This window comes from Triticum aestivum, chromosome 2D (assembly GCF_018294505.1).
Source record: "Triticum aestivum cultivar Chinese Spring chromosome 2D, IWGSC CS RefSeq v2.1, whole genome shotgun sequence".
Taxonomy (NCBI): domain Eukaryota; kingdom Viridiplantae; phylum Streptophyta; class Magnoliopsida; order Poales; family Poaceae; genus Triticum; species Triticum aestivum.
The window spans coordinates 651,534,910-651,606,998 of NC_057799.1; the positions used below are offsets into that span (position 1 = coordinate 651,534,910).

Consider the following 72,089-nt stretch of genomic DNA (forward strand, 5'->3'; position numbering starts at 1 on the left):
GCAGGGAGGTACCAAAGTAGTCCATGAGTGGATCATTGGACAGCAGCAAGAATATCCTAAAGTACCTGAAGAGGACCAAGGATATGTTTCTCGTTTATGGAGGTGACAAAGGGCTCGTCGTAAACGGTTACATCGATGCTAGCTTTGACACTGATCCAGATGACTCTAAGTCACAAACCGGATATGTATATTTATTGAATGGTGGAGCTGTCAGTTGGTGTAGTTCCAAGCAAAGCATCATGGCGGGATCTACGTGCAAAATGGAGTACATCGCTGCTTCGGAAGCAACAAATGAAGGAGTTTGTATGAAGGAGTTCATATCCGATCTAGGTGTAATACCTAGTGCATCGGGTCCAATGAAAATCTTCTGTGGCAATACTAGAGCAATTGCCTTGGCAAAGGAATCCAGATTTCACAAAAGAACCAAACACATCAAGAGACGCTTCAACTACATCCGCGTACAAGTCCAGGTCGGAGACAAAGAGATTTGCAAGATACATACAGATCTGAATGTTGCAGACCCGTTGACTAAGCCTCTTCCACGAGCAAAACATGATCAGCACCAAGACTCCATGGGTGTTAGAATCATTACAATGTAATCTAGATTATTGACTCTAGTGCAAGTGGGAGACTGAAGAAAATATGCCCTAGAGGCAATAATAAAGTTGTTATTTTATATTTCCTTAATTCATGATAAATGTTTATTATCCATGCTAGAATTGTATTAACCGGAAACTTGATACATGTGTGGATACATAGACAAAACAAGTATCCCTAGTAAGCCTCTACTAAACTAGCTCGTTAATGAAAGATGGTTAAGTTTCCTAGCCATAGACATGTGTTTTCATTTGATGAACGGGATCACATCATTAGGAGAATGATGTGATGGACAAGACCCATCTGTTAGCTTAGCATAATGATCATTTCAGTTTTATTGCTACTGCTTTCTTCATGTCAAATACAAGTTCCTCCGACTATGAGATTATGTAACTCCCGGACATCGGAGGAATACCTTGTGTGCTATCAAACTTCACAACATAACTGGGTGATTATAAAGATGCTCTACAGGTATCTCCGAAGGTGTCTGTTGAGTTGGCATAGATTGAGATTAGGATTTGTCACTCCGAATGTCGGAGAGGTATCTCTGGGCCCTCTCGGCAATACACATCATATGAAGCCTTGCAAGCAAAGTGACTAATGAGTTAGTTGCGGAATGTTGTATCACGGAACAAGTAAATAGACTTGACGGTAACGAGATTGAACTAGGTATGAAGATACCGACGATCGAATCTCGGGCAAGTAACATACCGATGACAAAGGGAATAATGTATGTTGTCATTACGGTTTGACCGATAAAGATCTTCGTAGAATATGTAGGAACCAATATGAGCATCCAGGTTCCGCTGTTGGTTATTGACCGGAGATGTGTCTCGGTCATGTCTACATAGTTCTCGAACCCGTAGGGTCCGCATGCTTAACGTTCGATGATGATTTGTATTATGAGTTATGTGTTTTTGATGACCGGAGATTGTTCAGAGTCCCGGATGAGATCACGGAAATGACGAGGAGTCTCGAAATGGTCGAGAGGTAAAGATTCATATATTGGAAGGTTATATTCGGACATCGGAATGGTTCCGAGTGACTCAGGTATTTTACCGGAGTACCGAGGGGTTACCGGAACCCCCCGGGGGAAGTGTTGGGCCAACATGGGCCTAAGGGAGAGAGAGGGAAGCCCGCTAGGGGTGGCCGCGCGTCCCCTCCTAGGGAGTCCGAATAGGACAAGGAGGAGGGGGCGGCGCCCCCTTCCCTTTCCCTCTCCCTCTCCTTCCTTTCCCTCCGGTGGAAGAAAGGAAGGGGGGGGGGGGCGAATCCTCCTTGGACTAGGAGTCCAAGTAGGACTCCCTCCATGGCGCGCCCCTCCTGGCCGCCGGCCTCTTTCCCCCCTCCTTTATATACGTGGGCAGGGGGCACCCCAAAGAGACACCAAGAATTCTCTTAGCCGTGTGCGGTGCCCCTCTCCACCGTTTACTCCTCCGATCATATTGCCGTAGTGCTTAGGCGAAGCCCTGCGCAGATCACATGATCGACACTGTCACCACGCCGTCGTGCTGTCGAAACTCTCCCTCGACCCTCTACTGGATCAAGAGCTCGAGGGACGTCATCGAGCTGAACGTGTGCAGAAGTCGGAGGTGCCGTTCTTCGGTGCTTGATCGGTTGGATCGCGAAGACGTTCGACTACATCAACCGCGTTAAGCTAACGCTTCCGCTTTCGGTCTACGAGGGTTCGTAGACACACTCTCCCCTCTCGTTGCTACGCATCTCCTAGATAGATGTTGCGTAATCATAGAAATTTTTGAAATTGTATGCTACGTTCTCAACAAGTATATACCATAGAAAAGAACACAACTCGTGGCATCAATACCCATTTTATCTTAACTTCAAAAAAGAAAAAGAAAACACCCATTTTGTGTTCGCACAATTCATACATACACTACATTGCATTGTTCCTTCTCAAAACACCTCGCTCGTCCAGTGCCGATGGAAAGAAACGAAACCGCCCATCCTTGGCGCCTCCATTTGCCGCGTTGTCTCCGGCGGCTCTCCTTCCCGTTCAACGAACCCCGCGCGCGAGGGGTGTATTAGCAGTAGTTTTAGGACTAGCTTGCTTATTAGGTTTCGCTTGACCACGGCTTCTTTAGTGGTGGTGACAATGGCGGTAAATGAAGTGCCTCTGTGGTCGATCTGGTAGGTTTGTTGGTCAAGCGTGGTTGACGCGGCTGCGGCGACGACTTTGTGATGCTCGTTGTGCTTCAATCCCATTGTTCCAAGGTGTTTGCTCTGGGGCTATGGTATGATCGGTGGCCTTGTTCCAGATGCAACAGGGTTGTTGGTGTTGTTTTCTTCAAGCACGATGGTAGCGACCTGATCTGGAAGATTGCCGTCTTGGCATGTGTTTGGCGGTTGCAGGAAGGTGGCTTCAGGTCTACCCTCCAACTATATCGAAGGACGATGGAGAGGTCACCAGCCTGGGAGCGTGGGAAAGATCCCCGACAGACAAGCTACAAAGTCTTAAGCCACACGACGGCCTACTTCATTGACTAACGGTGCAACATTGCTTGCTATGGCGCTTCTTTGCTCCTATGCGAGATGGTGGTGTATCTCCTATGTCCGACAAGGTCTCATTTACGCCGGTGGCTTTTGGTTGTTTTGCTTTTGGTTCCCTGATGACTTCCATGTGTTTATATGGTTATTTTAGCAAAAGTGGTGTGCCAATTGTGCTTCTGGTTGCCTCTAGATCGTGGTTAAATGTGGTTTTGTACTCCTATTACTGAAGGAATGACATGGTGTTCACCTTACAAAAAGCAATTGCTTCCCTACGTAGTCCTTAATACGATTAATTTCCAATGTCTACAATTTTTTTTAAATATGTTCACAACTTTAAAGTTGTTCATGGATTTTAAAATACAAAAAAGAAAGAAAGAGAGGCAGCTGAGCATGGGCGGGTCCATATCGCTCAAAAGTGGGCCTTACAGAGACTATCCTTGGCAAAAGGAATGAAGAACAAGGAATTCCTTATATTGGTTTTTTTTCAGGTTTCTTTTTTTTCTGCATCGGTTTTCAGTGGCTTTATGTGTCAATTTCAGTGGCGGTTTTCTTCTTTGTCTTTTCCTTTTTTTACAATACATTCCTATTTTTTTCCCATACACCGAGCACTTTTTAATACTTCTGGAACATTATTTTTGTTTCACATTGAATATTTTTAAAATACAAGAATTACATTTTTTTTCATAAAACAATTCCATTTTTTTGTATACACGTTAAGGACATTCAAATACGCGTTGAAATTTTTTAAATGGTTCAACACATTTTCATAAGCAACGCAAACCATTTTTTACATTGCATAAAAATTATTAAAAAAATGTCACAAACATATTTTGAAGCGCGTGAATATTTTTCTTAAATGGCATGTACATTTTTTAAAAAGGTGTGACTACTTTTGGCTTAGCCAAACAAATTTTTTAAATGCGCAAACATGTTTTCAAACATGCAAACATTTGTTGAAGTCTAGCAAACAATATTTTAAATACTACTACATATCTGCCCGTGCGTTGCCACGGTGCCAAATATTTTTAGCACAATAATTTGGTTGTCTGGCTCATGCATGGTAAGTAATTTAATGTGATTAAGCGGTGTACGGGAAGGTGCGGTGAAATATGACGAGGAACTGTGCGGCGTAATTTCGCATTATTGCAAAAGGTAAATTAATTAAGAGGAGTTGATGTAGTTCTACAAAAAGTAAGTAAATTATTGTGATTGCGTGGCTTACTTGGAATATGCGGTCAAATATAGCGTGGTGGAAAAAATGCCTAGATGTAAAAAAAACAATGGAGGAACGTTGTGGGGGGGGGGGGGGGGGGGGGACGAGGAAAAACACTAGTTATTTTTAAGTAGTAGAGATAAACACTTATTTAAAAGTTGTGTGAACAACACTACTTCTATATATTTCCTAATGTGCAGTGAACGATTTTTAAAATTTAAATATTTTTTCCATTTCAGAAACTTAACTAAAGGAAAAAAATAAAAATGAAGAAGAAGAAAAACCAATGCCCCTCCTTCGCAGGGCCGGCCCATTAAGGATAGGCTTCATGCAACGGGGGTTTCCATCGCGCACAAAGGAAAGGTAGATTCTTTCTTTCCTTCATCGTCTTTTTCTTTTTGTGAACATCTTTCAAATTTATGAACAGTTTTTTATATCAAAAACAGTTTTTAAAATGATGATCATATTTCAAATTCGTGAACAATTTTTGAAATCATAAACTATTCATAATTTGTGAAGTTTTTTGAAATTTATGCACATTTTTTTAAATGATGAACATTTTCCATATTTGCAAACAATTTTTGAAATTTTCAACATCTTTTTGAATCAAATAACATGTTTTTGGAAATTTGGGAACAGTATTTATATACATGAACATTTTTTTGTCTTGACGAATAGTTTTTTGATATGCATGAATATTTTTCAAATTCATGAAAACTTTTTGAATCCCCTAACATTTTTGATTCGATACCTTTTTTGTGAAAAAATACAAGATTTGTGATTTTTTAAAATTTTGTGAAATGTTGTTAAATTGCATGAATATTTTGTTTCAATTCACAATTTTTTTTTCAAAATCATGAATATTTTCTGAATGAGTGATTTCAAAAAAAAAACATACACACGTGTCAACCAGACATTGGACAATAATGCGACCTGAAATGAGATGAAAATCAGACGTCTAATGATTATACTGTCTTTTTAGAGATTTCAATAAGGGACTACATACAAAGCAAAATGAGTGATTTCACAAGTCCCCGTATCTAGAGTCGTGCCATGTGGAGCTAAAATGTGCACAACCTTATTACAAGACCTTGGATAGTGTTCAATACATACATCAGACACACAAACCCTTAGCTGAAACTTCATTTCCCTAAACACGACACCTAAAGCAGTTAAATCATAGGCTTCAGAAGAGACGGCTTGCTTCAGCGAAACTGAATCAATTTCTAACATCACCCCGTCACAACCAAGTTGAATTGCTGTGTTCACAACATGTAACATCGCCAAAACTTCAGCCTGGAGAGCATGCATCATATACATGTTCCAGGTTCCCTGCACCTGCTACCACTAGCATGCCTTCATGGCTTCTGATGGTGAAGCCCCAACCTCTAGAGAGAGTCTCCGCTCGGAAAGCACCGTCCGTGTTGATCTTCAATATGTCCACAAGAGGTGATGTCCATCTCGGCCTGATATCCTTCCTGACACCTTTGTTTTGCTACATGGAATTCGAGCATTGGCAAGATGATGGTTAATAAAGGAGATTTCATCATTTGTCTCTACGGCATCTCCTGCATTCGCTTTATTTCACTGATGCCACCATAACGAGAGGGGAAGGCATGTTTTTAGTTTTTCTTCCTTATTCTAATTAAGAATCACTAGCGCAGAATTAGGATTTAGCACCGGTTCGTGAGGCCCTTTAGTGCCGGTTCTAGAACCGGCACTAAAGGGTGGGGACTAAAGGCCCCCCGCTTTAGTCCCGGTTCAACACGAACCACCACTAAAGGGCCACCACGTGGCACGAGTCTGTGCCGGGGGCTGGGAGACCTTTAGTACCGGTTGGTAACACCAACCGGTACTAAAAGGTTTAGGGGGTTTTGGGTTTATGATTTATTTTTCCTTTAATTATATGTTTTCCATTTAATTCTTTTTCATTTGCTAGTATTTTAAGATACTACATATTGTACACGTTATGCATATATATAAATAGAATGCACATATATCAGTCCTCGGCGCCTGCTTCAGGGCCTTTACGAGAATAGAATTCAATCAGATAATAATTAACAAGTATGTTAATTAATGTTATTGAAACTGGAATTAAAGAGATGGTAGCTAGCTAGTACTACTTAATTAATTACCTTGCGCCGAGACCAAAACAGTTTTTGTTTCCATTGGCCTGGAACCATTTTGATGAACTTTTCCCAAGCCCTGCCCGCCAGCAAAGAAAATGAATAAAGGAGTTATTAATTAGTTGATATCAGGAAATGACGAACTAAAGAGGCCGACATATAGTTCGATAATGATTGAAATTACCTATTGACTATCCCCTTCATGATTTCGCACTGAGTAACTGGTTTAAGTAGCGAGTCCAGTACTTCAACTTTTCCATCTTCAACTTGAATGATTAACAAGATCAAGTGAAAACTGCATGCGCACATGTTTGCATGTATAAATTAAGCGGGCATGTGCATAACACTCATCAACTACCCTAAACCATATACAGTTATTAACAGCTAGTAGGCAAAAACAGAATTTGTACTACAAGACAGTGTGACTCAGCCGAAGTTGTAAGGAAGTAATATATCTCGATTGGTATTTAGGCGCTTCAAGAACTCTAGCAAGCTTTTCTCTGTGTCATTTCTCGACCATTCTTTTGACCATGTCTCTTGATTAATGGTATTTGGGTCAATGAACCCAATGCCATAGCATCCAGTGATGACCCACAAGTATAGGGGATCTATCATAGTCCTTTCGATAAGTAAGAGTGTCGAACCCAACGAGGAGCAGATGGAAATGACAAGTGGTTCTCAACAAGGTATTCTCTGCAAGCACTGAAATTATCGGTAACAAATAGTTTTGTGATAAGGTAATTCGTAACGGGTAACAAGTAATAAAAGTAAACAAGGTGCAGCAAGGTGGCCCAATCCTTTTTATAGCAAAGGACAAGCCTGGACGATCTCTTATATAAAGCAAAGAGCTCCCGAGGACACATGGGAATTGTTGTCAAGTTAGTTTTCATCATGCTCATATGATTCGCGTTCGTTATCTTGATAATTTGATATGTTGGTGGACCGGTGCTTGGGTGCTGTCCTTACTTGGACAAGCCTCCCACTTATGATTAACCACTCTCGCAAGCATCCGCAACTACAAAAAAGTATTAAGGTAAACCTAACCATAGCATGAAACATATGGATCCAAATCAGCCCCTTACGAAGCAACGCATAAACTAGGGTTTAAGCTTCTGTCACTCTAGCAACCCATCATCTACTTATTACTTCTCAATGCCTTCCCCTAGGCCCAAATAATGGTGAAGTGTTATGTAGTCGACGTTCACATAACACCACTATAGGAGAGACAACATACATCTCATCAAAATATTGAACGAATACCAAATTCACATGATTACTTATAACAAGACTTCTCCCATGTCCCCAGGAACAAACGTAACTACTCACAAGGCATATTCATGTTCAAGATCAGAGGGATATTGAATATCATTAAGGATCTGAACATATGATCTTCCACCAAATAAACTAACTAGCATCAACTACAAGGAGTAATCAACACTACTAGCAACCCACAGGTACCAATCTGAGGTTTTGGGACCAAGATCAAGTACAAGAGATGAACTAGGGTTTGAGAGGAGATGGTGCTGTTGAAGATGTTGATGGAGATTGACTCCCTCTTGATGAGAGGGTCGATGATGATGACGATGGCGATGATTTCCCCCTCTGGGAGGGATATTTCCCCGGCAGAACAACTCTGCCGGAGCCCTAGATTGGTTCTTCCCAGGTTCTGCCTCGAGACGGCGGCGTTCTGTCCCGAAAGCTTCTTCCTTTTTTTCTAGGATAAAAGACACCATATAGCAGAAGATGGACGTCGGAGGTCTGCCAGGGGGCCCACAAGGTCGGGGGCACGCCTAGGGGGGTAGGGCGCGCCCTCCACCCTTGTGGCTGGCTGGTGGCCCCCCTCTGGTGCTTTCTTGGCCCAATATTATTTATATATTCCAAAACTAATCTCCGTGAAGTTTCAGGACTTTTGGAGTTGTGCAGAATAGGTCTCTAGTATTTGCTGCTTTTCTAGTCCAGAATTCTAGCTGCCGGCATTCTCCCTCTTCATGTAAACGTTATAAAATAAGAGAGAAAAGGCATAAGTATTGTGATATAAAATGTCATAACATCCCATAATGCAATAAATATCAATATAAAAGCATGATGCAAAATGGACGTATCAACTCCCCCAAGCTTAGACCTCGCTTGTCCTCAAGCGAAAGCCGAAATCGATACATAGGTCCACATGTTTAGAGATAGAGGTGTCGATAAAATAAAATACGGACATGAGGGCATCATGATTATCTTTAGGACAGCAACATATATTGTCATATAATTTCTTATGCTAAAGTAACAATTCGTTCACAAGGTAAAGTATGAATCAGAAACTTTATTGAAAACTAACAAACTATGATCTCAGTCATTGAGACAATTGCAATTTATCATAACATCGGAAAGAGTCAATATAAGATCTTTTCAGCAAGTCCACATACTCAACTATCATTTACTCTTTCAGAATTGCTAACACTCACGCGATACTTGTGGGTACAAAGTTTCAACCGGACACAGAGAAAGATAGGGGCTTATAGTTTCGCCTCCCAACCTTTTACCTCAAGGGTAATGTCAACAATAATACTTCATGAAAACCTACATCCGAGTGGATATATATATCCGGATCTTTCCAACACATAGAGCTTGCCAAAGGAAAAAGTGTAAAAAGGAAAGGTGATGATCACCATGACTCTTGTATAAGGATAGGAGATCAAAGTAAAAGATAGGCCCTTCGCAGAGGGAAGCAGAGGTTGTCATGCGCTTTTATGGTTGGATGCACAAAATCTTAATGCAAAAGAACGTCACTTTATATTGCCCCTTGTGATAAAGACCTTTATTATGCAGTCCGTCGCTTTTATTTCTTCTTTATCACAAGTTTGTATAAAGCTTATTTTCTTCACACTAATAGATCATACATATTTAGAGAGCAATTTTTATTGCTTGCACCTATGACAACTTACTTGAAGGATCTTACTCAATCCATAGGTAGGTATGGTGGAATCTCATGGCAAAACTGGGTTTAGGGATGTTTGGAAGCAAGTAGTATCTCTACTTGGTGCAAAGAATTTGGCTAGCATGAGAGGGGAAAGCAAGCTCAACATGTTGGATAATCTGTGACAATATAACTTCTATTCGGATATAAGAAAACATAACCCATTATGTTGTCTTCCTTGTCCAACATCAACCTCTTTAGCATGTCATATTTTAATGAGTGCTCACAATTATAAAATGTGTCGAAGATAGTATATTTATATGTGAAAACCTGTCTTTCCTTATTACTTCCTATTAATTGCAACGATGACCAAAACTATATTTGTCAACTCTCAACAATTTTTAATCATCATACTCTTTATATGTGAGGTCATTACTCTCCATAAGATCATAGCAAGAAAGCAAAGCCCTCAACTTGGAACTACTCTTTATTATATAACTCACGGACTCGATTACATAGATAGAGATCAAAGCAAAACTCAAGCCTAGATAATACTAAAATTTATTCTACTAGATCAAGATATAACCAAAAGGATCGAACTAAGAAAATCGATAAAGATAAAGGTGTGATGATGATACGATACCGGGGCACCTCCCCCAAGCTTGGCAGATGCCAAGGGGAGTGCCCATAACCATGTGTTTATGTCTCTTTCTGAGGAGGTGGTGATGATGGAGTTGTTGATGAAGTAGGTTTTCGTCCATCTTCAAGGCATAGGTTCACCATCATAGAAAGATGAGCGGGTCTCCGGGATCCTCGAATCTGCAGCCAAACTCATCCTCTTGAATCTATATTCATACTCACAGTTTTTGTTTTGAGGTCATAGATCTGGGTTTGGACGTGCTCGATTTTCTCATGAAGCCTGAAGATGGCCTCCTCAATGGTCTTGGGGTCCAGCTTGTGCTTGTTGGTGAACTCCACGATCATCATGTGGTTGGCGTTGAGTCCACGTCCCACCATCCCTTGACACTTGAACACCTGTTGCTCCATTGCTTCGAGCCTTGTCTCCACGCTTCCGGTCTTCTTTGGCCCCTCAACATCGCGGATGTGCAGCACCCCCTCACGCATCTCAATGGCTTGAGGGTGTCGCAGCACCTCCGCAAGGTAGGGATTGATGACCTTCTCGAAGAACTTGTCCTTGGGGGCGTTTGGAGACATCATGATGATCTAGTTCTGCAGGAAAAACGGCTCGAAACAAAAATAGGAGATATTGTCGTGGTACTGTGGTCAAAGCCTTCGGCAGATTATATAATGAATTTTTACCGACCATAATGAGTATTGTGCAAGAAAACGGAGTCCAGAGGGCACACGAGGTGGCCACAAGGTCGGGGGCGCGCCCAGGGGGGTAGGGCGTGCCCTCCACCCTTGTGGTGGCCTCGTGTCTCTTTCGGACTACTTTTAATTTTCCTAATTTTTAAAATATTCCAAAACGGAGCAAATTTATCATTGGAAACGTTTTGGAGTCAGTTCACTTACCGTACCACATACCTATTCCTTTTCCGAGTCTGAAGCATTCTAGAAAGTGTCCCTTATGTACTCCTCCGATGTCACGGTGTCAATAACATTGGTTTCAACATTTATGGGAGTACCTGAGATATAATGTTTGATTCTTTGACCGTTTACCACTTTCGGATTTGTGCCTTCGGCGTTGTTGATTTTTATGGCACCGGAACGATAGACCTCCTCGATGATATAAGGGCCTTCCCATTTAGAGAGAAGTTTCCCTGCAAAAAATCTTAAACGAGAGTTGTATAGAAAAACATGATCACCTACATTAAACTCACGCTTTTGTATCCTTTTGTCATGCCATCTTTTAACTTTTTATTTAAATAACTTGGCATTCTCATAGGCTTGGGCTCTCCATTCATCAAGTGAGCCAATGTCAAATAACCTCTTCTCACCGGCAAGTTTGAAATCATAGTTGAGCTCTTTAATAGCCCAATATGCCTTATGTTCTAATTCAAGAGGTAAATGACATGCTTTTCCATAAACCATTTTATAGGGAGACATACCCATAGGATTCTTATAAGCAGTTCTATAAGCCCACAATGCATCATCAAGTTTCTTAGACCAATTCTCTCTAGATCTATTAACAGTCTTTTGCAGAACTAATTTGATCTCTCTATTACTCAATTCTACTTGACCACTAGACTGAGGATGATATATATGGAGATGCAATTCTATGGTTAACATCATATTTAGCAAGCATTTTATGGAAAGCACCATGAGTAAAATGTGAACCACCATCAGTCATTAAATATCTAGGGACTCCAAACCTCGGAAAAATAACTTCTTTAAGCATCTTAATAGAAGTGTTATGATCAGCACTACTAGTTGGAATAGCTTCTACCCACTTAGTAACGTAATCAACAACAACTAAAATATGTGTATACCCATTAAAGGAAGGAAAAGGTCCCATATAATCAAAGCCCCAAACATCAAATGGTTCAATAACAAGTGAATAATTCATAGGCATTTCCTGGCGTCTACTAATATTACCAATTCTTTGGCATTGATCATAAGACAAGACAAACTTATGAGCATCCTTGAAGAGAGTGGGCCAATAGAAGCCGGATTGCAATACCTTGTGTGCAGTTCTATCTCCAGCGTGGTGTCCTCCGTAGGACTCAGAGTGGCACTTGCGCAGGATATGTTCATGTTCATGCTCAGGTACACAACGTCTAATAACACCATCTACTCCTTCTTTATAAAGGTGAGGATCATCCCAAAAGTAATGTCTTAAATCATAGAAAAACTTTTTCTTTTGCTGGTATGTGAAACTAGGTGGTATAAATTTAGCAACGATAAAATTAGCATAATCAGCATACCAGGGAGTATTAATAGAAGCATTTATGACATTTAATTGCTTATCAGGAAAGCTATCATCAATAGGTAGTGGGTCATCAAGAACATTTTCTAACCTAGACAAGTTGTCTGCAACGGGGTTCTCAGCTCCCTTTCTATCAATATTATGAAAATCAAATTCTTGTATCAAGAGAACCCATCTAGTGAGTCTAAGTTTAGCATCTTTCTTTTCCATGAGATATTTAATAGCAGCATGATCAGTGTGAACAGTTACTTTGGAATCAACAATGTAAGATCTGAACTTATCACCAGCAAATACAAGTGCTAAAAATTCCTTTTCAGTAGTAGCATAATTCCTCTGGGCACTGACTAGAGTTTTACTAGCATAATGAATAACATTTAATTTCTTATCAACTCTTTGTCCTAGAACAACACCAATAGCATAATCACTGGCATAGCATAATCATTAACATTCAATGGTGGTGACAATGGCGATGATTTCCCCCTCCGGGAGGGATATTTTCCCGGCAGAACAGCTCTGTCGGAGCCCTAGATTGGTTCTTCCCAGGTTTCGCCTCGAGATGGCGGCGTTCTGTCCCGAAAGCTTCTTCCTTATTTTTCCAGGGTAAAAGACACCATATAGCAGAAGATGGACGTCGGAGGCCTGCCAGGGGGCCCACAAGGTCGGGGGCGCGCCCAGGGGGGTAGGGTCCGCCCTCCACCCTTATGGCTGGCTGGTGGCCCCCTTTGGTGCTTTCTTCGCCCAATATTTTTTATATATTCCAAAACTGATCTCCGTGAAGTTTCAGGACTTTTGGAGTTGTGGTGAATAGGCCTCTAATATTTGCTCCTTTTCCAGTCCAGAATTCCAACTGCCGGCATTCTCTCTCTTCATGTAAACCTTATAAAATAAGAGAGAAAAGGCATAAGTATTGTGATATAAAATGTAATAACAGCCCATAATGCAATAAATACAATATAAAAGCATGATGCAAAATGGATGTATGATCCAGCTTTTTTCATTTCATAGATCTTCATTCTGCATAATACCACAGAAAAGAATATAGTGAGGATAATTACAGGTAATGATCAACGAGCACTACAGCTAGCTTGAGACTTAAATTACAGAAAGAAATCACTTACACACAATAGCAACTGACGATAGATTTGTCGAGTGTGTCTTGATTGAATAACTAAAATAGTTCTATAAACTCAACATACAGAGCATTCTCATGGAAGTAATGCTCTGCCTTGACTTTCACCATGAGGGACTCTCGATTGGTAGTCTTGGCAATTTTCATGTACCATTCACGCAATTCATACATTCTCGTTGAGAGCTTCTTGACCTCCTCAGGCTTGACCAAAGATTTGCCGCGGGCATATTTCCGTTTTAGTTCCTGCTCTGTAAAAGTTTCCATGGGCTCGATATCTAGGAGTTGTTCTATAGTGCATCTGATCTCTGCAGCATGCCTTCTATGATCGTCGATTATTACCAGATGATCGGCCGTGCCGGTACTCATGTGTGTTGGTACAATGAGCGGGGGGATCGATTGCACCGCCTGTTCTCCCAGCTGGGGAACAATTTTCCCACTTTTTTTGGCAGCAGCTTGGCTCGAGCTCGAGTTCGACTCCTTCTTTTGTTGTGCTTGATATGCCTTCCTGATTTTGCGCTCATAGTCTGAGTCAACAGGCTCGGGAGCTGGTGCTTTAGCCATACGAATAAAGTGGTCAGCGACATGCTCAGGCACTTTCTCCTTTGGCGGCGGTGGCAGTTTTGGTCCAAAATGGGCGTCCAATTGGGCCTTGCATTCGGCTTCGTTTTCCTTGTCGGACATGTCATAAGGCCTCTTAGGAACATGCGTGAGGCTTGGACCAAATTGGTAGCTCTTGCCTCCTGTACTTGTACCGCTAGCCGCCATAGCTGCGGCGGCTCTCTTCCTGTACTTGGAGGAGGAGGACTGGGCTTACGCGGTGCCGGACTTGGAGGAGGACTGGGCTCACGCGGTGCCGGACTTGGAGGACGAGGAGTGGGCTGACGCGTTGGCGGACTTGGAGGAGCAGAACTCTGCTGAGGTGATGGCTGACTTGGAGGAGCGGGAGTCTGCGGATGCGGTGGCGGACTTGGAGGAGGAGTCGGCTGACGCGGTGTCGGTGGCCTTGGAAAGATGATGCAATCCTTTCTCTATAGAATAATACGATGTATGGCCTCTCCCAGTGTGTGCTCGTCGTCACCTCCAGGAATGTCAAGCTCTAGCCCCGAATATTGTGCCACCACTTCATCAACCACGACACGAGCATAGCCAGCTGGAATCGGGTTGCAATGGAAGGTTGCTTCAAGGGGATTTGTATAAGCAACGGCGTCCGCCACCTTCATGGATATGTTCTTCATTTTGAAGTGTAGCTCACAATTAGTGTTATCAAGGATGTCATCCACATGGTATCTATCCAGCAGTACCTCATAGCCCGGGGCGGAACCCACGCTGCTTCTCGGCATGGATGGGACGGTGCTATCCAATCCTGGATCCGCTAGCCGCTGCCGCTGCTGAGACCCCCTTTCCTGGCTAAGTGAGTCGATCTGCTGCCGCTGGAATTGGAGGGCCAACTCCGCGTGCCTTGATTCTAGGCCTTGAAGGCGTTCTGCTTCCTGCTTCCTCTTCTCCTCCTCCAGCTTCCTCTTCTTATCCTCCTCCATCTTCTTTCTCACACGACTTCTGTAGTTGGTGTTACAGTCCTCAAACCCCTCATACCACGGAACAACGCCTTTGCCTCGTGTTCTTCCCGGGTGTCCAGGATTTCCCAGGGCGCGTAAACTCGTCGTTCTCTCTGTTGGGAGTGAACACCCCCGTTCGAGCCTCTTCTACTGCAACAAGTAATTTGAGGTCGGCTGCTTTAAGACTTGCCTTCTGCAAAACCTAGCCTGTCTTTGTGTCCAACGTCCCCCCATGCGCATAGAACCAAGTCCTGCACCTGGGGGGGCTAGCTCAGTGTAACTAGAATGACCCCTGCATCCACCATCTGTTGCTCAGCCTTATCCCACTTAGGCCGGGCCACTGCGTAGCCACCTGGCCCCAGCTTATGGTAATGCTCCTTTTTCGCGGCATTGATCTTGTTTATTCTCGACCGTTCCTTAGCTAATTCCGATTCCTTGAATTTCATGAAAGCGGGCCAGTGATCTCTTTGCTTCTCTAGTGTTCCCGTCAATTCTGGAGTCTTCTTTCCTCCTTCGACGTACTTGGCCCATATAGTTTTCTTGTGGTTGTTGAATACAACCACCATCTTCCTAAGATTAGCCTCCTTGACTTTCTGCACATCTGCATCTGTGAAATTATCTGGTAGGGTGAAATCTGACATGAGAGATTCCCAAAGCAGATCTTTTGCTCTTTGGTCAACAAAAGTAAGATCTGGACGTTCCTTTGCTGCCTTTTTCCATTCTTGAATGGAGATCGGGATTTGGTCCTTCACAAGAACTCCGCACTGACAAACGAACTTGCCCACATTCTTCTTAGGCTCGCTTGGTTCGCCATTACGTTTGATGGCATCGATGTTGTACTTTACGCCATCCTTCAACTTTTTGGCCGGGCCTCGCACTGTCCTGCTGCCTGTAGAAGATTTGCTCGATCCGGAGGGCTGAAAGAAGAAAGATTGATTCGTTAATATATGTACAAATCATTTAAAACACGTGATGATCACCAGATGCCTACTTATATAAATATACCTCGCCGGTCTTTGTTATTTCAAGATCAACATTTTCTTCGTCATCACAATCATAGTTCTGGACTTCATCTATTCATTCGTCTTCATCAAATATCATACACTCGCCGGTAGGGTTCAGATATTGCGAGCCGTCATCTTCTTCAAACTCATCTAGGAGATGAGCGTATGATGTTGAACACGGCCTCCTCTCCTTCTCTGCCGGTATTGTCCATAGCTTTTATTTAACTAATCTAGAAGAAATATAAAACAATTTAGTATTCAAATTACAATGCATGCATGCAATCTATAAGGAAAAACTGAATCATAGTACATAATATGCACCATCGAATATAATCTCGAATACATCGTCTCGAATATTATCGAATAACATATATAATCTCGAATACATCGTCTCGAATATTATCGGATAATATATATAATCTCGAATACATCGTCTCGAATATTATCGAATAATATATATAATCTCGAATACATCGTCTCGAATATTATCGAATACATCACTAGCTAGCTAATATAGATCGAATACTATCAAATAATCTAATTCACTCGCGGTTCCTGAGGCGCGGGCAGTGGACACCCAAAGAGAAGGAACCACCACAGGATCATAGCTCGGGTGAGATCCCCAAAGAACCTGCCAGGTATTGGAGAACCTGACGTCCAACGCAACCATGTAGCGACGGACGTGCTCGTCCTCCTCCCTGACACGGCAACGTACCACCTCCGGCGGGGCCGTCTCCCTCCGCACCGAAAGTGGCCCACGCGAACGCCACCAAAGGAGCTCCGGGTCGACGACGGGACCCGGGGCCGGGTTCCTCGCCAAGCGGCGCGCCCCTGAAGGTAGCACCTCCCAGTGCCAGCCCGACGGAGCCCAGCCCAGACATGGCTCCTCTGAAGCAGGACGTCGTCGCGAACGGGTCAATGTCGAGGATGCGGGCCAGGCATCGTTGACGTCGAGAACAAATTCTATATGCAAATGTAACATTTTTTAAATGATTTGATTATTGTGATTTCTTATATACAATTTCTATATGCAAATTCTATATGGTCAAATATTGTATATGTCAAAATTCAAACTTTGACATATGATATAAACAACTAATTCATCTAACATTAATATATGTAATTGATCTATAACTAAAAGTATAAAAAACTAATTCATCTAACATTTCTATCTAATTCATATAACATTTGACATTAATCTAACATTTCTATCTAATTCATCTAACATTTGACATTAATCTAATATTTCTATCTAATTCATCTAACATTTGACATTAATCTAACATTTCTATCTAATTCATCTAACATTTGACATTAATCTAATTCATCTAAAACTTTGACATTAATCTAACATATATATATATATATATATATATATATATAATTCATCTAACATTTCTATAACAAAAAGTATAAAAAACAAAAAAACAAAAAATAATTAAGAAAATGTGGGAGTGTGTGTGTGTGAGGGCGGCCATGGCGTGGCAGGGGGCCGGGTCTTACAGTGGGGCGACGGCCGGCAAGGCAAGGCGACAGGGACGACGACGCGGGGGGGGGGGCGACGGGGACGGGCCGGGGCGGCGCGCGACGGGGACGGGCGCGGCGACGGGGCGGCGATGGGGATGGGTGCGGCGACCGGGGCAGCGCCCGCCCGGGGCGCCGACGGGGCAGAGGTTGAAGCAGAGGAAGAAGAGAAGAAAACTGAATTTTTTTGAAGTGCTGCTTATATAGGATGGACCTTTAGTACTGATTGGAGCCACCAACCGGTACTAAAGGCCTGTTTTGGCCAGGCCAAGCGGCGGGAAGCGACCACCTTTAGTACCGGGTCGTGGCTCCAACCGGTACTAAAGACCCCCCCCCCTTTAGTACCGGTTGGAGCCAATACTGAAGGGGTGCGCTGGCGCAGGTGTGGTGCGGTGCAAGTTTAGTCCCACCTCGCTTGCCGAGGGGCGCCCGCACCAGCTTATAAGCCCCGCCGCGGCTGCTGTCTCGAACTCCTCTCTAATGCAGGCCTTTTAGGCCTACCTCTGCTGCAATGCCCTGTTGGGCCTACTGCGCCTGCGGGCCTGCATCCTGGCCCAACTACAGGTTGGGTTTCTAGTCGTATGCAGGCCGTTGTGGCCTAGTAGGCGGGCTTTTTTTATTTAGTTTTTTTCCTTTTTTCTTTTCTGCTTTATTTATTTTATTTTATTTATTTCTGAGTTGTTTTTTTCTGTATTCAGATTTCTTTGTGAATATTTTTGCTTTAGGTACAAAAAATTACAAATTTCTGTTAGTGCTAGTGGTTTTCAAGTTTGAATAGTTTAAATTTGAATTATTTGAAATTTGTGTGAATCACTAGTTTGTGAATAACTTACTTTAAAAATAGATTTTTTAGTGATTCTTTTTTCTTATGTTTAATATTAGTGTGTTTTATCATTATATTAAATCTGGTAATACTTAGGTTATTTAAAAAATGAAATGCCTTTGTAACAGATGAGTTTTCGTCCGAAACCCTGATACTTTGAAAGAGATTGTCCATTTTGTACACGAAGTGCATCCAGTTTTTGCTGTAACCCTCTGAACTTTTTTGAACATGCTATGTGGGTGAAATGATGATACCATGCCAACTTTCAACCTTTTCAGAGTTCATTTCTAGTGCTTTTCAATTTCAGGGTCATTTAGCTCAAAAAATCAGTAAATGCATGAAAAAAAGAAAATGAAGTCAAAAATGGTTGAAAATTGATGACGTGGTTTTGAATGGTGCATACTGAACGCACAAAAAGTCTGGAGTTGAAATAAGTTTAAAAAAAATGAAATGCCTTTGTAACGGATGAGTTTTCGTCCGAAACTCTGATACTTCGAAAGAGATTGTCCATTATGTACACGAAGTGGATCCAGTTTTTGCCGTAACCCTCTCAGCTTCTTTGCACATGCTATGTGGGTGAAATGGTGATACCATGCCAACTTTCAACCTTTTCAGAGTTCATTTGTAGTGCTTTTCAATTTCAGGGTCATTTAGCTCAAAAAAATCAGTAAATGCATGAAAAATAGCAAATGAAGTCAGAAAGGGTTGAAAGTTGATGACGTGGCTTTGAATGGTGCACACTGAACGCACAAAAAGTCTGGAGTTATAATAAGTTAAAAAAATGAAATGCCTTTGTAACAGATGAGTTTTCATCCGAAACCCTGATACTTCGAAAGAGATTGTCCATTTTGTACACGAAGTGCATCCAGTTTTTGCCGTAACCCTCTCAACTTTTTTGCACATGCTATGTGGGTGAAATGGTGATACCATTCCAACTTTCAACCTTTTCAGAGTTCATTTTGTAGTGCTTTTCAATTTTAGGGTCATTTAGCTAAAAAAATCAGTAAATGAGCTGAAAAATAGCAAATGTAGTCAGAAAGGTACACGTTTGTCCGAAGCACAAAAGTACATGTTTCAAATGCCAAAACACATAAGAACCCTAACTATTACAAAGATTCCCTACAGTTTGTCCAAAGTGGGGCTTTTTAGATATATAAATCCGGAAACTCACTAGAGAAGAAAGTGATGACAGTGAAGCCGGTCACATCTCAGAGTGGGATCTTTGGGTGTGAAACTTTTTCTTCGCGTGTGTCCCTTTGTGCCGTAACCATGGACAATCTTCATCATTTAACTGGATGCTCAGGTTAATATTCACTATGAAGGGAGCAATTTGATGAAACTTTTCATAATCTTCTGACATGTGTGTCTTGTCATCCACTCCCACGATGTTTCTTTTCCCTAAAAGAACTATGTGGCCCTTTGGCTCATCGTATGATGTATTCTCTTCTCGGCTTGGTAGACATGTCCTTCACATAGAAAACTTGTACCACATCATTGGCTAGGACGAATGGTTCGTCTACGTACGCAAGATTGTTGAGATCCACTGTTGTCATTCCGTACTGCGGGTTTTCCGTTACCCCGCCTCGTGTCATATTGACCCATTTGCACCGAAACAAAGGGACCTTCAAACCTCGTCCATAGTCAAATTTCCGTATCTCCTCTATGTAACCATAATATGTGTCCACTCCCTTCTTGGTTGCTGCATCAAAGCGGACACCACTGTTTTGGTTGGTGCTCTTCTTATCTTGGGCGATCGTGTAAAATGTATTACCATTATCACGTACCCTTTGAAAGTCATTATATTCGAAGATGGTAACTGGGACAAGAAGTACAGGTCATCTTCAACAGCGTCGTCATGCATGGCATGTGTCTGCAACCACCCGGCGAAAGTCCCCGTTTGTTCACGTGTAATCCAGTCGTCAGACTGCTCCGGGTGTTTGGAGCGTAGAATATTCTTATGTTCCTCCACATACGGAGCCACCAAGGCGGAATTTTGTAGAACTGTGTAGTGTGCTTGAGTGAGAGAATGCCCGTCCATACATATTATTTGTTCCGGTCCTAGCGTGCCATTTCCACCCAGTCTGCCCTTATGCCGCGATTCAGGAACACCAATCGGCTTAAGGTACGGAATAAAGTCAATTGAAAACTCATTGACCTCCTCATTTTCATGGCCCTTGGAGATGATTCCTTCTGGCCTAGCACGGTTATGAACATATTTATTTAAGACTCCCATGAACCTCTCAAAGGGGAACATATTGTGTAGAAATACAGGACCCAGAACGTTAATCTCTTCGCATAGGTGAACTAGGACGTGCGTCATGATGTTGAAGAAGGATGGTGGGAACACCAACTCGAAACTGACAAGTCATTGCACCAAATCATTCTCTAACCTTGGTATGATTTCTGGATCGATTACCTTCTGAGAGATTGCATTGAGGAATGCACATATAGCTTCACAATGGCTAATCGAACGTTTTTCGGTAGAAGCCCCCTCAATGCAACCGGAAGCAGTTGCGTCATAATCACGTGGCCGTCATGAGACTTTAGGTTATGGAAAATTTTCTCTGCCATATTTATTATTCCCTTTATATTCGATGAGAAGCCAGACGGGACCTTCATACTGAGCAGGCATTCAAAGAAGATTTCCTTCTCTTCTTTGGTAAGAGCATAGCTGGCATGACCCTGATGTATGCCGTCTTTTCCGTGCATACGTTGCTGGTTCTCCCGTGCCTCCGATGTATCTTTTGTCTTCCCATACACGCCCAAGAAGCCAAGCAGGGTCACGCAAAGATTCTTTGTCACGTGCATCACGTCGATTGCAGAGCGGACCTCTAGGTCTTTCCAATAGGGTAGGTCCCAAAATAAAGATTTCTTCTTCCACATGGTTGCGCGTCCGTCAGCGTCATTCGGAATAGATTGTCCGCCAGGACCCTTTCCAAAGATTACCTTCAAATCCTTGACCATATCATGTACATCATCACCAGTACGGCGGCGAGGCTTCGTCTGGTGATCTGCCTCACCTTTGAAATGCTTGCCCTTTTTTCTTATGGCATGCCTACTCGGAAGAAATCGACGATGTCCCAGGTACACATTCTTCTTACAATTATCCAAATATATACTGTCGGTGTCATCCAAACAGTGTGTGCATGCGCGGTATCCCTTGTTTGTCTGTCCTGAAAGGTTACTGAGAGCAGGCCAATCATTGATGGTCACAAACAGCAACGCATGTAGGTCAAATTCCTCTTGTTTATGCTCATCCAATGCACGTACACCTTTTCCATTCCACAGCTGTAAGAGTTCTTCAACTAATGGCCTTAGGTACACATCAATGTTGTTGTCGGGTTGCTTAGGGCCGTGGATGAGCACTGGCATCATAATGAACTTCCGCTTCATGCACAACCAAGGAGGAAGGTTATACATACATAGAGTCACAGGCCAGGTGCAATGGTTGCTGCTCTGCTCTCCAAATGGATTAATGCCATCTGCACTTAGACCAAACCATACGTTCCTTGCGTCACCTGCAAAGTCCTACCAGTACTTTCTCTTGATTTTTCTCCACTGCGACCCGTCAACGGGTACTCTCAACTTCCCGTCTTTCTTACGGTCTTCTTTGTGCCATCGCATCAACTTGGCATGCTCTTTGTTTTGGAACAAACGTTTCAACCGTGGTATTATAGGATCATACCACATCACCTTGGCAGGAATCTTCTTCCTGGGGCGCTCGCCCTCGACATCACCATGGTCATCGCGGCTGATCTTATAGCGCAATGCACCGCATACCGGGCACGCGTTCAAATCCTCGTACTTACCGCGGTAGAGGATGCAGTCATTAGGGCATGCATGTATCTTCTGCACCTCTATTCCTAGAGGGCAGACATCCTTCTTTGCTTTGTACGTACTCTCGGGCAATTCGTTTTCCTTTGGAAGCATCTTCTTTAACATTATCAGCAACTTTCCAAATCCATTGTCAGATACACCATTCTCTGCCTTCCATTGCAGCAATTCCAGTGTGGTGCCCAACTTTTTCTTGTCAGCTTCGCAATTCGGGTACAACAATTTCTTGTGATCCTCTAACATGCGCTGCAACTTCCTCTTCTCCTTTTCACTTGCGCAGTTTCTCTTTGCATCAGCAATGGCCTGACCTAGATCATCAGCGGGCTCATCTGATGCCTCTTCTTCAGCTTCTTCCCGCATTGCCGGCTCAGATTCTTCCCCCATTGTTGTACCATCATATTCAGGGAACCCATGGCCAGGATATCTGTCGTCGTCCTCTTCTTCTTCATTGTCTTCCATCATAACCCCTCTTTCTCCGTGCTTGGTCCAAACATTATAGTGGGGCATGAAACCGGACTCAAACATGTGGACGTGAATGGTTCTTGACTTAGAGTAATTCTGATCATTCTTACAGCCAGCACATGCACAAGGCATAAAACCATCCGCCCGCTTGTTTGCCTCACCCGCAAGCAGAAAAGTACGCACTCCATTAACGAACTGGGGAGAGCATCGGTCATCGTACATCCATTGCCGGCTCATCTTCATTACACAGCACCGAAAAGATCAAATTAATACAAGTTCATACATAAAGTTCATACAACACTTATTGTCATAAAACAACATACAAATAACTCTCTAGCTAAAGCATTTAAATGCAATCAAGATCGCAACTAAGGTAACAATTGATCCAACGGCATAATGATACCAAGCCTCACTATCGATGACATATTTTCTAATCTTTCTAATCTTCAACCACATTTTCTCCATCTTGATCTTGTGATCATCAACGACATCGGCAACATGCAACTCCAATTCCATCTTGCCCCCTCAATTCTTTTCAATTTTTCTTTCAAATACTCAGTTTCTTTTTCAACTAAATTTAACATCTCGACAATAGGGTCGGTTGGAATTTCTGGTTCGCATACCTCCTAGATAAAAATATCTATGTCAACTTGATGGGCATAATTTGTCATAAACACGAAATGCAACAAATAGTTTTAAAAGAGAATATACCTCATCCGAGTCATAACCCGGACGACGGCTGACGGGGACGGATATTAAAACCATGGCACTATGTATAACAGAACAACGTACGGGCCGGGTAAGATAATTATACAAGTAACTATATATATAAATCACACAAACATGATTTTTTTATATAAAAAAGATAAGAACAAGAGGCTCACCACAAGGTGGTGCCAGCGACGGGACGGTGCGGACGATCGACGGTGGTTAGGACGGAGACGGGAAGGCACTAAGTAAACCACACCTACATATGCAAACTAAGAGTTATTTTGACCTCAAATTGCATATAAATCAAATAAACTACCACATATAACTCCTCCCAAACTAAAAAACCCACAAATCACTATACTTATAGAGCATTGCAAGAGCTAATCTAGCAATGAGAGATAAAAGGACAAAGTTGCTAACCTTTGTGATCGCTTGGATGGATGGGGTGCCTTGAAATCTTCACAAATTTTGGAAAAAATGGAGGTGAGCTCGAGCAAGAGGGGAGGAAAAACAAAGAGGAGGGGAAAAACAGAGCGCTTCGGCTCGGGCTGGACGAAGCACTATATATAGTGGCATCTCTAGTCCCGGTTCGTGGCATGAACCGGTACTAAAGGTGCTGGTGGGGCCCCAACACCTCTTTAGTACTGGTTCGTGGTACGAAGCGGTACTAAAGGTTCGCCACAAACTGGTACTAATGAGCGCCGCCTGCCTAGCCGTTGGAACCGGCACTAATGGTCACATTAGTGCTGGTTCAGTTACAAACCGGGACTAATGAGCTTCACATTAGGCCCTTTTTCTACTAGTGAATGTCCTCCATGAAATTAAAAAAAATTGAACATTTAATTACTGGAGCCTGACACGTTTGAGTTGAGCTTGCCTCCAAATGGCCCCAATCCTCATCATATCTATGACACACATGACAGAGGGTACCAACTTGCATACCTCTATGATGCAGTTTTAGGTGCAATGGTGGGCTGTAGTTTCTCACCCGCCACATGAAGTGTGTAGCTTTATTTGGAAGTGATAGTGCCCATAAATTTCTCCATTTTAAATCACTAATTTCATCAACTGCATTAGAGGAAGATATTAAGCCCGGCAAAGATTCTCGATCTCTAGTGTCCACTGGTACTTTATAAGATGACTTTAGAGAGAAATTATTTTTGTGTCAAAATGCTAGGCCAAAAAATCATCGGAATGTTCATGAATGGGGATATGCAATATTAAGCTCACATCTTCTGGTAGATATGTTTGTTGGACAAGTTGAGTATCCCATGTATTTATGTTGGGATCGATTAATTAAACCACTCTTGTTATCAGATTCTTTCCCTTTTGTGGCAACAGTTTTGTTGTAACTCCTCTTGGGATCCAGGGGTCCTTCCAAATCTCAATATTTTCTTCATTACCAGCCTCCAAATAATGCACCCCTCCAGCATAAGAGATACCACTGTTGGGGTGGCTTCTGACATTGGTTTTCCTGACTAGTATCTCACACTTAGGACCCTGGTACACAATGATGAAGGATTCTGTAATATTCTCCAAGCCTGCCAAGCTAGCATAACAAGATTAAAGGAGTATAAATCCCTAAAGCCCAATCTGTTGTCTTTCTTTGGTTTCGACATTTTTTCCCATGACACCCAATGAATTTTGTTTTGCTTATCCATTTGGCTCCACTAGTGTAGCCCCATCATGGAGCTCAGTTCCTCGCACAGGGCCATTGTTATGCCGAAGTATTCCATTGTATAAAGTGGTATTGCTTGTGTTATTGCCTTAATTAGTATCTCATTTCCTGCTTTTGACAACATCTTTTATTTCTAGCCTTGTATAATTTTCCACACTTTCTCCTTTATACATTGAAAGGTTCTTTCCTTGGTTTCCCAATGTAGGTTGGTAGTCCCAGATATTTTGTTGTCAAGCCCTCTGCCAACACATGTAAATTTTTTCCTACTTCCTCTTTCTGCCAGGGTTTAGTATTCTTGCTATATAGGATTGATGATTTCTCTTTATTGATCTTTCATTCTGAACAAGCTTCATAGGTACCCAATATGTGGTTTACTTCATGAGCATTGCTAGCATTTGCCTCCATTAGGAGCAACGAGTCATCTGTGAGTAAAAGATGGCTTATGCTAGGTGCTCTAGAACAAATTATTGATGCCTTTTAATCTTCCATTCTGTTTAGCATCATAAAGCATGTCAGAAAAATCTTCAACACATAGTAGGAAGAGATAGGGGGACAAGGCGTGGGTCTTGCGTGGAAAGGGATTTTACCAATCAAGGAATAAGGTTAATTACAACTGGTGTTCACAACACTAGTAAATTCCTCGGGTGTACTACACAACCAACAAGCAGTGCATTGCTGCGACCGTCCCATGCAAGCGAGGCTATAACTAGGAACATTAACATCCCGCCTAACCTTAACAAGTTCTATCCTCCTTCCTTCAGACATAAGAGATCTAATCTCATTTACCTGATATACGTGCAGTGATGGATCCATTTTTGGTGACGATAACATTGTGATGGCGCAGCACAGTCAGACTTGACAACATAATCTAGCTCCTTTCAACTCAGAGCAAGATGAATTCCCTCTTTGATTGCGGCAAACTCGACTTCGAGCGCTCTAGTGCAGGAGGGCAGTGACCGGATCGTAGCAAACATAACAACCCCTGAGTGGTCTGGAAGGATCATACCTGCGCTCGCAGAACCATTCTCGCCACATACGCCCATCAAAGTTGAGCTTGGCAGTACCCGGTTCCGAAGGTCTCTACTTCTCTACATGCATTATAAAACTCCTGATGGACATGTTTGACACCGCCTAGCTCAATCACACATTTCCCCTGACCTAGTCATCATGAGCCAAGGAGAGAAATGAGGGAGGTTTCTGCGGCTGGCTTTGGTCTGGCCCTCGAGAAGATAAAGCTAGGTAGTGAGACAAGGATGCCACTATGATGCGTGTGACCACTTGTAAGGCAAGCGCTCGCACGAGTGACCGAAGTAAAATTAAGCCGGTAAGCCAGATTCAAGGCTTTCCCTTTGTATTTTGTGTGTTGCCATCCGTTTTTGCTCCATTTTGTGTGTTGCCGCCCCTTTTCTGTTTTTTTTTCTGTTTTCACATTATTATTACTACTACTACTATTATTATCATCAATATCATTATTATTATTCCTTATTTTTTAACTTATATATATTTTTGGATTTCTCCTTTTTATTGTGTTTGTTTTCCCTTTAGTTTTTACCTTTTGGTTAGTAGAAATATATTATGTTGTTCTATTATTACCACGAACATTAAAAGGTGCATGATTAAAAACAATTCATAATTATAAAAATCTTCATGGATTTAAGAAATCACAAACTTAAATAATATTCTCACATTTAAAAATTCTGCATGACCTTATACAATGTTTGTGAATTCACAAAAAAGGAACAAATTTTAACAATGTTCATGAAATATAAAAATTGTATGGGAATTTTTTTAAAATTTCTGGAATTTTTTAAAATGTTCATGAATATAGAAAATGTCCATGCATCTAAAAATCATTAATTTTAGAAACTATAATTAATTTTAAGCTCATTCAAGATTTTTTTATAAAATTTGAAAAAATGTTTGGGATTTTCTGAAATGTTCTTAAATTTAAAAGTTTCCCAAATTTTAGGAATATTCATTAATTTCCATTGAATTTTCAAAACTATTGAATGTTTTGATTTTTTTGCATTTCGAAATATTTATGAATTTAAAATCATAAATTCTAGAAAATTTTCAGAAAAAATATATTCATGTAAGAATTGGACTGAAAAAAATGGACGAACCAGGAATAAGTAAATGTGCAAATGATGACAAAGATGGCTTGCTAAAGAAAGCTCGAACTGGCCGAGCCAGGAATGTATAGAGCCTGTGCGTTTTCCAGGCATATTGCCGCAATAAGCGTGGAGCCATGGAGATCTCTTGCTTGTAGTAACTGACCAAAGTGGCACCACATACAAGGGAGGAGGAATCCTCGAGAAAAAGATATTAGGCAGATGGCTTCTCCTCACTCAAACCGATATTGCTCCAATTGCTCATCGTCATTTGATCTAGATTTTCCCATGCTCTCTGCGCTTGCACGAGAGCTAAATTTTGATTGAACATGCGTCTTCGAAGTAGCTATTGTTCATTTTTTTTAACCAAGGAGATGCAACTTTAAGTAAAAAGATGATTATCACTATGCATTAGAATAAATAAATACAAAAATAAATAATGTCTAAAAGGGACATATAAGAAGCAGTAGTAAAAGGAGAAGCAGCTTTGAGTAAAAGAAAAAGGGAAAAGAGGAGAAGCAGCTCGCAGCAGTTTGCTCCTTGTGCATGGTCTTCGAAGTCGGATATGGCTTGGCTCCTACCACAATTCTCTCCCTCTCTCGTATGAAAGCTCTTACCACTTCTTCATGCAAGTTCATTATCTAAGAGAACTCCATACAAGTGTATCACACTTTAGCCAGCAAAAGGACATCATCTACCTACAGAAATCACACGTAGAGGACATCATCCGGGCTATCTTTACACGTATTACGTGGCCAGCCATCAGCCGACGGAATCGGATAAGGCGCGTACGTGGCCAGCCAACAAGCAACGGAGCTAGATAAGAGCATCTAGGGACCAAAGAACTATTTGGAGCTCAGCCTACAGGTAGCCAATCCAAAGATTTCTGAAAAAAATTATGTACATGTAGATGTCTAATATATGCACCCGCAAAAAAAAGATGTCTAATATATGCACATAAATTGTTATCAGTATACGCCACACACACACACAAAATTAGCTTACATTTTGTTGTCCTTGGATCAAAAATTTGTCTTTTTCGTTGTAACCTACAAATCAACATACTATTTATTAAATTTTTAACATACGTGGAAAACATTTGAAGTGGTTTGAAGCCCGTAAACATGGGTTTTAAATATTTAAAATTATAGTCCCCCTTGAGCCCGCGAGCCAAAATGATGTTCTCCTTGTACTATACATATTGTGTACGCTGTACGCAGTAGCCTTTCATCAGCTTGTGTCCGCCTAAGTTCCTATATAAGCATATGCATGTTACCCGTATACGCCACTAGACATAATATATAGTATAAGTGTAGAAAGATATATTCCCTTCCTTCCTAAATATATGGCGTTTTGGTGGTTCAAAATGAACTATCAAAACATCATATATTTAGAAACGGAGGGAGTATATGCGTAGAATCTTTTTCTTTTTTGCAATGGGACTTACAGTTCTATTGTTTCGCTATTTCACTGTCCCTTGGGGATCTTTTTACCCCTCAGTCCATGCCGAGAACAGTTGGTTCAACATTTACCGTGCAAGATTCTAGATTTTTATGAATAAATTATTGCAACGTGATAACATTTTTGGTGCAAGAAAATGTAGTATTGTCTTATTCATTGAAAATTATTTTCTCATTTGTTTATACAAATTTGTTTTTACCGATCTAGGAAAGTGTGTTCAGGTAAAAATGATTATTTGTTTAGAGTTTAGAGAAAGATGAGATCTATACTGGCCTCAACATCTAATCCGCAGTGCTAGGCCTCAATTTAGAGCTGAGAAATTTTAAAGGGTGCCTGCAAAAAAAAACAAAGAGAAATTTTCAAGGGACTAGGAATTCACAAATCCGTAGCTCGTACATATACCTAATGTTTTTGCGTGTATAAGTACTAAAAAAGCATTAAGTGTATTTTTGTTTCGTCCTTAACTATTAACATAGTGTTACTTTTGTCCCTGTTTATCTTTGGTGTACACCTCATCTTTGACTTTCAGATTTCAATATTGTGTAACATTGATTCCCAAAAGCAGTCAACCATGGTCAAACCAATATTTGTTTAAATCTCCCATATATTAATTAAGTAAAACATTCTAACGATCTTTCATTACAACACTCACCCCATAGGCCGGCAAACTACCATATAGAATACCATTGGAGCGGCTATCAAAACTAAATTTAGCAATTTCATGCACCACCAAATTGGCTTGCTGTTTCATCTTTATCAACTCAAAATTTTGGAAAGGCTTTGTCAACCTCAACGCTTGGTTCCTCAGATCAATGAACGACGATCTGTCCAGGCATTCATTTGAAAGAAATGAATATATCAATGTAGGAGCAGTTGGTTTCCAAAATAATAGCTGGGGGATAGTATCAATGTAGAGGCCTGCCAGGCAAGTACGAGTTCCACTTCTTCCACACTGGAACAAATGGGAATAAAATCCCAAGAAGAGTGCATGGATTTTTTTCTGTTAAAAGTGCCTACAACCTTGCTTTAAACCTGAAGGAGCAGAAGATGAACTTCGGACAATCTGTTTGTCGGGCGAATGGAGATAGAATATTGTGGACTATCATTTGGAATACTAATGTATCCCAGAAGATTAGAATCTTTACATGGCATGCGGCGGCTAATAGTCTCGTGGTATGGGGTTTTTTTTTTTATGAGTGCATGAAAAAATCCCACTCTTCTCAGAGTAACAAGCCACAAATTTCCCTCCCGGGAAGAAGGGATATGAAGCTTAAGAATCTTCTCAGCATCATTGGAAAAACAAATCCCAAATTAAATTCATGTCTGATCTCCTTCTCCCCGAGAATAAATCAAAAACCCATTTTAGCTTGGACCTGTTCTTCTTAGCGGTAACTCTAAGGACGGAACTCCTGGCAAGCCAGTTATCCCTCCAGATATTAACATTACCATCATAGACCCTCGAGATAACCCCACATTTGAACAATTCAAGACTATGAATGATACCTTGCCAAGATGCGGAGACAGACTTCGGGAAAGCAGTATCAAGAAGGTGACCCTGAGGATAGTACTTTGCCTTCAATAATCTGGCCCATAAGGACTCATGAATTTCCAATAAACGCCAAGCTTGTTTGCCTTCGGGAAATCATACCATTTCTGGTGAGAGCAAGGCGCTAGTTGATTTGGAAAGTCCCGCCCACGCTAGAAGGCTCTCTTTGTCTTTTGCTCCCACCACACTCATCTCCCTCTGTCACACAAACACACACATTGAGGGAGAGGGAGAGGGAGAGGCAGGGACCAGGCCAGCGATGTCATGCTCGCATAGTCAAGAGACAAAATACTCTGTGTACTGTCTAGAGATGGTACTCTGTCTGTCAAATATTTAGCCACGTTGTTTCCTGTGGCTGTCAAAGTTTTGAGGGATCAATATCTAAAACATGTTAGACTTAATCTTGATTATGTATCTGCATATTTGTTTCGAGTCCTGCGTGTAACTTAGATGGTCTAGGGAGTAGAGAGTCCTGTCAAGGGTCAGCGAAGGTGTGGGAAGGAGGCGAGATGCCGCGCTGCCGTGCGATGTGGCGAGTGTGGCAAGATGTCGATGCGGCGTGAAGCCGTGGTGCTGCGTGAAGCGGCAAGTCGCACAAGAGGCTGGAGCGTGACAGGTTGAGCCGGGTCATCCGGCCAACTCTTGTAGTGATAAGTGTATGCGTTCGGTTCAGGTTGTTAGCTGCATGCAGATAGTTGCTAGCTTCATGCGTGAGTTGGTTGGGATGAGAAAAGGTCCCAGTGGGCTACGTCGTGTGGCCGTTGAGACTATGCGTGCATGGAGATCGTGCCGTTAGTGGGGCTGCCAAGAGTGGTGGCTGGTTCGTGTGTGCATAGTCCCTTGTATAAATAGTGCTTTGATTAATGAGAAGGAGGCCGTGAGGGCTGAGGTAATATGTAGCCTCTAGTTTTCACCAAGGAGCGGCACCTCTAGGCAAAGCAGCAGCTGGCCTTCTCGCTTGGTGTTTGTGCGTGTGTGTAGAGTTCCTATTGTTAGAATATATCGTTGTAATCTCAACCTCTTTCCTTATCTCTTGTTCTATTCAAACTCTTGTATCTCTCCTTGTACGCCAAGGCAAGGCTTCGGCCACACATCAGTATAAACCCAACGCGGCTCCCCTCGAGGGAGTAGGAACGCTTACGATCTTACATGGTCATCGGAGCCACCTCTTCTCATACATCTAGCCACAAACCAAAACCCTAGATCACACATCATCGTCTCCATGTCTTCCTCAGCCGACGTCGCCCTCAACCTCGGTTCATCGCCATCTGAGAAGCTCGCAAGAGGGAACTTCATCCTCTGGAAGACGCAGGTTCTCCCAGCCCTGCGAGGTGCACAGGTTACGAGGCTCCTGGACAACTCTGATGCCGCTCCGCCCAGGATGGTGGAGATCACAAAGGCGGACAAGACCATGGCCCTAGAGCCGAACCCTTTGTATGGGCCCTGGATCGCCGAAGATCAGCAGGTCCTTTCATATCTCCTCAACTCCATGTCTCCAGAGATTCTTGCGCAGGTCGTCGGGAAAGATTCCACCTTCGAGCTCTGGACAACAGTCACAAATCTCTTTGCCTCGCAATCGCAGTCTTGGATTACCAATCTGAGAATTGCAATCACCAACACCAAGAAGGTCACTATGTCAAGCTCGGCATACATGGCGAAGATGAGGAGCCTTGGGGATGAACTAGCTGCTGCTGGGCGTCCCGTCTCTGATCCGGAGATGGTGGATTACATCCTTGCAGGTCTAGACCGCGACTACGATTCTGTGGTTGCGGCGATTGGCGCTGTCAAGAACACTATCACCGCGGACGACCTCTTTGCTCAAATCTCTGCCTTCAATCAAAGGATGGAGATACTAGGCGACTCGTCTTCAGGCGGGTTTCATTCATTTGCAAACGCAGTCTACAGAGGCCGTGGCCAGTCCCGCGGCAGGTCTCGCAGGCGAGGAGGAAGGGGGCGCGGCCGTGGTGCACGCCAGCCCTCTCCTGTCAATAGGGGCGGCAGCTTCAGAGGACGCCCTTGGCAGCAACAACAACAGCAGGCGCATGAGCAGCAACATGACTATCCTGAGTGTCAGATCTGCTACAGGCATCATCTAGGAGGTGCACGTGTTTGCTGGTGGCGCTATGAAGAGAACGATCAAGAAGAGAAGGAGGCGCATGCTGCCTCCTATGGCGTGGACAACAACTGGTACGCCGACAGTGCAGCCACAAATCACATTACAGGAGAACTTGACAAGTTGACAATGCGGGAGAAATACAACGGAGGGGACCAAATTCGCACGGCAAGCGGTTCTGGTATGAATATCACACACATTGGTAGTTCAATTGTCAAAAACCCCATGAAAAATTTGCACTTGAAAGATGTCTTGCATGTTCCTCAAACATCCAAAAATCTTGTTTCCGTCCATAGATTCCCTCTTGATAACAATGTTCTTATAGAATTCTACCCTTATTTTTTCTTGGTTAAGGACTTGAGAACAATGAGAATCATTCTTAGAGGACTGTGTGTGGGAGGCCTCTACCCACTCATATCATCATAATCATCTTCCTAGTCCAATAAGCAAGCAAACATTGTCACCAAGCTATCATCATCACGATGGCATAGTCGTTTAGGTCATCCATCTTCAGTCATAGTTAAATATGTTCTTAGCAAAAATAAACTCTCTTATGAGAATAGTATTGAGTCAGTTTGTGATCCGTGTCAACAAGCAAAAAGTCATCAGTTACCTTACCCCATCTCTACTAGTGTGTCTACTGCTCCTCTACAACTTATATTTTCAGATGTATGGGGGCCAGCTCCTACTCCAGTTGGTAGATTTTCCTACTATGTAATTTTTATTGATGACTTTAGTAAATTTACTTGGATTTACTTATTGAAGAAACGGTCTGATGTATTCCAATTTTTTTATCAATTTCCATCTTGTTGAACGCAAACTGAACTCCAAGATCATTGCTATGCAAACTGAGTGGGGTGGTGAGTATGAAAAATTGAACTCTTTCTTCCAAAAGCTTGGTATATCACATCATGTCTCTTGTCCTCATGCTCACCAACAAAACAGATCTGCTGAAAGAAAGCACCGTCACATAGTTGATATGGGACTAGCATTGCTAGCAAATGCATCCATGCCACTTAAGTTTTGGGATGAAGCATTCTTAACTGCCACATATCTTATCAATTTGCTTCCAAGTAAAGTTATCAAACTTGAAACACCCATTACACGACTCCTTGGTGTCACACCCAATTACACATCTCTTCGTATTTTTGGCTGTGCATGTTGGCCAAATCTTAGACCCTACAACACACGCAAACTCGCTTTCCGCTCCAAAAAGTGTGTCTTTTTAGGCTATAGCCCCATGCATAAAGGGGTCAAATGTCTTGATGTTCCTACTGGTAGGGTCTACATATCCAGAGATGTTGTTTTTGACGAGTCTGTGTTTCCCTTTGCCTCTCTTCATCCCAATGTCGGTGCACTTCTCCGCAAGGAAATTCTTCTCCTCCCTTCACGTCTTCGGTCTTTTGATCATGGGGGCGACGATTGTACTAATCAATGTGATGATGTTTCTACTGGTACTGGTTCTTCTCTATTGCCTGTGCAGGTCCCTGCAGAAAACGGTGCTCAAAATGATCAAAATCTCGAAAATATAGCTCAAAACGGTCCCTGCAGAAAACTGTGCAGGTCCCTGCATGCTGGAGAAGAAGATGAACCTGGCACGGATAACGAAGGCGATCCGGCGGCGCCTAATACTCCTGTGCGTGTGCAGTCCTCAGATCGCGTGAGCAGATCCTCCTCGGATCGCGCTCCCGCCAGCTGCAGCCCTGACCCGCGGTCGGGCCACTCCCGCGTCACCACGTCAGTAATAGCGGGACCAGCAGCGGGGCCGGATCCCCCTCGCCCCGCGTGCGCCTGCAGCCGCGGTCGGGCAGCGGATCCGCTACGCCGGCTCGGTTGGTTGGCACCCGTGTGCGTGCAGAGGAGGCAGCCACACCAGCGACCACAGGATCTCTTGTGCATGAGGCGACAGATTCGTCTGCTGCGTGAGTGCATGCAGATTCTCCTGGATCTTCTGTGGCGAGTGTTCCAGCAGTCCAGCCAGCGGCTTCTTCACGGATTATGACTCGTCTACAGAGAGGTATACGGAATCCTAAAATAAGAAAAGATGGGACTATACCATATGGAATGTTGTGTATTTCAGGAGAGCCAACAACATTGAGCAGTGCACTTGATGATCCTAAATGGAAGAAAGCGATGGATAAGGAATATTCTGCACTTATGAGGAACAAAACCTGGCATCTTGTACCAGATCAGAAAGGTAGAAATATCATTGATTGCAAATGGGTGTACAGAAATAAAAAGAAGGCACATGGCTCCATTGACAGGTACAAGGCACGTCTAGTTGCAAAGGGCTTTAGACAACGTTATGGTATTGATTATGAGGACACTTTTAGTCCTGTTGTGAAAGCTGCAACTATCAGACTTGTGTTAGCCATTGCTGTGTCCAGAGGATGGAGCCTAAGACAGCTAGATGTATAGAATGCGTTTTTTGCATGGCGTTTTGGAAGAGGAAGTGTTTATGAGACAGCCACCTGGATATGAGAGTAAGAAGCTACCACATTATGTTTGCAAGCTTGACAAAGCACTCTATGGTTTAAAACAAGCACCCAGAGCATGGTACTCCAGATTGAGCTTACAGTTGAAATATCTTGGCTTCTTTGCTTCCAAGAGGCTGATACATCCTTGTTTATTTATAACAAGGCAGGGGTAGTCATTTTTGTGCTTATATATGTTGATGACATCATAGTTGCAAGTTCTTCACAAAATGCTACTAATGCTCTCCTACATGAGTTGAGCTCAGAATTTGCCTTGAAGGACCTAGGTGATTTGCATTTCTTCCTAGGTATTGAAGTCAAGAAAACTCAAGATGGTATTGTGTTGAATCAGGAAAAATACATTGGTGAGCTTCTGTCACGCATGGGAATGAAGAATTGCAAGCCTGTGCCTACACCTTTGTCTTCCTCAGAAAAACTCTCAGCATATGAAGGTGAGTCACTTCAAGAGGAGGAGAGCACAAGGTATAGGAGTACTGTGGGGGCATTACAATATCTAACTCTCACACGTCCAGATATCTCGTTTGCTGTCAACAAGGTTTGTCAATATCTACATGCACCTACTTCTGCACATTGGTCAGCTGTCAAGAGGATTGTGAGATATGTGAAGCATACTATGGGAACATGACTTCATTTCAAACGGTCTAATTCCTCTCTTGTGAGTGCATTCTCTGATGCTGACTGGGCAGGATGTAGTGATGACCGAAAATCAACTGGAGGTTTTGCAGTGTTCTTTGGGTCTAACCTTATTTCTTGGAGTGTCAGAAAGCAAGCCATTGTGTCACGGTCAAGCACAGAAGCTGAATACAAGTCTTTGGCAAATGCAACTGCTGAAATCATTTGGGTTGAATCACTTCTTGAGGAATTGGGGATCAAGAAAAATCGTATCTCATGTTTATGGTGTGATAACTTGGGAGCAACATATTTGTCTGCAAATCCAGTATTTTATGCAAGGAAAAAGCACATAGAAATTGATTTTCACTTTGTGCGAGAAAGAGTTGCAGCAAAGAAACTCGAGATACGATTTATCCCCTCCAAGGATCAAGTGGCCGATGGCTTTACAAAGGCATTACCAGCAAGACCATTTGAAGAGTTCAAGAGTAGTCTTAATTTAGGATAGTTGAGATTAAGGGAGGGTGTTAGAATATATCGTTGTAATCTCAACCTCTTTCGTTATCTCTTGTTCTATTCAAACTCTTGTATCTCTCCTTGTACGCCAAGGTAAGGCTTCGGCCACACATCAATATAAACCCAACGCGGCTTCCCTCGAGGGAGTAGGAACGCTTACGATCTTACACCTACGTGTGTGTTGAGAGAATAAGAGAGGAACCCCAGGAGAGTTGTGCGAGGCAGCTCGAGGTAGAAGAAGAGCGGCGCTGCGAGAGGCGGCGCCAACAAAACAAGGGCCTGATCTCAGCGTGCAGTCGCAAGTCGATGCGGCGCCGGCCGCTACTTGCCTCTTTGGCGATGGCAAGGCCCCGTCCGTCCTCCAGCTCCTGTGCATGGCAATTCTCACCTGGTGGCGTCGTAAAAAGCCATTCCTGTTGTTGACAGCAAGGCCTTCCGTTTCTGTCGAGAGCAAATCAAACCATTTCAGGTGAGAGCAAAGGCGCTAGCCGACGGTGGTGATGCGGCGGAGAGGTCCCCGGTGCTAGAAGGCTCCCTTTGTCCTTTGCTCCCACCACCCACTCATTTCTATGACTCACCATACCAGCATTTATCATCGATGCAAATGTGTTGCTGATACCAACAAATCCGTAGTTTTCATCTTTGATTTCCGTTGTTAGCTTCTACGGCCTCCCAATTTGGGCACGTTTGGCTGCTTATGCATGCTCCATGCTGTGCTGAAATCAATGGTACGTATAATCTAACAATCACATGCATGATTGAGGACTTATGGAGTGTGTCTCTGCACACAATCACATGTGTTGCTATGCGCTTAGAGACAAAGGGGAAAAGTTTACGATGCAAACAAGAGGTGCTATAGCTGGGGCTAATATGGACCACACCGTGTGGCTACGGGTTTTTCACTGGCGTGGCTTACTAAAAATGGTGTTTTTGTGTTTTTGATAAAATGCCTAAAATGGAGAGTATGTTGCTAGCTGTTGGTGTAACCAGGAGTGCTCTGCTGTCCGTGTCTCTGTCATTGCCCCGCTGCTCCGACCTCCCAGATTCTATATAGCTTGCCTTGGATTCTTGGCCCGTTTTCGTATATAGCAGATCCATATCTTCCTCTCTAACGGGAGCAGAAACGTACGGCTGCTAGCTCTTCTTGGTTTGCAGTTTGCACACAGCTCAAGTAAGTAAGGTCTAACCAGATTTGTTTGCTCCATCATCTAGCTTCACCTTGTGAGTAACTCTGCATGCAATCCGATGCATATGTAGGAAACAGCTAGCTACTGTGGTAATCAATGGCGTTATCAGCTGCTCCTGCCGGCCAGGCACCGCCGCTGGGGAAGCAGCTCAGCTACCAGCTCGCCGCTGCTGTGAGGAGCATCAACTGGACTTACGCCATTTTCTGGTCCATGTCCACCGGCCTGCGCCCACCTGGGTAATTAACCAATTATACATCCGTACGGACTACATTCATGTATACATAGCTGGCGACAAGTTGGTATTTTCTTGAAGCAAAATTCGAAAAGTTTGTAGTACATTTCATATCCAGAACCTATCGGTTTGATTTTGTAGAGTTCTGACGTGGAAGGACGGGTTCTACAACGGCGAGGTAAAGACGAGGAAGATCATAAGCTTGACTACCACGGAGGTTACCGCAAACGACCTCATCCTGCAGAGGAGCGAGCAGCTAAGGGAGCTCTACGAGTCTCTCCTGTCCGGCAAGGCGGACCACCGGGGGAGGCGTCCTGCCGCCTCGCTGTCGCCAGAGGATCTCGGGGAAGCCGAGTGGTACTACACACTGAGCATGACTTACTCATTCCGGCCTGGTCAAGGGTAGGTATGCAACTACTATACGCATTCACACACAATCAACCGTAAAAACAGAAAAGATAGCAAACGGAATCTAAACTTTTTGAAATTTTGTGGCTTCAATTATGACCAAAATTTTAGGTGCTTGCAAAATTTGGTAGCCAAATAAAATCAAATGAGCTTGTGGCGAAGAAAACGAAAATTCCGCTCAAACAGTGCACACAAGTTTAAGCACAAATTTATTTATTTATTGTAAGGAGCTCCCCGGATGTCATTTGGCCACCAAATTTTACAAGAAACCTAAAACATTTGATCATAATTAAAGCCACAAGGTTTCAGAATTTGATTTTGTTTGCTATTTGGTTTTTATTTTACAGTTCATCATGCGTGCAATGCACCCGAGTGTAGAAAAACCTCACAAAGTTTTTCTACCATACGCCCAAGCTAGTTTAACTCTTTTTTCGGATAAAGGGTGATATATATAGCAAGCGTATATGGTTTGATGTATTGGAGATTCCTGCATTCATTTTTATAGATATATAGTGAAACACTACGGTACACTCTTAAGGCAAAAGATAAACATGACAAAACTGCATAAAAACACGGTGATAGGATACCTATTCTTACACAGTGTAAAATTTCGACGCACCTAAAACAACAAGAAAAACCGGCAAAACATTACGTACGGAACAGTTTTAGCATGCTCCCTCTTACCCCCTCTTTTCACATGAGAGGTAAGAGTATATAATAGATATGAGCCGTTGATCTCATTAATTAGTGGTCTGATTAACTCTTACCTTCTTACCTCACATGTAAAAAGAAGGGGTAAGAGGGAGCATGTTAAAATTTGCCGTACGTAATACACTAAAACAAGTCAAGCTAGTCTGTTGTACTTATTTTGACTGTAGAGTCAAAACGTTCTTACTGAAGTGTTTGGTGCCACATTTTATTAGTTGCCTTTTATTTTGGAATAAAGTTTACGTACTTGTTCAATCGGGAAGCAGTTGTTAAATCATGGAATTATGATCCAAACAAATTAGCATAGTAGGAGTTTTTGTAGGAATTTTGTGTAGGAATAGGATTTCAATTTATTCTGCTTTCAAGTCGGTTTTTGAGCCATTAGTTTGAAATCTGATGACTCTGGTTCAGCTCCCCTCCCCCCTCCCAACCCAAACTAGTCGAAGGTCTACCTCTCTTTCGGTGGCAACGCCACTTCGTAGTGCAATGCCTGCCTCCGACAGGGTCCTGGCAAGCCCTCGTTGGCGAGCTCGGGCACTGTCTAATGAATAGCACCTGCAAATTAATATACTCCTACTTACCTAGTTACTTTCAGGTTGCCAGGCAAGAGCTTTGCGAGCAATCAGCATGTTTGGTTGTACAACGCTCAATACGCAGACACCAAAGCTTTCAAGCGCGCTCTCTTAGCAAAGGTATCTATAACATATTTATCTCAAAATATGTATCCATCTTTCGGTCGTTAACTAACATCATGATGTTTGTCCACGCTACCGGACGGTTAATCAGACTGCGCCTATTCAGGTCAGCACATTACTTCTTTATTACTTCATGCACGCTTTGAGATCTCCTTATATGCATCTATCACGTGTTTACCCTCTAGATCTCTGATCACAAGCTGGATCACATTTTTCAGACAGTCGTTTGCATTCCCTTCATGGGTGGTGTGCTGGAGCTTGGGACATCGGATTTGGTGAGGGCACATGATTTTCGCTATAAGTTTTATTTGCGAAGGATTTTCACTTTAATTTTGGAGTATCTCTCAATATATTATTTATTTTTGTTTTGTACTTCTATTAACGGGTGCACGCAAACCTTTATATTGTGACGGCTTCAATTACCAGTACTCCCTTGTTACAAATTATCGTGTATACAGTCTTTTAGAAGCATATTTTTATGGTTTAATCAAGTTTATAGAGAAAAACATTAACATTAGTAATATCAAATAAAATTATATAAAAATATGTTTTTACAATATTATATATAATGGCACAATCTAAACATGGACGATTCCATCATTGGGGGTGGCGGTGTGGGACTAGAATATGACGGCACGCCAGGCAAGGACGGAGGGTTATGCTTAACTTCATAGGAGCGATAGTGTCATCACAGGTGGGTGAATCGATGTTTGTAAGCCCATATGCCGTACATCTTACTTCCATAGATGGGTTTTCCGTCAAGATGGCAATGGGGCTTCGAAACCCGCGTCCCCGCGGGTTTTTACCCTATTAGGGGATGGGGATATGCGTCTTTTCATCCCCGCGGGGCTGTTGGTGGGCACATTATAAAACCCGACATGTTTCGTGGGTTTACACCCGTTTCGCTAGTCCCCGGACCCGAAACCCGACAATACCCGGCAAAATAAGTTTTTTTTTGGCGTGTGAACCATGAATTCTATTTCAGAACTTGTGTAATTGGACATCATGTTGAGCCATGCATGGCTGAAATATGCTCATGTTTGTTGCTGAGATGGGGCTGAAAAGTGCTCCTTGTAGCTGTTGTTATTGCTTTTTTTGCTCAAGTTATGCTGCTGAAATATGCTCCTTGTAGCTGCTGAACCATGTACTATTGTATAGTGCTGAAATTTGCTCAAGTTGTATGGCTGAAATATGTTCCTTTTGCTGTTGAAATCATATTCTTTGTTGCAACTATGTTTGCTTAAATATGCCCATTTCCTCGTGGGTTTAAAAAACCCGACGATTTTAGGGGACGGGCAAAAAACTAGCCCCGCACACAGTGATGGGGACGGGGACGGGTTTACGATTTTCTCGTGGGAATGGGTTTGGGTAGGCAAAACCCGGTGGGTTTCTTCCCCGTTGCCATCTTGAGTTTTCCGTGCAATGCACGTTTATATTAGACAAGGTATTAATTGTATTGTGTATTAATATTAGGCAAGATATAAATTATATGTTAATATTAGGTAAGACCGTAATATATAATTGCTTGGTTAATGATGAAATTGATACCAGGCATGATATTAATTAGTGGAGGGTTCTAAACATGTTTAATGCTGAACAACGGAGTGGTGTAGACAGTTGGATAAATGTGGTTGAATGGATGAAATATGTTAGATCTCTGCAACTCGCTATTTTTATATTGGTACTCGTTGGATAAATGCATACATATTTTTCCCACCCATATGAGATACATGTTATATTGACATATCAGACACTTGTCAGCAATGATCCTGCAGGGATACTTTACTTTTGTAAACTATTATTAATAAGTTCATTCTTTTGTGGTGTGACGGGTGTAGAAAATATTTATATGTTCTATGCACAATGTTAAGACAAGCTACGACGTCAACTGTAGGACACGTCCCCCCCCCCCCCCACCCCCCCCCCACCCCCTAATAAGTCCACATTAATGAAGTACTACTAACAAAGATCTATCAATGGATTTGGTAGGTGCTGGAGGATCCAGACATGGTGAACGCGATCGGCACATCATTCTGGGAGCTACCCTTCCAGGCATGCTTGGAGTCGGAGGCGCCAAGCTCTAGTCCATCAACAAATGAAATCGGAAACGGGGAGGTAGACATCGTCGTGTTCGAAGACCTTGATCACAATGTCGCCGAGAGGTTCATCTCTGAGCTAGGCGAGGTTGAGAGCATGTCCGACGCCAACATCAATTGCGCCACCAAGGAAGTGGATGACTTCTATGACCTCATTGAGGAGTTGGACGTGTGTGCTCTTGAGGACAACTTGGTCATGGAAAGGTCCTTTGAGTTCATGTCTTCCTTGGAAATGGCGCCAGACATGGATGCACTAAGAATCGATGATAACACCATCACTTTAAGTAGCTCTGTTAATGGCTCTCGTCCATCCTGCTTTACCGTATGGAAGAGGTCATCAGACTGGGAAGACATGGATGTGCGGGATCTCGGGGAGTCACAAAAGTTGCTGAAGAAAGTTGTGGCGGGCGGTGGATGGACGATGAGAGCTCAAGAAAGTAACATCAAGACACATGTCTTGTCGGAAAGAAGACACCGGGAGAAGCTCAATGAGATGTTCCTAGTTCTCAAGTCATTGGTCCCGTCCATTAACAAGGTAGTATTATTTAACATCCGTTGCTCTTAGCAAATTGCACAAAATGTTTTCCATACCTTTTTTTTTCTGGGTTGCAGATGGACAAAGCATCCATCCTCGCAGAGACGATAACCTATCTCAAAGAGCTAGAGCAAAGGGTAGAAGAGCTAGAATCTAGCAGGGCACCATCATGGCACCCAAAAGAAGCAACGGGACGGGGGCTCCATGATGTTGCTAGAAGGAAGAAGATCAAACTATCAACTGGATGCAAGAGGAAGGCGCCGGAGTCAGAGAGGGAGGATGACGATGGCCCAACCAATGTTGTCAATGTGACCATGATGGATAATGAGGTGATCTTGGAGGTGCAATGCCGATGGAAGAAGCTGTTGATGACACGAGTGTTCGACGCCATCAGGAGCCTACGTTTGGACATCGTCTCCGTGCACACATCCACACCGGGTGGCCTTCTTGAACTCAAGATACGAGCCACTCACCAGGTCTCAACCTCACCACCACCTTCTAAGGTCGATCCGATAATATATGTAGAATATATAAAGTTTATTAAGGCTTCACATTATAGTCTCATTTACCAACATTGTTGGATCGTTGCAGGTTGCGGCTGGTTCTGGTACTGTGGCACCTGGGATGATCACTGAAGCACTTCAGAAAGCTATAGGCAACCGCTGGCAAAATTAGTATCAAAAGCATGACCTGACACCAGTAGAGCGTGGTATAGTGTTCGTACACTGATGGTTATGTTCTTCAGATAGGACAATTGCATCAGATATGACTATATCAACATCATACGTGAATTTACTTTATTTGTACACGATGACAAAGTGCATATCAATGGTACATCCACCAGTGAGCAATATTGCGAGTCAACTGATACTTTCCCACAATTGGCAGAGTATTGGCTTCCCTCACAACCATTTAGGTGACATGTGCCAGCTTTCTCTCTGGCTAAAAATAATTAGGACGGCCGCAAAAAAACTTGGAAAAAAGGTAGATCTCTCTGGCAATTGTGATAAATTCTGAATCTGTTATTCTAGTTTTGGAAAAATTGAGGAGTTCGGGACCTTGTTTTTTTAGGGGAACTAGACCCTTCTGCATCTTGCAAAAATCTCCTTCACCAACATAATTCTATCACAGCCAAGTACTGGCGGCAAACACATTTTAACAAGGAGACAACTCGTTGCAACACGGTAATTAGGGACTACATACCAATTAGTTTGGCCGTTTCTCCCAGAATCTTAAGAATCAGACCTCCCTCCGATTCTCCCAGAATTTGAACCCATATTTTCTGATAATCCTAACTGGATTGTCCCTAACGTTAGGTTTGTCAGAAAATTATGGGTTAAGATTGCCCCTAAATAGGTGGTGCCATCCCCCCCAAAAAAAAGGTGGTGCCATTGAATAGATCTCTCTCTTCTCTCTCTCTCTCTCTCTCTCTCTCTCTCTCTCTCTCTCTCTCTCTCTCTCTCTTTCTCTCTCATCACCCAAGACACTTATCATGTTATGAAAAATCTAAAGCTGATCCTCAATGTGTGTCCAATATTTGGCTGTCAAAGTTTTGGAGGACCATTATCCAAAACAAGGACCATATTCAACCAGCGATAAGCCCCTGATCTCACCATGAGTCTGCATGTCCTCCAGGACCACCGAATGTCCGACTCATTGTTTTATTTGTCTTTGTCTCTGATGGATTACTTAAGCCTTCCTGCAATGTACGTTCAAAGAGAAGATAGGAAAGAAAACATAAACAATATTTTTTGTAGTAAAAGACAAGTCTTGTTGTGGCCCATGAAATGTTGGCATCACTGTCGGAAAATGATTGTTACTGTTACCAACGCTATCACTTTGTGGACTCTCACCTCGTGGCGTCGTAAAAATCCATTCCTGTTGTTGACAGCAAGGCTTTCCGTTTATGTCGAGAGCAAATCATATCTCATATCTGGTGAGAGCAAACAAAGCGCTGACAGACGGACCCTGATGCGGGGAGGTCCCCCGTGCTAGAAGGCTTCGTTTGTCTTTTGGCTCGCGACAATTGTTTCTTTGATGACTCATCATACACCCAAATTATTATCGATGCATATTATTGTTTTCTATAGCTTACAGATCCGTCGTTTTCATTCGCATTTTATGCAGTGTGTCCTCACATGCATGCATGCTCACTGCTGCGCTGAAATCAATTATCACTGTGATCTAAACAAATCGGGCACTTAGGCAGTGTGGCCTCTCGTGTGTGTTTACCTGTAGAAAAGGTGCCCTCTCCTGCAGCGGACTCGGCGGCCCCCGGGACACGCCCCCTGAGGCGGCATCGCGACCGGCCCGGGTGCGCCTCACCCTCCCCGCCCCGCGTGGCCGCCGGTCGCCCCTTCGCCCCCGACCGCCGCTGGCCCCTCTGGCATGGCGCCCGGTCCAGCATCGGGCACGGCCTCCACCGACACGGCCTCCTCTGGAGCGGCTCCCTCCGGCGTGGCACCCTCTGGCGAGGCCTCCCCCGGTGACGCAGCCCCCTCTGGTGAGGCCTCCTCCGGTGGTGCTCCCTCGGCGCCCCCCTCTGCACTAACAGCCCGGTGGCCTCGTCGCACTTGTCCGGCCCGTCATCTTCACTGGCCACTCCTGCACCGCCTCCTGGCATGATGAATCGGGCACGAGCTGGTGTTCACTGCCCCCAGCATGCGGTACACCTCTGACGAGTACGTATGTGCTACGTCGACGTCCTCGCCATCACCCATTCCCTCCTCTGCTCGTGCAGCCCTTCGTGATCCACACTGTCTTGCTGTGATGTGTGAGGAGTTCGACGCGTTGCAGTGTAACCGCACGTGGCATCTTGTTCCACGGCCTCCTCATGCCAACATCATCAATGGCAAATGGGTGTTTCGCCACAAGACTCGCCCTGACGGTTCTCTCGAGCGCTACAAGGCTCGCTGGGTGGTGCGCGACTTCCGACAACACTAGTAGAAAACAGGGCTTTGGTCCCGGTTCCAAAGGGTCTTTAGTCCCGGTTCCAGAGGGTCTTTAGTCTCGGTTCTGTAACCGGAACAAAACAAACGGGACTAATACCCACCACTTTTAGTTCCGATTGGTTTACGAACCGAGACTAAAGGAGCTCCACGTGGCCGTTGTCGGGCGCCCAGGAAGGAGGACCTTTAGTCCCGGTTAGTAACACCGACCGGGACTAAAAGGCAGCCAAGCGTCAGCAGCTGCCAGGTGCTGGGGTTTTTTTTAAGGACGGGTTTAAGGGTTTTCATATTCTGTTTTCCCCTTTTATTTTTGTGTTTACCCTTCACCGGTTTTATATTTAGGGTTTCATTTTTATTTAATGTTTTCCATTCAACTCGACGCTAGCTACTACATATAGCAATGAAGGAACCATTACACAAGATCGTCATGCATGAATATATATAGAGATAAATGACCTCTCTTTCTCCGTGCTTGGTCGAACAACAAGTTCTCGTATATCTATCCGACGGTACTACATATATACAATATAACATCTCTTACGATCCCTGACATCATCTACCCAAATCATGCAATTCCGCATGGTATTCTCCGTCTTTAGGTATGACGTGGTCAACAAAGAATCCCACCAATTCCTCTTGAATTGCTCGTATGCGATCATGTGGTAGGAGTTCATCCCGCTTCTCCCAGATCTAATTTTAAAAAGGGGGTCAATATATATATATATATATATATATATATATATATATATATATATATATAACTTAACACAATTGATGGTAATAAAATAAAATTGTGAATATTATTTACGTACTTCAACTTATCTGTCAGATAATCCCCGCTCAGAGGTCGAGTGACTAATGAACTTACAAACATAGTATCCACATAAATTATTCCCGGTTGCCTGCCACAAGCACTTTACGAGAACAGAGTTCAATCAAACGGATAAGCAAGCATGATAATGGTATTGATGAAACTAGAATCAATGAGTGCTACTTCTTGGGCTTGCGTTGGTTTTTCCCTTAAAGAGGAAAGGGTGATGCAGTAAAGTAGACTAAGTATTTCCCTCAGCTTTTGAGAACCAAAGTATCAATCCAGTAGGAGAGAACGCACAAGTCACCGAATACCTGCACAAACAAACACCAACTTACACCCAACGCGATAAATGGGTTGTCAATCCCGTCATGGTTATTTGCAAAGTGAGATCTGATAGAGATGGATAAACGATAAAGTAATATTTTTGGTATTTTTGGTTTATGGAACGGAAAGTAAAAGATTGCAAAAGAAGTAAATAGAAAACTAAAATTGTAGATCGGAAACTTACATGATGGAAAATAGACCCGTGGGCCATAGGTTTCACTAGAGGCTTCTCTCAAGATAGAAATTATTACGATGGGTGTACAAATTACCGCCGAGCAATTGATAGATAAGCGCAAAGTTATGATGATATCTAAGGCAATGATCATGAATATATGCATCACGTCCATATCAAGTAGACCGACTCCTGCCTGCATCTACTACTATTACTCCACACATCGACCGACTCCTGCCTGCATCTAGAGTATTAAGTTCATGAAGAACAGAGTAACGCATTAAGTAAGATGACATGATGTAGCGGGATAAAATCAAGCAATATGATGAAAACCCCATCTTGTTATCCTCGATGGCAACAATACAATACGTGTCGGTTCCCCTTCTGTCACTAGGATCGAGCACCGCAAGATCGAACCCAACGCTAAGCACTTCTCCCATTGCAAGAAAAACCAATCTAGTGGGCCAAACCAAATCGATAGTTCGAAGAGACTTGCAAAGATATCAAATCATGCATATAAGAATTTAAAGAAGATTCAAATAATATTCATAGATAAGAAGATCATAAATCCACAATTCATCGAATCTCGGCAAACACACCGCAGAAGAGTATTACATCGGATAGATCTCCAAGAACATCGAGGAGAACGTGGTATTGAGAATCAAAGAGAGAGAAGAAGCCATCTAGCTACTAGCTATGACCAGTAGGTCTGTGGTAAACTACTCACGCTTCATCGGAGAGGCAATGGTGTTGATGTAGAAGCCCTCCATGATCGAATCCCCTTCCGGCAGGATGCCGGAAAAGGCCCCTAGATGGGATCTCACGGGTACAGAAGGTTGCGGCGGTGGAAAAGTGTTTTCGTGGCTCCCCTGGTAGGTTTTGGAATATTTGAGAATATATAGGCGGAAGAAATAGGTCGGTGGAGTCACGAGGGGCCCACAAGGGTGGGGGACACGCCCTACCCCCCTGGGCGCGCCCTCCGTCCTCGTGGGTCCCTCGTGGCTTCCCTGACGTGTACTCCAAGTCCTCTGGAAGTCTTCTGGTCCAAGAAAAATCATTGCGAAAGTTTCATTCCGTTTGGACTCCGTTTGGTATTCCTTTCCTGCAAAACTCTAAAACAAGGAAAAACAGGAACTGACACTGGGCTCTAGGTTAATATTTTAGTCCCAAAAATAATATAAAATAGCATAATAATGCATATAAAACATCCAAAACAGATAATATAATAGCATGGAACAATAAAAAAATTATAGATATGTTGGAGACGTATCAATGAGAGATGTGCGGAACTAGCTATTACTACTTACTTTGAGGTGTGTAAATCGCAGCTCCTTCTCTAGACCCGGAACCATTCCGGTGAATTTTTTCCAAACCTTGCCTGGCAAAGAAAATGATTATTTGATATCAAGAAATGAACGAAAGTTGCCGATATGGTGCGATAATGATTGAACTTACTTCTGGAGCATTTCACTCATGTCATCCCACATCTTAGGCTCTTTATGTCTTGAGTCTAAAACAATTGCTACTCCTGTGTCAAGCTTAATGGATAGCAGAATAAAGTGGAAGTTGCACACGCATAACTCATCAATTACACTTAATCTCGAGTAAGCGAAACCGAATATGCACAAGACTGTAACACTCACCAGAAGTTGTAAGGAAAGAGTATTTCCCTTTTGTTTTGATGTCGAAGGAACGTGTTTAACAAGTTTTCCTTAGTATCTTTGACTCGGTTTTGTACCGTAAATTCATTTACGGTATTTGGGCTAATGAGCCCAATGTCATAGATTTGTCCTCTTTTGCATTCGACGATTTTCAATCTGCATAATATAGTGAGGATAATTATATATACATGCAATGAACGAGCTGAGCTAGACTTAATTACAGAAATAATAGTTACAGACAGTAGCAAGTCATGAGAGTTTTGTCGATGGCGTCTTGATTGAATAATTGAAATAATTCCACAAATTCAACGTACATCATGTCGACTCCAATGAAGTCGTGCTCATGTTTAATTCCCAGCAAAATACTGTCGGTCCCATCCTTGCTGCAGGTTTCCAAATACCAGTTATGTAATCTTCGCATCATCCTTTCTTTCCATCCAATAATCTAGTTAAATCTCTCTCTCTCTCACTCTCTCTCTAGAGTGGGAGGGGCCACGCTAGTGACATGGTGTACCTCACGAGTGTCTAGCCGCCTTGTTTGTCGTGGCTGTCAAAGTCTTGGAGGATCCGCATCCAATATAAGGGCCATGTTTAACCAACCATAAACCCCTGATCTCACCATGTGGTCATCGGCGATGACAAGGCCCCATCCGTCCTCCAGCACGTACCACCGCCTGCCCCACAGATTGGTTTTTGTCTGTGCCTCGATGGATCATTCAAGCTTTTGTACAACATGCTAGTTGAAGAAAGCTAGTACAATAGATCTGGGTTGTTTATTTGTAAGTAGTTGGCCTGGGTATATAATTCTTATCTTGTTATCTCTTATGTGAAAAGAGAAGGTAACTAAGAGGGGTCATGTTAAAATTGCTCAAAACGAAAAGGAAAAGGAAACATAGATGTCAATTATATATACTGTACTAGCATCACTGTCAGAAAACGAGTGTTACTGTTACCCACACTGACACTTTCTTTTCTGTGCATGGCGACTCTCGCCTGGTGGCGTCGTAAAAAGCCATTCTTGTTGCTGACAGCGGCATTCGGTTTCTGTTGAGAGCAAATCATACTATATATTTCTGGGGAGAGAACATTGCCTTGATTTGGAAAGGTCCCCCGTGCTTATCTTTAGCTCCCACCACTCATTTTCCCTGACGACTCACCACACGCACATCTACCATCTGTTGATTATATTAATTCATTAGGAAACATAAGATATACTAGAATTTATCATGTGTGGTCTTGTACTTCAAGTTGGTCATTGTATTCCTATATATATGCCCATTAGGCTCAAGCAAAACAACAAACTATTCCATCAATTCTCTCTCTTCCTTCTAACATGGTATTAGCCTTACCTCGATCCTAAACCCTAGACGCCGTCGCTTCTGCACCCGCGCGCTGCCCCGGGGGCGGTCGGCCTCCATGACCGCCGCCGGGGGCCGCGCCACCCGTACCTAGGGTTCGTCCGCCGGTCGTGTTGACCGGCTGCCCTAGAGAGTCTTTTCCCGAACCCTTGCTCCGGGTTTTCTCTCTGTCGCCGGTCACTTTGATCGGCGTTTTCTTTTTGTCTTTCGATCTATACTTGATCGGTTTGCGTCGCCCGCCGCCGCCGTCGACCCCCGCGCGCCTCTACTCCAACACCGGCATGACTGGCCGGCTTCTTCACCGACCTGGCGGCCTCGCGCGATAGGCGGCTCCTCTCCACCGTCGTCCGCGCGTCTGCCCGCCGGTCGCCCCGACTTGGCGGCCTCGCGTCATGCGGCGGCCCTTCATCGCCGCCGTTCGCGCACCGGCCCGCCCGTCGATCTACGCCGGCCGTCACCGCCCTACTCCGACCGGGACTCCTGCATCACCCCGACCCGGCAGCCTCGCGCCATGCGGCGGCCCATCATAGCCGCCTTGCCGCCTGCCGTCGCCGGCTTCATCTCGGACTCCGCCGCCACCCCGCGTCCACCGGCGGCGTCCCCGACCTCGCGCGCGATCGGATTGATCACCCGCCCGCCACCGCGATCCGCCTCATCTACGCCCTGCGACCGACCTGGCCCGTCGGTTGCTCGAGCCTCCCCAGGTCCCGTGAAAATCGTCCCGGAGTTCAGCGCGTCCTTCCACCGATCGAGCAACGGGCTGCCGTTGCGTCGCCCCGTGGTTCTACTCCCGGATGCACTGACCCGCATCACCGCTGCGTCGCCCCTTCGGGCCGTAGTGTCGCGGCCCGCGGTCCACCGCCGCCCCGAGACGTCCGCTCCAGGCCGTCTCGTGGCTGCACCGACCCTCGCGCTGCCGCTGTGTCGCCCCATCAGGCCGTAGCGAGCGTTGCACGCGGTCCACGCCACCGTCCTAAGTCGTTCGCGTGGTTGCACCGACCTGGGTTGCGTTGTTGCGCCGCCCCTTCGGGCCGTAGCGCCACGGCACGCAGTGCCCGCCGCCGCCCCGAGGTCTTCCCGCCGTCGCCCCGACCTGCCCGCCGCCACTGCGTCGCCCCTTCGGGCCGTAGCGTCGCGGTCCACCGCCGTCTCCGCGTGTCGACTTCCCGTGGCATGCGCCGCGCCGCCTCCTTTGGCACGGGAACGCCACCGTCCGCGCCGGTCTTCGTCACGCTGTCAGGGTTCTTCGCCTACTTCGAGCACCGCCGCTGCGCTCCTGACCTAACCGCCGCCGCTCTACTTTGGCCGCTGTCGCCGCTACCCCCGTAGCCGCCGCCACCGCCCGTCCACCTCCTTCGTCTTTGTCCAGCACCATCCCGTCGCCAGTGTCGCCGTCATCTACCACGATCACTTCGTCTACTCCGACAACCGCGGGCGACATCGGCCTCGCGCCGATTGGCACCTCAACCGTCGTCGAGTTCTTCTCTGCTAGCCCCTCGGACTTCTTCGACATGGCATACAGCTCGTGCAGGTCCCTCGTCTACGCATGCCCGGTGCTGGCAACACCGATGCGTGCCTTCGTCCACAACGTGTCCCCGGGCCTGGCAAGCCTGGTGCGGCGCTTTGTCAACTTCGCCTTCGTCCGTCTACGCATGCCCGGTGCTGGTAACTCCGGTGCGTGCCTTCGTCCACGATGTGTCCCCGGGCTATGCAAACCCCCCGCGACGCCTCGTCAACACCATCTTCTCTCCGGCGCACCCTACTTTGACATCACTGTGCCCATGCTAACTCGGCGCCTCCTTGCGCCCGCGGCTCCAGGCGACTTCCTCGACACCGGCTACCCCGACTCGAGATCGACCACGGCGTTCTTCGCACGGCAATCTCGATCACGGTCCACCACCCACGCTCTCGGCTACCTCAACACCAATCCTCTCTCTCCTTTTAACACTATCGATGTAAAAAATCTGTCATGGATGCAAAAATAATCTGTCATCGATGCAAATGTGTTGGTCCGATATATATAGCTGACAAATCCATCGTTTTCGACTTTGATTTCGATGGCCTCGCAATTTGGGCACGTTTGGCGGCTTATGCAGCCAGTGTGTCCGGCGCGCATGCGTGCTCACTGCTGAGCTGAAATCAATCAGTACTAGTGTGATCAAAAAAAGACGAGGACTTATCCAGTGTGGCGTGGCCTCACGTGTGTGTGTGTGTGTACTTAGAGATAGGAGAGAGGTTTACGATGGAAACAAGACGTGCTGTAGCATGTACAGTAGCTGATACGGACCACCCCCATGTGGCCACGGTTTTCTCACTCCTGCGCGCGGCTTTCTACAAGTGGTGTTTTTTGTGTTCTTGATAAAAATGCCTTTGATCAAAGTAGGAATAGTATATGTTGCTGTTGGTGTAATACTGGCTTGCTGTTTGTGACCCTGTCATTGCTCCCACCTCCCAGATCTATGTACGTAACATGCCTTGCATTCTTAACCTGTTTTCATATATTGCAAATTCATCTTCCTCTCCAAAGGCAACTAAGAGCATCTCTAGGAGGTCCCCTAAAACTCAAATTTAAGGAGCAAAAAGGATATTTGGACCAGAAAGAGCCAGCTAGGAGATTCCCTAAGCCCAAAACTGTGACAGCTCAACCAAGTAAGGTTTTGCTCTGTTTCAGTTGGAAGCCGGAGGTTATTTCCCCATTCTTAGATAACTTAATTTGGTTGATCCATCTAGCTTCACCTTGTGAGCACGATTGTTGTGCATGCAACGCAATGCATATGCAGAAAACAGTTATAAAGTTAGTATAAAGTTGGGTCATCTATTTTGAAACGGAGAGAGTAGCTAGTACTCCCTATGTGGTAATCAATGACTCCTCCCGTTCCCTAGTACCGCCGCCGACCTCATCCCGCAGAGACGCGAGCAACTGAGGGAGCTCTACGACTACGAGTCGCTCTTGTCCGGCAAAGCGGACCGCTGGGCGAGCTGTCCCGCCTCCTCAGTGTTGCCGGAGGATCTCAGGGAAGCAGAATGGTACACTAAGCATGACATACTCCTTCCGCTCTGGTCAAGGGTACGTACAAAGCTACCCACTTCCTGCTCGAAAATAATGGGTGAAGGCTCTGTCCAAAGTCAAATGATGCAAAGTTGACCAAATTTATAGGAAAAACTATCAAGAACAACAATACTAGATACAAAGGCTTTTGTACTATGTACATTAAAATGTTCGTCCAAATGAGTACTATATACTCAAGCATGGTAGAAATATTTTTTCTATCTACAGTAAAAATGTTTTTCCAAATGAGTACTATGTACTTGCTTGTACTATAATATCGATCAGTGGCTTGGGATCGATTCCAGTTGAGTATTACTCCCTCCGTTTCACAATATAAGTCATCTTAGCAAGCTAAAACTACTTGCTAAAACGACCTATATTTTGGAACAGAGAAAGTAGATAAGTACGTACGGTAGCCGCGGAGAGCAGCATCAGATAAAAAAAATGGCATACGGTAGCATGGAGATCAATGTTTCTCTACTACTCCCTCCGTAAACTAATATAAAAGCGTTTAGATTACTATTTTAGTTATCTAAACACTCTTATATTATTTTATAGAGAGAGTACTTCAAAAAGAATAATGTTCCTTTTTATGCCGGCAGAGTGCTTTGTCAACTTGTTCTCCCCCTCCCACCCAGGGCCGGGCCCATAGTAGCCTGCACAGGGCCCCAAAATTTGAGGGACCCTAAAATTTAGTTTAGGCCTGTATGAAAATTCATCCACTAGCGCTGGTGCGGCTTCCTGCCTTAATTGGGCCGACATAACTTAGGCCGCTAGTGTCCTGGGCTCATGGACGTTTCCCAGGGAGCTCCTATGCAGCGCTGCAGGCGCCCGTTAACGATCCGGCGCCTGCAGCGCTGCTAGCATGGGCTGGCCCACTAGCATGCTGCCCCAGTTTTTTTTGTCTTAAAATAAAAATATGAAATCAAAAAAGGTTTACAGATTTAAAGAAAAAAGGTTCATCCATTTGAAAAAAAAAGTTCATATCTTTTAAAAAGGTTCATCAATTTTGAGAAAAGTTCATCAATTTGAACAAAAAAACTTCATTCAAACTGAAAACAAAGTTCATTCAAATTGAAAAAAAGTCATTCAAATTGAAAAAAAAAGTTCATCCAATTTAGCAACGGTTCATTAATTTTTTAAAAATTTCATTAAACTTGAAAAAAGTTCATAGAAATTCAAAAAAAGTTCATGTATTTTTAGAAAAAATTGATTGAACTGAAAAAAAGTTTATCCATTTTTAAAAAGATGTTCATCAAATTTCAAAAAAGTTCGTTGATATTCAAAAAAGTTCATCAGTATTCAAATAAGTTCATCGATATTCAAAAAAGTTCATCAATCTGATAAAAAAACTGTTGAAATTTTTAAAAGGTTCATAGATATTCAAAAAAAATCATAGAATTTTCAAAAAAATGTCAACCGGCGCTTACATGGGCCGGCCCATTTATAGACGCCACATGCGCCAATTAACGAAAATGCACGTTAACTGGCGCCTGTGGCGCCAAATAGGAGATGCCCGTTTCCCATGGTGCGTCGCCACCGATCAGGTTCTTCCCTTGCCTAAAAAAAGAGAGAGATTAGGTTCTTCTCGTCCCCGATCTCGAGCCTTGAGCGGTTTGTGTTTTTTCTAGGCCGATCGGCAAACAGAAACGGTGTTCTGATCGATACATCGACCAAAATAGTGTGCAGTGCTAGCGCTCGATCGACTTGATTTGGCCCGCCGCCCCACCGTGATGGCCGATCTTGAGGCGCTCCTCTTTACCAAGTCAAGACCCCGAGACGTTTGAGAACTCGACCTGCAGAACCATTCGGATCAGCCAAAGCGCTGCTTCCATTGCCCTCACATCGCCACACGCCGGCACTGGTGTTCTGCTCATCGCCTTCAAGTGACCGGCCTGGTAATTTATTTTTATTTTATTTTATTTTTTTGCGAAAGGACCGGCCTGGTAATTTGTTTGCTTCTAATACTAAGTTTGAATTTGGGGGAAGGAAAGCGTCAATTTCAGTTCTTGGACTGTTGCACTTAGGTTTAGCTGATTGTGGACTAACTTTTTTTTTCCAGTCTGATTACATATATAGAGGATAAAGGAGACAGAGAGGTCGCAGACTTATTCGACCCATATCTCACATTACCACCAGCATCCCAATTTGAAGATGATAAGATTTCCAAGTGTTTCCACAGGATGAGCCGACCTAAGTGACAACTAGCATGCGTAGCTAGTGGTAAGTTACATGCTTTCTTATAGAACTTAAACTTATGTACCGATGATTAAATTTCCGAGTAATGATTAGCCGGTCATACCCGAATCCCAACGTCATTGTATATTTCATTTCAAAGAATTCAAAAATGATGTCGTAGAAATAAACATTATGCAATGGGAAGTTTTTTTCTTTCGAAAAGGAGGTTATCCTCCGGCCTCTGCATCAGAACGATGCATGCGGCCATCTTATTAATAAGCAAACAGTTCAACAAAGTCTTCAGGTCTCAAAAAGTAAAAAAAAAAGCTCACAAAGAGCAAAGAACATGAAACAGGATAGCCACAACTGGCTGAATAAAGATAGATAGGGAACTAAACACCTATCCTATTACATGACCGCCATCCAAACCGGTTGAATATAGCCCGCGCTACCATCTCCACCGGATAGACCCAGTAACCATACGCTCCCTGGCATCCGTCGAAGTGAGTAGCGACCACATACGGATCAATGTAGTGGCCCAAAAAATAACCTGCAAGAAATGAATTTGTGTTGTTCTGTTAAAAACCAAATCGTTCCTGCAGTTCCATACAGCCCATAATAAAGCGCATACTCCTACACGGATATGTTTCGCTGTTTCTGACTCAACTCCATCTAGCCACGTCCCAAATAATGTGTGCATGGTAGTCGGAGGAGTAATGTTAAATGCTACGTGAACAGACCGCCATAAAATTTTGGCCATTGGGCAATCAAGAAAGAGGTGTTTAATAGATTCATCATGATCACAGAAGCTACATCTTCGAGATCCTGTCCAGTTACGTTTTGCCAAATTGTCCTTAGTTAGAATGACTTGTTTATGGACAAACCACAAAAACACTTTAATTATTAAGGGCACTTTGACTTTCCAAATATGCATAGATCGAGGGATAGAGCTAGAGTTGATAATATCCAAATACATGGATTTTACCGAAAACACTCCATTCTTGGTTAGTTTCCAGTGCAACTGGTCTGGCTGTTGAGAAAGGTGAACATCCATCAATCTTCTCACAAGATGGAGCCAAGCTTCCCAACAGTTTCCCGCTAAAGTCCTCCTGAATTGAATATTGAGAGGGTTGGACTATAATACTGTTGCAACGTAAGCATCTCTACGCTGAACAATATTATAGAAAGAAGGACATTGGATAGCTATAGGCTTCTCTCCTAGCCATGTATCCTCCCAAAATCTCGTGAAAATACCATTTCCAACGATAAATTTTGTCCTTTGGAAGAAGGCTGATTTCACTCTCAGCAGTCCTTTCCAAAACAGCGAATCGGTTGGTCGGACCATCACCTGGGATAAGGTTCTAGAATGTATGTACTTATTACGCAGAATCTGGGCCCATGTGGCATCGGTCTCTACAGATAGCTTGTACAGCCACTTACTAAGGAGACATCTGTTCTTCAGCTCTAAAATTTCAATTCCAAGACCACCTTGGTCTTTTGGCCTACAGATAATATCCCATTTAGCAAGTATGTATTTTCGTTTTAACTCATCGCTCTGCTAGAAGAAGCGCGATCGATAGAAGTCCAGTCTTTTCCGAACCCCAACTGGTACCTCGAAGAAGGACAAGAGAAACATTGGCATACTCGTGAGCACCGAATTAATGAGAATTAGTCGGCCTCCATATGACATAAGCTTGCCCTTCCAGTAGCTTAGTTTCTTTTCAAATCGATCCTCAATGCGCTTCCATTCTTTGTTAGATAGCTTGCGATGGTGAATTGGTATGCCCAAATATGTAAAAGGCAACGAACCTAATTCACATCTGAACAGTTGTTTGTAAGATTCTTGTTCGTCTTTAGCTCTCCCAAAGCAAAACAATTCACTTTTAGGGAAGTTAATCTTTAACCCCGACAACTGTTCGAATAGGCATAACACAAGCTTCATGCTTCTTGCTTTTGCCAGATCATGCTTCATGAAGATGATAGTATCATCAGTGTACTATAGAATGGACACTCCTCCGTCCACTAAATGCGGGACGAGCCCGCCTACCTGGCCATTGTCTTTAGCTCTTCCTATTAGAATTGTCAATATGTCCACTACTATGTTGAACAAGATAGGTGACATCGGGTCTCCCTGCCTCAGACCCTTGTGTGTCTGGAAATAATGACCTATATCATCATTCACTTTGATTCCGACACTGCCTTTTTGCGTGAAAAAATCTACTTGCTTTCTCCAGGACTGATCGAATCCTTTCATCTGCAAGGCCTGCTGCAGAAATGGCCATTTAACCTTATCATACGCTTTCTCAAAATCCACCTTAAAAACCAGCCCATCTAGTTTTTTTGTGTGGATTTCATGGAGCGTTTCATGTAGGACCACAACCCCTTCTAGGATGTTTCTGTCTGGCATGAAGGCTGTTTGAGATGGCTGCACCACATTGTGTGCAATCTGCGTTAGCCTGTTAGTCCCCACCTTGGTGAAGATTTTAAAGCTGACATAAGAAGACATATCGGTCTAAACTGCTCAATCCCCACCGCCTCTGTTTTCTTAGGGAGTAAAGTTATCGTTTCGAAATTTAAGTGAAATAACTGCTAATGCCCAGAAAACAAATCATGGAACATTGGAAGCAAATCACTCTTAATAATATGCCAGCACCTTTTATAAAACTCAGCCGAAAAACCATCCAGCCCATGAGCTTTATGATTCTTCATCTGTGAAATTGCCTCAAACACCTCTTTCTCTGAAAATGGGGCGGTCAATATTTCGGTCAATATTTCATTCTCGTCCGTCACAACTTGAGGGACATCCTCAACCCTAGACTCGTCTAAGGACACAAAACTATCCTCAGGTGCCCCAAACAGCTGCTTGTAATAATTGGTGATGCATAGTTTTACGTTCTCCTTTCCTAAAATCGTCCCCTCATCTTGCTCGAGCTGAAAGATTTTCTTCTTTCGATGCTTGCCATTCGCAATCATATGAAAGAATTGTGTGTTATCGTCCCCTTGGACGACTTTTCGTACTTTAGCTCTCAGCGCCCACTTAAATTCTTCCTCTCGAAGCAATTCTTTCAGTCTCAGTTCCGCCTCCACTTTAGTTTCCAGCTCTCTGGTATCTAGAATGGAGGACTCGTCTTTTTAAATCTAACGAATTAATAAGTTTATGGAGCATTTCCTTTTCAACCTTATAAACACCACTCAAATGTTTGGCCCAACCGCGTAAGAACTGTCTTAAGTGCCTAATCGTATTCTGCCATCTTTCTACGCTCGATCTCCCTCCTGAACTTTTGCCCACTCTCGTGCTATCAGATCCAAGAAACCTTCTCTTTCAAACCATGCTAATTCAAAAGAGAAGATATTTTTATTTCCCACATGAGTTGCCTCCTCAGAGTCAACAAGCAGTGGGGTATGGTCAGAAATCGCTCGCGACAACGCTTGGACCGTCACCAAAGGAAACTTCTGCTCCCATTCGACGCTGGTGAGAACATGATCCAACTTCTCATATGTTGGATTTGGTAACATGTTGGCCCAAGTAAATTTTCTACCAGAAAGCTCGATCTCCCTAAGATCCATGTTTTCAATAATTGTATTAAACATGAACGACCATCTGCCGTCAAAGTTATCATTGTTCTTTTCTTCTCGTCTTCGTATAATGTTAAAATCACCCCAACCAGAATTGGGAGCCGCTCACTTCCGCAAATACGAACTAAGTCCGCCAAAAATCTGGTTTGAGCTCAGGCTGTGCGGTTCCATACACTGCCACGAGTGCCCATTGGAAGCCATCAACCTTCGATCTGACTCGAGACTTAACCGCAAAATATCCCATGACAACATTCCGAACTTCCAACGTGTCACATTTGACCACTAGTAAAATCCCACCGGATCTTCCTCTTGGGGGTAAGCAATGCCAATCAAAAACAACTCCTCCCGATAAGGTGCTAAGAAACTGAGAGGTAAAATTGTCCCTACCAGTTTTAGAGAGGGCGATGAAATCTAACTTGTGGTCTCTAGAAGCATCCGCCATACACCTTCGTTTAGCCAAGTCAGTCAGACCTCTGCTATTCCAAAAGATTCCTTTCATATTTCATCATGAAATTTTTTAGTAGTCCGGATTCTAGCACTTCTGCGCATAGCCGAGGCCTGATAGATCTTCCAGTTCCACTTGCACTTAGGCTTGTTTTGCTCCTCAACTCGGTCCACACAACTGAGCTCAGAGGGCCTACCCGCCTCAGAATCTACATGATTTGAACCCCTCGGAGATATAAAACACTCGTCCTCCTCTATCTCGGGAGGCGAGGGTGCAAGATCCGCACAAAAGCTATCAAGAACCCTAACACCCAATGCATCTATTTCCGAATCATTCAAAGGTTTAACAGCCGCTAAGTTTCAAATCATCTCTAAAGCTCGCTCCGCTTCAAGATCAAGGATATCATTAACAGATTTAGCAATTTCTTTTCCATTACTACCTAGTGAAACTCCCAACTGATTTGCATTATGTATAATCTCGTCATCGAAAAAATGTAAAATGGAATTGGAAGTATTGACTGACATACCGGTAGTGACCTCAATGTCATGAAGCTTGGCCGCCCGCATGGCGCACCCTAGCTGCATATCATCAACATCTGGCTGATCCTGGAGACGGCACCTCATCTGTCGACCTTCATACATGGGATCCGGGATCCCTCCGAAGGCGACGATCTCGTCCCGCGTCGGCCCGCTTGGGGTAAGGCCTCCTGCCCGACCCCCAAGTGGGCCTAACTCTATCGATCTAGTCGGGCTATGGCCACCTACCATGAGCCCTACCGGGGAAGCCGCGCCCGCCTGCACAACCGCGGGTACCGGAGAACCCCTCAGCGTCGACCGCGGGCTGCAAACGGAAGTCAAAAGCAGAGGCACAATGGGAACACATGCGCGCAGAGCCTCCTGCTCCGCTGGCCCACCCCCCATCACACTGGCCGAGCTCCCTAGGGTTGCCTCGAGGGAGGCAGAAGCGAGGGCCTCCAGCCCGCGCCCCCCAGACCTGGCGCCCACCCTGGTGCACCGATCGCCGCCAGCAAGGACGGAAGTCGTCCCACTCATCCTCTGAGTCGTGGCTTTGCCCCAAGCGTGCAGGGGAAACGGGGGCCGCCTGCCCACGCGTCTCCTGATGACCCACAAGTATAGGGGATCAATTGTAGCTCTTTTCGATAAGTAAGATTTTTGAACCCAATGAGGAGCAGAAGGAAATGACAAGTGGTTTTCAGCAAGGTAGTGTTTGCAAGTGCTGAAATTGTAAGTAACATAGTAGTTTGATAGCAAGATAATTTGTAATGAGCAAGTAACCATAATAGTAACAAAAGTGCAGCAAGGTAGCCCAATCCTTTTGAGGCAAAGGACAGGCCCAAACGGTCTCTTATAGTAAGCAAAGCGTTCTTTAGGGTACACGGAATTCCATCTAGTCACTTTCATCATGTTGGTTCGATTTGTGTTCGCTACTTTGATAATTTGATATGTGGGTGGACCGGTGCTTAGGTGTTGTTCTTACTTGAACAAACCTCCTACTTATGATTAACCCCCTCGCAAGCATCCGCAACTACAAGAAAAGCATTAAGAATAAATTCTAACCATAGCATTAAACTTTTGGATCCAATCGGTCCCTTACGGAATAGCGCATAAACTAGGGTTTAAGCTTCTGACACTCTCGCAACCCATCATCTAGTAACTACTCCACAATGCATTCCCTTAGGCCCAAATATGGTGAAGTGTCATGTAGTCGACGTTCACATGACACCACTAAAGGAATCACAACATACATACTATCAAAATATCGAACACATATCAAGTTCACATGATTACTTGCAACATGATTTCTCCTGTGACCTCAAGAACAAAAGTAACTACTCACAAGTGATAAACATGCTCAAGATCAGAGGGGTATTAAATAGCATATTGGATCTAAACATATAATCTTCCACCAAATAAACGATATAGTGATCAACTACAAGATGTAATCAACACTACTAGTCACCCACAAGCACCAATCTATAGTTTCGGTACAAAGATTGAACACAAGAGATGAACTAGGGTTTGAGAGGAGATGGTGTTGTTGAAGATGTTGATGGAGATTGCCCTCCCCAAGATGGGAGAGTTGTTGGTGATGATGATGACGATGATTTCCCCCTCCGGGAAGGAAGTTCCCCTGGCGGAATCGCTCCGCCGGAGGGCAAAAGTGCTCCTGCCCAAGTTCCGCCTCGAGACGGCGGCGCTCCGTCCCGAAAGTCCCCTCCTTATTTTTTCTAGGTCAAAATGACTTATATACCAGAAGATGGGCACCGGAGGTCGGCCTGGGTGAGCAAAACCCACCAGGGCGCGCCTGGGCTCCCTGGCGCGCCCAGGTGGGTTGTGCCCACCTGGTGGGGCCCCTCTAGTAATTATTGGCTCCAATATTCCTCATTTATTCCATAAAAAATCTCTGTAAAGTTTCAGCTTGTTTGGAGTTGTGCAGAATAGGTGGCCTGACGTAGCTTTTCCAGGTCCAGATTTCCAGCTGCCGGAATTCTCCCTCTTTGTGTGTACACTGCATATTATGAGAGAAAAGGCATTAGAATTACTCCAAAAAGCATTATTATGCATAAAAACATCATAAATAACAGTAGGAAAACATGATGCAAAATGGACGTATCATCTCCCCATCCCCGACGCCTAACCCGGCGTCCTGAACAAGCACCGCTGCGGGTACCACCAGGCTAGGTGCACGCTCCACCGAGGTCTCCCCCCGATCAACCACATCCGAGTGACCGCGAACTAGGGCCTCATGCCCAACAGAATCAAGAGGGGGTAGCAAGCTCTTGGTCAGATCATCACTCTCAACACGATCACTCCAAAGTCGAGGAGGTGGGGAGGCAGACTCAAACGAACCAAATCGCAGCGAGCTCATGGCGTAGAGGTAGGTAGTGGTGCACCCTTCCCTGGCGCCACCAATGTGTGTTTTCCACCCGGGGTGTGAGACTTTTCTCGTGCACTGTCATCCTCTCGCTGCTCCTTGTTACCCGAGCCGTCATCCTTATGAGTCATATCCACATCATCCACGGCCATTGCCTCCATGAACAGATCGGAGTCCTCCAGCTCAATCTCTAGGTTGTAGATCATGTCTGCATGCTTCCATCTTACCACATCTGATATAAACTCGATATCCACTACACTCACGAGCAACCTCGCCACCCCGTGTGCTCGAGTAAATGGCATATCCACCCGCTCGGTCTTCCCAACGAGTATCCCCATGCTTGCCGCGACCTGAACATCCTTCAGAGGCTTAGACGGTGCCCCCGAGAAACGTAACCAAACCTAAGATAATGGCATGCCCTTTGGCTCAACTTGCTTCCACTCATCAAGCTCAAGGATACACTCCATACCAGGCACCCTACACATACCAAAGCTCAGGAGCTTCTTTAGGTCCTCTGCTGATGGAAAGTCCACCTTATACATGTTGGCTTCAAATCTAATAAGCTCCCAATGAAAGTTCCCTGGAGCTAGCTCATTCAGTCTTTTGCAAGATCTGTGCCTCCCACAAGTCACCTTTCGTCACTTTGACCACCCCCGTGGTCGCACTCTGCGGCGTCTCCGGGGCCACCACCTCACTAGGGGACTCAAAGAACATCAGTTCGGAGCAGCATACTCCGTAGATGGTGACTCCCGGCATCGTCTCACGCAACAACGGACACTCTCCCGAAAGCGTGCACCGGTTTCAGGCAAGTATCACAAAGCTCAGTAGTACATTCCGCAATAAAGTGTCCCTGCTCACCACATCTATAACAGAGCATCTTCTCCTTCTTACGAGCCCACTTGGCAGCTCTATCTCCATCTGGTTTTTCAGTCACTTTGACAGTGCCAGTCGCATTGGGCTCGGCATCTGGCACCGTCACAGTTGCAAGAGCTGTCACCGCTGCCATGACCTGTCCCGTCAAAGTTGGCGTCTGCACAGAAGCAACCACCTCCGAAGGAGCAATCGGCTCTGTGGAGTCTGAAACTATAGCAGTTGGCGGTTCTCCCCCCCCCCCCCGGCCTCCGTGGTAACCTCGGTAGCCGCCACGTTGCCGGTAATCCGTACCTGACGCGCCCTCAACGAAGCCTCCCAGAGGGCCATAGAACGGACGATCAGCACACCCATCTCTTTGCCAAGCATATCCTCACCCGCCGCCCGCCGACGACGAACCTTGATGCTGGCCTTCACCATAGGCATTGAAGCCATCATCGCCCCACTGTTCGCGCGGGGGGGGGGGGGGGCCTCGGCCGCCGAAGGAAAAATCCCATCCTTGGTTTGCCGTGAACTGAGGTCGGTGCGGTCCTAAGCCCTGGCCGCCTCTTGGTATCACCGGCGCTGCCTTAACTGCCGGCAGTGGCGCTGCATTGTGCGAGGGGTGGAGCAGGCACATGCTGCATGGGCACAGCCCGCTGCTGTTACGGCTGTGCAATGTGATGCGGCGGCGGCACAGGCCTCGGAGCCGCCTTGGGCTGCGGCAGAGCGGGCTTGGGGGGCTGCCCGGAGCCCCAACCAGCCATGGCGACGCGACCAACGGCAGGCAGCCGAACCCTTGCAGCGCGTCCGCGAGCTAGCTTCGGGAATCTCGGTGTTGCAACCAAGTGTTCCCTAGGTTTTCCAGATGCACGATACGACAGACTCGAGACTGCATGTATCAGCTCACACGTCGATGCGATTACATGCACGTCGAGGCTGACCCTCTGATCGGTCACCTGGCTAGGTGCCTAGGCCTCATACCCAGCCCTAGCGAGGCCCCACTCGATGTCGCAATTCACCGGCCCGTCACGCCCAATAATAAGTTCAAACGTTCCTGCCGTGTGATGTCTACTATGCAATTTTATACTTGTAGACTTGTGTTGGGCCTCCAAGCGCAGAGTTTTGTAGGACAGTTGGGGGCGTCGACGCGGGGGCATGAGCGCGCCACTGGAGCCGCCAAGGGTGAGCTGCAGGATGGGGATGTTGTCGGTCGTTGATGTCTACTACGAAACTTGTTCTTGTAGACTTGTGTTGGGCCTCCAAGCGCAGAGTTTTGTAGAACAGTAGCAATTTTCCCTCAAGTGGATGACCTCAGGTTTATCAATCCGTGAGAGTTGTAGGATGAAGATGGTCTCTCTCAAGCAACCCTGCAACCAAATAACAAAAAGTCTCTTGTGTCCCCAACACACCGAATACAATGGTAAATTGTATAGGTGCACTAGTTCGGCGAAGAGATGGTGATAAAAGTGTAGTAATGATAGTAGATATTGATTTTTCTAATAGGAACAATAAAAAACAACAAGGTAGCAAGTAACAAAAGTGAGCACAAACGGTATTGCAATGCTTGAAAATGAGGCCTAGGGTCCATACTTTCGCTAGTGCAATCTCTCAACAATGCTAATATAATTGGATCATATAACCATCCCTCAACGTGCGATGAAGAATCACTCCAAAGTTCCTATCTAGCGGAGAACATAAGAAGAAATTGTTTGTAGGGTACGAAACCACCTCAAAGCTATTCTTTCCGTTCGATCTATCCTAGAGTTCGTACTAAAATAACACAAGCTATTCTTTCCGATCGATCTAATCAAGAGTTCGTTCTAAAATAACACCATATGACACACATCAACCAACTCTAATGTCACCTAGATACTCCAATGTCATCACGAGTATCCGTGAGTTAATTATACGATATGCATCAAACAATTTCAGATTCATAATACTCAATCCAACACAAAGAACTTCAAAGAGTGCCCCAAGATTTCTACCGGAGAAACAAAGACAAGAACGTGCATCAACCCCTATGCATAGTTTACCCCAATGTCACCTCGGGAATCCGCGAGTTGAGTGCCAAAACACATATCAAGTGAATCAATATGATACCCCATTGTCACCACGAGTATTCATATGCAAGACATATATCAAGTGCTCTCAAATCCATAAAAAATATTAAATCCAATAAAACGAAATCTCAAAGGGAAAACTCAATTCATCACAACAAGATAGAGAGGGGAAAACATCATATGATCCGACTATATTAACAAAGCCCACGATACATCAAGATCGTAACATCTCAAGAACACGAGAGAGAAAGAGAGAGATTAAACACATAGCTACTGGTACAAACCCTCAGCCCCGAGGGTGGACTACTCCCTCCACATCGTGGTGGCCGCCGAGATGATGAAGATGGCCGCCGGTGATGATCTCCCCATCCGGCAGGGTGCCGGAACGGAGTCTAGATTGGATCTCATGGATACAGAGGCCTTGCAGCGGCGGAACTTCTGATCTAGTGCTACCCCAAAGGTTTTTCGAATATTTGGGAATATATAGGGATAAGAGGGGGTAAGGGAGGCCACCGAGGTGGGCACAACCCACTAGGGCGCGCCTGGGGGCCCAGGCGCACCCTAGTGGGTTGTGCCCCCCTCGGGGCACCCCCGAGGTGCAACTCTGGCCCATTGGGTGTCTTCTAGTCCATCAAAAATCCACAAAAAGTTTCACGGTGTTTGGACTCTGTTTGATATTGATTTCCTGCGATGTAAAATACAAGCGAAAAATAGCAACTGGCACTGGGCACTGGGTCAATAGGTTAGTCCCAAAAAATGATATAAAGTTGCTATAAAATGATTGTAAAACACCCAAGAATGATAATATAACAGCATGAATACTTCATAAATTATAGATACGTTGGAGACGTATCAGAATCCCCAAGCTTAATTCCTACTCGTCCTCGAGTAGGTAAATGATAAAAGAAATAATTTATGAAGTGTGAATGCTAGCAAAGTGCACAAGTTGGATCAATGACAATTTCAATCACTTTTCCTAGCATCATAACAGCAATTCTTTCTTATAGAACTCATCATGTTAAAGTAGCAACCAATTCACATGTTAACGTTCAAACAATGAATTCTCTTGAGACTCAACAACCTATGTTCTCAGTCACCAAGCAATTGAAATTCAACTTCTTCAATAATGTCTAAGTAAGATCTCCACATACTCAAACATCATATAGTCTTTTATGATTGCTAACACTCACCGCATACACATGAGCAAAACGTTTCAACCGGACACATAGAAAGATAGGGGCTTATGGTTTCGCCTCCCAACGTATTCACCTCAAGGGTGATGTCAACAATAATAACTCATGCTACCCATATCCAACTGGATATATGTTCCTAGATCTTTCCTCGCCACATGATACTTGCCAAAAGAGAAAAATAAAATGGAATAGAGAGAAAAACTTTGAATCTTGCATGAAAGTAAATACATAAAAATAAAAGATAGGCCCTTCGTAGAGGGAAGCAGAGGTTGTCATGCGCTTATTTGTTTGTATGCTCAACCCCTTATTGCAAAAGAATGTCACGTTATATTACCCCTTATTATAGCAACCTTAATTATGCAGTCTGTCGCTTTTATTCTTTGCCATCACAAGTTCGTACAACGCTCAATTTTCTCTTACACTAAATGATCTAACACTTTTAGAAGCAATTTTTATTGCCTTGTTGCACCGATGACAACTTACTTGAGCGATCTTGCTCAATCCTTAGGCAGGTATGGTGGACTCTTGAAAATAATATTTGGGTTTAGGGTTTTTTGGATGCACAAGTAGTATCTCTACTTGGTGCGGAATGTTTTGCTAGCAAAGATGGGGGGCAAGCATCACATGTTGAAGGATCTATGACAATATAACTTCTATGTGAATATGAACAAACATAATTCATTACCTTGTCTTTCTTGTCCAACGTCAACAATTTTGGCATATAATATTTTGATGGGGGCTCACAATCACAAAAGATTTCCAAGATAGTGTATTTGCATGTGAAAGTTCTCTTCCTTATAGTAATCATTCAGAAATTGCTTGTATGACCAATATTGTGATTGTCAAGCTTCAAAAGATCTCACTTTCTAAACCCAATGTGAAGCTACCACTAGGCATGATATGAACATATAATTTCAACTTCATGATATTCAATTCATTCAACAATTTACTCATAGGATATAAGTGAAGCACGAGAGTAAATGACAAACTACTCCAAAAAGATATAAGTGAAGATCAAGTGAGTAGTTAAGTAAGTAAGTAGCTAGTTGTGGACTCTCTTTTATTTAAAAACTTCCAGATCTAAGTATTTTATTAAAAAAGCAAGCAAAAAAATGACATTCTAAGAATAGCACACATTATGGGAAGAAGCAAAAACTTAGGCTCAACCGATACTAACCGATAATTGTTGATGAAGAAAGGTGGGATGCCTACCAGGGCATCCCCAAGCAGATGCTTGAGACTTCTTGAAATATTATCTTGGAATGCCTTGGGCATCCACAAGCTTGAGCTTTTGCGTCTCCTTAATTCCTTTTATATCACGGTCTCCCTAAATCTTAAAAACTTCATGCACACAAAACTCAACAAGAACTCGTGAGATAAGTTAGTATAAATCATTGCAAAACCTTATCATTCTCTACTGTAGCAAATTACTAAAATTATTATTGACCATTGCATACTGAATGCCTCTGCATATTTAATACTCATATCCTCAAATAGAATCATTAAACATATGCAAACAATGCAAACATAACAACAATCTTCCAAAACAGTATAGTCTGTAAAGAATGCAAGAGTATCAATACTTATCTAACTCCAAAACTTATGAACAAATTTCACACTGTATAAAATTTATCATAGCTTATTATGCAAAAACATTCAATATTTTATCACATTCTGACTTTGCTGGGGAATTTTTGCAACAGCGATAAACTTTCCGTTTTTAAACAGCCACATATAGACTTGCAAAATAAGCATGGCAAAGGCTATACTTGACATTTTTATTGAAAAGAAAGATGCAAAATATTATTCTGAATAACAGCAAGCAAATCTAACAAAGGAAAATGACGCTCCAAGCAAAACACATAGCATGTGACGAATAAAAATATAGCCTCAAGTAAGGTTTCCGATAATGTTGGAGACAAAAGAGGGGATGCCTTCCGGGGCATCCCCAAGCTTAGTTGCTTGGATCTTCCTTGAATATTAACTTGGGGTGCCTTGGGCATCCCCAAGATTAGGGTCTTCTCAATCCTTATTCCCCTCATATCGACATCTCACCCGAAACTTGAAAACTTCAATCACACAAAACTTAACGGAACTTAGTGAGATAGGTTAGTATGATAAAGAGCAAACCATTTCACTTTGGTACTGTCAAAGACAAGATTCATAATTGTTTCCACACAATTCCTACTGTAGAATATCATTTCTAGAATTTATATTGAGTAATATAAGCCACAAAAACTAGAAAACAAGCAAACTATGCGTTGAAAACAGAAATTTGTCAAAAACAGAACAGTCTGTAGTAATCTGTACTCCAACCATACTTCTGCTACTCCAAAAATTCTTAAAACAAGATGATACCCCGCGCGTTGCTGCGGGAACTCCTAGTCATATCGTAGATAAATTGAATAATTTTTTGCATACTATATATATGAACTTAAGATGAAAAATTGCAATGAACAAAATACTTAGTATAATAATAACTATTGCAAAACATGAATTATGCAATAAAGTTGAACTAAATATAGTGATATGATATAAGTAATCTAATGTGACTTACACTAAGAAAGGGGATTCGGAAATAGACACATTATTGAGATTGTTATTATAAACCGATCTTCGTATCTGCATGCTTATGATCTATAGAAAGAATGAAAACTGAACACAAATATTGGCCACTGTAGTTGCTTGCAATACTGGATAATGAGTGATGCAACTCCAATTCAACAATAAGAACCAATTATGCTCATCGGAGGAGAAGAGTACAGATTCCACTCTGGTTTTTTGGCCAAAGTGAGTATCCATTCCTTTGTCTCAAAGTGTGGTACACTAAGAACCAATTTTGTTTTGCCAAAGTGAGTACCAATTCCTTTGTCCCAAAGTGTTTTGCTGAAAAGAGCATGAGTACTTGTAAACATAGACACCGGGATCCAAATTATCATATTGAAGAGGGAATTTCTATGCAACAAAAAGAAACTATGCATGAACCCTATAAGCTACATTAATCAAATGAAAATTTAATAATGAAAATGTTTGTGGTTTAAAATTCCAAACGTGATGAATTATTTTGTTGCGACCTTGGACAATAGGTATATTCTCATATATTTTTTCTTCATTTTAGCAACTAAAAGTTAAACACATACGGCATGGAGTTAGGCAATCAGATACCACACAGAGAATTACATGATTTGAGCTTCTTTAAGATGTGGCGTTCAACTTCCCATCTATACTGGATTATTGATCACTGTCGTTGTGATCATTTATTGGTATAACAAGGAAGTTTATCCATCCAATATGGTAGGGTAGCATAATATTTACTTATTAGAAAATGAGCCATACCTATCTGTGTGGCAGAAAAAGTATTTACCTAAAATAATCATGTCATTGGAAAGCTCATGAAGTGCAGCGGGTGATAGTATCGACACTGAAGCAATGTCCTGGTAGTGAACCTCCCAGTATTTTGTCTGGCGGCACATGTTCTTCATATAAATAATAAAAATGTACCGACTCTCCACTTTGTTGAATAATCTTCATGGATACTATCTCTGAAACACAAATGCCAATAGAAAAGCCACACAAATATTCAATTATGATCCACAAGTAAGGTGGATAAGAGCATAGCTAGCTAATTAAGAAGTATGAGATAACACAATCCTTATCGACAATCAAGAAATGCAAATAGACTGTCGCTTAGTCAGTTCAGCATATGCAAATTCCAAAATACTTGGGAAGACAACACAACTGGAAGGAATTAATTTGATTGGATCTCTACGAAAGAAACTTAAACATATGAAGATAGGTAGATGTATAATCCTTCAACGCTTAGTGCACAGAGATGAGTGGCAAACTGGCGATTGCAAAACAGATAAAAGTTAAGAGCTGAAAGTAAACAGATCACATACCATAGATAACACGTATTGCTGCTGATATGTTCAAATATATTTACCTTCTTCGAGGAATCATCAAAAGGATTTATATATGTCATCCTCGTACATTTTCTTGCACTTTATTTCAACGTAAGAACCACTTTCAATGTCTTCTGCATACTATAGGTCACAACAGAACAAAGGTCAACTGCTAGACCATATGAAGTATGTGATGCTCATTGTAAGAATTTATATTAATTCTTCATTGGTCCCATAGAAACAACTTTCTCACGACTGTAGTCCTGGATGGGTCGAATCTTTCTTTACAACTGGACATCATACTTCTCTCTTAATCTCATCAGTTCCTAGATGTGCAAAAATGACAATACATGGTCAGCAATGATGCATGCCTTTTCATGTTTCACAAAGGAAAGAGACGTCACGGGCTAAAATAAACATAACAGACCCAAAGTGACCATCTCATATCATTACCAAACCTCTTATTGAAGATGGAAGCCTATACTATATAGTTACATACCTCGATCCAAGGTTTCATGGAGTCTTTACAGAAAAGGTTCCTCTGACTGTAGATGAATCTGGGCGTGCCTTGAGTCAGTACCCTGTGGCAGGAGCAGAAACTTGGAGTGGGGTAACAATTGTAATCACCAGCAGACATGCAGATCTTGGACAAAGCAGCCAGACTGATAAAAAAACAATGCGGGCACGGAATTCACATTGCGCAGGGCAGTCGGCCACACAACAACTCCTCCGCAGTAGTATGTCGACCGTGTGGAGCGTTGGTAGGTCGTTAACAACCAATGACCGCGCGGCAAGGCGGACGACGGTGGCAGTAGGAGGTGAGGGTGAAGGCGCCTGGGACACGAGGCAGCCGGCGGCGTAAGCAGATAAGGACGTGAGGGAGGAGGAGAGATCAGCGGAGACGGGATAAGGAGTAGGACATGGGATCATTGTGATCCGGGAGTATCAGTGGCCCACGGAAAAATGAATCATTCATTAACAGTAAAGGCGCATGATCATCGGTTACAGGAGACCAAGAATCAGGAGATAATTACGGCGCAGCGAGGAGACCGGAGGGAGGAGGGGCGCTGCAGATTTGGTGGGCCGGCCGGCCGTGCAGGATGGGGAAAGATTGGGTTGGACAGAGGGTGTTGTTAAACTGGAAAAAGAAACAGTTTTTCTTTTCTAGGCGGGGTGAAAAAGAGTGATTGGTTGATTTTGCAAATTGATTGATGATGTGGCATAGAGATGATGTGGATAGTGTGCATGTTGAGAGAATAGGTAGAAGTGGGGAGCAACTTCTTAAAAATGTTAGATTAGGACAACGTAGGGAATTTTTATATCTATCACCTGTAAAAAATTCAGATCAAAAGCACGTTCCAGTGAATTTAGAAAATTCCTAGAGTGAGCACAAAAGTTTCTGTTTTTGCACAGATTCAAGTCAACTATCATCCACACTATCCCAAAAGCTTTACTTGGCAATTTATTGAAACAAAAGCAATAAAACATGATTACTACAGTAACATAATCATGTGAACACACAAAAACAGTAGGTAAAAGTTTTTGGGTGTCTCCCAACAAGCGCTTTTCTTTAATGCCTTTTTAGCTAGGCATGATGATTTCAATGATGCTCGCATAAAAGATAAGGATTGAAACATAACAAGAGCATCATGAAGCATATGACTAGCACATGTAAGTATAACCCACTTCCTATGCATAGGGATTTTGTGAGAAAGCAATCCATGAGAACAAGAACCAACTAGCATAGGAAGGCAAAACAAGTACAACTTCAAAACAATCAACACATAGAGAAGAAACTTGATATTATTGAGATATGTAAGAGCATAAGTTCCTACCTCATAATAATTTTTAGAAACATCATGAATGGATTCAACAATATAACTATTTTCATACAACACTCTTTTCATGATGCACAAGCATAGAAGATTTATTACTCTTTATGGCATACATGTCATCATAATAATCATCATAGATAGCAACTTTGTTGTCATAGTAAATTGAAACCTCTTCCAAAATAGTGGATGTATCACTAAATAAAGTCATGACCTCTCCAAATCCACTTTCATCAATATTGTAATAAGATTCAACACCCTCGAAAATAGTGGGATCACTACTACCTAGAGTTGACACTCTTCCAAACCCACTTTCATCAATGTAATCATCATAAATAGGAGGCATGCTATCATCATAATAAATTTTGTTATCAAAAGTAGAAGGAATCAAAGGATCATATTCATTACACAAAGCATCCCCAAGCTTAGGACAAGCATTATTTCCAGCAAATAAATCTTCAAACATTTCATACTCATTAAACATAGCATCCCCAAGCTTGTGGTTTTGCATATCATCATCACAAACATTCTTATCAATAGCATGAATGACACCAATAGTATTGCAAACATTATTATCATATTCTTCCAAGCAAGTGCGAAAAAGATTTTCAAGATCATAAGGGACTTCATTGTCTTCCCAATCATAATCATTACAACAAGTAGTAGGTATCACAAAATCATACTCAATATCATCATCTTCCATCAACATATTTGATTCACTTTTAATGAGGCACAATAGTGCTAGGAGCAACATTATTTGGGAGAGATACCTTTTTACCTCTATTATTTCTTCTTTTATTCTTCTTCACCACATCATGTGTGGGTTTAATTAATATTTTCAAGCTTCTTGTTGAAGAGATTGATTCGATAGGAAACTCCTCCTCGTTACCTGATTCATCATAATAAACACTAGGAGGGTATTGGAAAATATTTTCCCTTTCATTACTACTCTCTTCATATTCTATTTGTTTTCTTGTCTTTAGATAGTTAACAATATAAGGAATCTCAATGCAATTTACCGCACGAAACATATAAATTTCCTCTAAATCAAAATAAAGAAATCTCTTGAGGTTAAATTTCGGAAAACCCTCAGTTATACGTTTCATTTCTTCATACCCCAAAAGAAGACTAAGCTCTTTATGATGCTCAAGGGTAATT

The 72,089-nt window shown here is 43.5% G+C and overlaps 1 protein-coding gene across 2 annotated transcripts; it reads left to right on the forward strand.

Annotated features, from left to right (window-relative positions):
- The first annotated feature begins 36,764 nt into the window (after positions 1-36,764).
- On the forward strand, positions 36,765-42,540 carry LOC123050842 (anthocyanin regulatory R-S protein-like). 2 transcript variants are annotated; one of them, XM_044473575.1, is made up of 9 exons: positions 36,765-36,979; positions 37,066-37,231; positions 37,369-37,629; positions 38,939-39,035; positions 39,130-39,144; positions 39,257-39,313; positions 41,028-41,669; positions 41,747-42,172; positions 42,261-42,540. In XM_044473575.1, exons 2-9 carry the CDS (start codon positions 37,092-37,094, stop codon positions 42,342-42,344), a joined length of 1,722 nt encoding a protein of 573 aa, XP_044329510.1. In that variant the 5' UTR covers positions 36,765-36,979; positions 37,066-37,091; the 3' UTR covers positions 42,345-42,540. The 2 variants fall into 2 exon arrangements, with proteins under 2 accessions (XP_044329510.1, XP_044329511.1); XM_044473576.1 differs by having other exon boundaries at positions 41,747-42,145; positions 42,261-42,539.
- Positions 42,541-72,089: the final 29,549 nt, after the last annotated feature.

What these genes read in the sequence shown, in the direction of transcription:
- LOC123050842 (XM_044473575.1), top strand. Translation starts at nt 37,092, where the DNA reads ATGGCGTTATCAGCTGCTCCTGCCGGCCAGGCACCGCCGCTGGGGAAG. An exon ending in TGGTCCCGTCCATTAACAAG is followed by an intron (nt 41,670 to 41,746) that starts GTAGTATTATTT and finishes TCTGGGTTGCAG; the next exon opens with ATGGACAAAGCATCCATCCT. An exon ending in CCTCACCACCACCTTCTAAG is followed by an intron (nt 42,173 to 42,260) that starts GTCGATCCGATA and finishes GGATCGTTGCAG; the next exon opens with GTTGCGGCTGGTTCTGGTAC.